The sequence below is a fragment of the Lactuca serriola genome, chromosome 1 (assembly GCF_051521515.1).
Source record: "Lactuca serriola cultivar US96UC23 chromosome 1, Lser_US96UC23_V15, whole genome shotgun sequence".
Taxonomy (NCBI): Eukaryota; Viridiplantae; Streptophyta; class Magnoliopsida; order Asterales; family Asteraceae; genus Lactuca; species Lactuca serriola.
Window position 1 is genome coordinate 61923755 of NC_136408.1, and position 72089 is coordinate 61995843.

Consider the following 72089-nt stretch of genomic DNA (forward strand, 5'->3'; position numbering starts at 1 on the left):
CAGAAGAGACATCCATGTCCTACAAACTTGGACTGGACAAAATAGAAACCTTCATTGATTCCAAGGAACACAAATGTATGCTAAAAGATATTTTAGATAAAAATGATAGGTTGAAAATTAAGTCAGACACTATTCAATCATTTGACCAATCCAATGCCAAATTAGCTTCTGATAATAAAATGGACTTTGAAAATATGTCTAAATTTGATGAGGAAAGTGAGATGAGTGAGATATCAGTAGAGGACGTGGTTGATTGCTCTGAGTTTATGAAGAGCGAAACCGATAATGAGAAACCCCTAATTTCAGAAAATCCAGTTGAATTCGCTCGACTGTTAAAACATAAGAAAAAGAAACTCAAAGAAAAGCCTATGGTTTATCAAAAAGTTCAAACTGTGCCAAATCAGGTTTATGCAGTTACTGGGGTCACTCCAAAGTAGACGTCAGAATTAAGAATCATGGTCGACAAAGATAATGCTGAAGGATGTGACGACTACTTCTGGTCAGCTCCTATTGATAATGCAGACGAAACTGTAGGCTTGTCTGAGCAGACTTCTTGGAGGGTTAAAGGAAGATATGTTGTTGAACCCATAAACAAACCCTCAAGTTTTGACTAAGCCAGCACAAGTGGAACCAAAGAAATCCCTGAAGAACCAAAGGAAGAACCGAAAGTTCCAGTCAAAACAACCGAAACTCAAAAGGAGAAGCCAAAGGTTAGCTTAAACATCCACAAATCAAAAAAGGAGCTAGCTGAACAGAAACGCTTAAGAAATCAAAGATATGCAAAGAATCTGGATGAGTGAAAAAGTTACTGGCAATCTCAAAATCCAAATCATGTCCCTCCTAAGAGAGCATCATCGGATAAAGGAAAGGAAAAACTAAAGGAAAATTTCAGTCCAAGTTACTATTATTCCAAGTTTCAGAACCGAAAGTCTAGTTTCAGTCCGAAAGTCACTCAGAACCGAAAGTCAACTTTCGGTCCTGAACCCAGTTTCGGTCCTAAACCCACTTTCGGTCCTAAAACCAGTTTCGATGGATCCAAGTCCCAATGCAAAGAAAATTCTTTGAAGGACATCAAAGGAAAGGGAAAGCTAACTTCAAATTCTAAGTTCCATAATAAGAAATCATCAGCTAACCCTAGGAGTCAAGAGAAAAATCTAATGCCATCTAACAAACCAACCAATGCACTATAAGTTAAACAAGATAAAACTAAAATCAAAGTGTATACAATTAAAAGAAAAGATCAAACTACTTTAGTAAAAAGAACATATTTGGTTGATATTTCCACTGCAATTCCGTTTTCTGTGAAAGACTCACAAGGACCCAAGCGACTTTGGGTTCCTAAATCTGCTTGAATTTGCAGGTAATCAGTGATGAGCAGTTCGATGATGAATGGTATATAGACAGTGGCTGCTCGCGTCAGATGATAGGAAGGAAGGAAGAGCTAAGGGAGTTTCGGTCCCTGAAAGATGGTGGGTGTGTAAAATATAGAAATAACTCCTATGGATCAATCAAGGGATACAGTATGATAACAAATGGAGATTTCTCGATTCGAAAAGTGGAATATGTGGAAGGATTGCAGCATAACCTCATTAGTGTGTCATAATTAGTTGTGGGCACAGGTCTAAAAGTATCATTTGATGATGAGGGCTCTGAGATAATTGAGAAACAATCCAAGAAGGGCCTGTTGAAATCTGAACGTAAGGGAGAGATGTACCCTTTAAATCTCAAACCTATACGAGGAAAACCAACAATATGTTTGTTGTCAAAGGCAAATACAGATGAAAGCTGGTTGTGGCATCGACGATTATCGCACCTGAACTTCAAAGACATTAATAAGTTGGTGCTTGGTGATCACGTTCGAGGATTTCCTCTTCTCAAGTTTGACAAGGAACATCTGTGTGCAGCATGTGAAATGGGCAAACAAAGCAGAAAGAGCCACCCTACACGAATCAATACAAAGATAATTGAAGCTCTTGATCTCTTGCACATCGACTTATGCGGACTTTTAGCTATAGAAAGCTTCGGTGGTAGTAAGTACATTCTTGTAATTGTATATGACTTTTCACGCTTCACCTGGGTTTTCTTTCTTAAGTAGAAATCAGATGCAGCTCCCAAGTTGAAGACGTCCATCAAGCAAGTGGAAGTGTAGTTGAGGAAGACGGTAACGAATATCAGAAGTGACAATGGTCTAGAATTCAAGAATAACGATTTTGAGAGCTTTCTGGCTGACAAGGGGATAACTCACAATTTTTCGGCCCCTTATACACCAAAACAGAATGGGATTGTTGAAAGACGAAACCATTCTTTATGTGAGGTAGCCAGAACTATGCTCAGTTTCGCTTCACTTCCGTTATATTTTTGGGCTGATGCTGCTGCAACCGCATGCTACACTCAGAATCGGTCCTTGCTAAACAAGAGATTCTCAATTACTCCATATGAAATCTTAAACAACCGAATACCAAATGTCAAATTTTTCCACATATTCGGTTCAAGGTGCTTTATTTTCAATTCTAAAGAGAACCGAAATAAGTTTGATGTCAAAGCCGATGAAGAAATTTTTTTGGGTTATTCACTAAAATCAAAAGCATACAGAGTGTTGAATAAACGATCAAAATGAATTGAAGATACCTATTATGTCACCTTCAACGATAATTACATGAAGAAAGTTCAAAGAAGTGAAAGTGACTTAGGAGAAATATTTCCAGAATCTGGACAAGTCTCGGTTCCAATAGCCAACATTATTGAAGAATACATGCGGCAGTTTGATGAACCAGAGAAAGCAGCACACTCAGAAGCGAAAGAAGCAGACAAAACAATTGATAATCTTAAGAAAATTATAGATGAAGCTGCTAAAGAGATGGAAAGTGAACCTTCTACAGCTAAGGGTGATCCACCATCAACAGACTCAAAGTTTCATGGGGAAAGTTCAACCGCATCGAAAACAAACAAAGTATCTTTCGAGGGGGAGGATCCAATTTCGTCCCCATCTCATAAATGTTCAGGTGAAGGGGAAAATTCTACTCCAAATCCACCCAAATGTAGTCCTATCAAGGGGGAGAATCCTAATCCCACAGAGAATGAAACCTTTGATGTTGCCACAAATTACACTTCGCCAGTCGAGGGGGAGAAAGGAAATACAACAGACGAAGGTGATGATGATCAATCAGAATTTGAAGTTGAAGTGAACGCTGAATTAGACCCGACATATGATCAAAATTATCCTCCGTTAGTAAAATGGACCAAGGACCATCCCAAAGCACAGATTATTGGTGAAACTTCAGAAAAAGTTCTTGCTCGTTCTTAATTGAAAGCGAAACAAACTGCATTATTTTCTAAAGTTGAATTTTGTATTTTAGTTTGTTTCTTTCCAAGATTGAATCGAAAACGGTAAATGTTGCACTTGATCATTCAGATTGGGTCCAAACAATGCAAGATGAGCATCATGAGTTCGAACGTAACCGAGTTTGGAGGCTGATTACCACACCAAATGATGCTTCTATGGTTAGCTTGAAGTGGGTCTTTAGAAATAAGCTGGACAAGGAAGGGAATGTCATTCGCAACAAGGCTCGGTTGGTGGTGAAAAGTTATTACCAAGGGGAAGGAATAGACTATGAGGAAACCTTCGCTCTTGTAGCTAGGTTGGAATCAGTTAGAATCTTCTTGGCGTATGCTGCTCATAAAACCATCGAAGTTTTCCAAATGGATGTCAAATGTGCCTTTTTGAATGGAGAATTGGAAGAAACTGTTTATGTTGAGCAACAACCAGGGTTTGTGAACGAGAAATTCCCTGATCATTGCTATGTGTTGGATAAAGCTGTCTATGGATTAAAACAAGCACCAAGAGCCTGGTATGAAACTTTAACTCGCTTCTTCAAAAATGTTAAAATTTAAACAAGGTTCGGTTGACCCAACCTTCTTCCGAAAGAAAGAAGGCGGACATCTTATGATAGTTCAGATTTATGTTGATGATATCATGTTCGGCTCTATGAATCCTAGCTTAACAACTGAATTCAGGAAGTTGATGGAGACTAAATTTGAAATGAGCGCCATGGGTCCAATTAACTTTTTCCTTGGTTTAAATATTAGACAGGGAACAAAAGGTATATTTTTCAACCAGGAGGCTTATACAAAGAACTTACTGACGAAATTCAGTATGACGGGTGACTCAAAAATGAAGGTTCCTATAGCATTTGGCACCATGTTAACACCATCTCTGGAAAAACCTGTTGTCGACATAACACTATATCGTCAAATGATAGGGTCCCTTATGTATCTAACAGCGAGTAGACCGGATATTATGTTTTTTGTTTGTTATTGTGCTATGTTTTCTGAAGCGAACCTCCTCTCTCGGTCTCTAGTATCCTGCAAGATCTGGATTCTTCATTCAATCTTTTTTCTGATGTTGATCTTGGAGGATGTGGTCTAGATAGAAAAAGCACTACAGGTGGATGCCAATTTCTTGATGGAAAACTTGTTAGCTGGAAGTCCAAAAAGTAGACATGTGTGTCATTTTCAACAGCTGAAGCTGAGTATATAGCTGCAGCGTCTTGCACTTCTCAACTAATATAGACTCAAAGTCAACTGAGAGATTACGAGCTGAGTATGAAGAAGATTCCTCTCTATTGTGATTCAGAAAGTGCAATAAGGATTTGTCACAATCCAGTGCAACACTAAAAAACTAAGCACATTGCACTCAGATATCATTTCATCAAGGATCATGTAGAAGATGGGAACGTGGAAGTACACTTTGTTCGATCCTCTGATCAACTTGCAGACATATTCACGAAGGCCTTACCTGAAATAAGTTTCTAGAAAATTTTACAAGGTTTGGGAATGATGGAAGCAGAGTCGATACTGAATTCTCAAATCTTGCGCTAAAATTTTAAACAGGCGAAATGGAGCGATCGCTCGGTCTATTTCGACTCCAAAATTTTAAGGAACCGAAATGAAACGACCGCTCGGTCTATTTCGGCTCATTAATTTAAGGAACCGAAATGAACCGACCGCTCGGTCTATTTCGGCTCATTAATTTTCGCGAACCGAAATGAACCGACCGCTTAGTCCATTTCGGCTCTAGAATTATAAGGAACCGAAATGAACCGAACGCTCGGTCTATTTCGCTTCACTCCTTAAAGATAAGGTTTCAATTGTATATTCTGTATTTTCTATATTCTATATTCTTTTACCTACTTTCTGTTTTTATTATTTTTCAGAAAACTTCAATAATTCCAAAAAATATTTTCACTTTCTATTTTTATTATTTTTCAGAAAACTTCAAATATTCCAAAAAAATATTTTCTCTTTCTGTTTTTATTATTTTTCAGAAAACTTCAAATATTCTAATAACATTTTCTTTCGTTTGTATGCTAGTTTGGTTTGTGTGGTGTGTTTGTTTGCTCTTTCTTTTAATTAGGTCACCAGTGTACCAAGATAACAGACTTTGGATCTAAGGAATGTAAAATCTTTTTCGTGAGAACTAGTTAAGAGTCCCTAGAAGCATGCTGCTGCATGTTGACCAATGCCTCTACGACTTAGAGCAAGGCCTTAATGATTGAATCTATACCTATCGTGTCTTCCCAATCAGGCTATTAACATCAACTCGGTCTAGAGCTACCATACTCTTCTCATATGAGTTAGGAGTTTATCTGCTTTGTCATGTCTTAATAGCAGAAGGTACTTTCGGTTCTTTATCCATCCTCCTTAAATTCTCCATCAACTTTCGGTTCACCACTGTGACCCTTGAGACTCTCGATCCTTACCACTGAGGTTTATGGTTGCATCAATTTTGTGTTTGTGATCTTAGATACGTACACCACGTGTTGAGTGAAACCCAAAATACAACACCTATAATGAATTGATGGTGAATCATTGCATTCAAGTTCTTACTGGTTACCCGTTGAAATCTTCTTTTTATTTTTGTGTGATCTTTTATGAATTTGTCTAACACCAAGGCTTTTCTTCCCATAATGATCCACTTTATTTTTTTTGAGATTTATATAACTTCTTTAGTCATTAAAAAATATATCCCACCTACTTGTTCAACAGACCACATCGGTCTCACAAATACTTTTTCCAATGTTCGGTCTTACATTAAGAATCAACGATCGGTTGAAGTTAAGCCACCTTTAGCCTATGTCTTAAAAGGAAGACTTTCATTGTTTCTCAACAAACACTTGATCGTATTTTTCAGGAAACCACACAAGCACTTCAAGTCTATCTTGACTTTGAAGGAAGCGATTCTTTCCCGGGATCACCTGCTTTCTGTCTTATAATGAGACATCACTCACATCCCATACACACTTGCTTTATTTCTTTATCGTTTGTCACTCTATTGCACGAAAATTTTATTTTACAAAACTCTAGTTGCGGTTGGTTCAAGTTTTGTTTAAACAGGGGCAATCATGTTTCCTGAAGTAACACTGAATTTCAAACGACGATTGAGGATATGAGTTTGGGCGCATGAATTTGAACGGTCTCTATACCCACACGTGCTGATGTTTACCTGAGAGTACCCAACCTGTCACATCACGCTTTTCCAGGCGACGTTTTAGTGATCACTTCATTATCTTCATCTACATTCTCTCTCCGGGCAATGGTATATAAAGAGATTTTCCTTTATTTGTCTTTTACCAGCAACAAATTCTCTCAAGATTACAACGCAAGTTCCAACTATTTATCTTCCTTCTTCGATTCAACAATGGCGACTTCTTCATCCGTTCATGATCAGACTGCTTCGTCTACATTGCTTTCAATCAAGCCAAATCAAAATATGGTCATCGAACTTAACCCGTTTTTGTATGATTCGTATATGCTTCATGTTGTTGAGTGTTTGAAGGTTTCTCCACTGGTTGTAGCCCTAACCCAATTTGAAGCCGTTTCGATGTCACTATTATCGCAGGTCTACTCCACAACCTCATATGACAAGAACCAAGAACGTATTTTCTTTCAAATACATAACAAGAAGGCTTCTATTTCAAAGGGGAGATTTTGTTCGTTGATGAATCTTGTTGTTGATTCCTAAGTAATCTCACCAGACGTTATCACGACTACATAGTTGTTCTCAATGCTTTACGAGATGGGATATACAGATTTGCTCACCATAGTTACAAAAGTTAAGAAGTCTTGTTTACCTTCTCAATGGAATGGTTTGTTAACTCTTCTCATCAAGAGTTTGGCAGAAAGGAGTAGTGGATCAGATGGCACTAGCAAGGGGTTTCTTACCCTTTTATATGGTCTCTACAGTGGCATCAACCTTGATTATGGGACGATTATCTGGTCTCAAGTGGTGCAGAGTCTCAATATATCTACGAGGCATTCAGAGATATCATGTGGCCGCTTCTGGATGCTTATTACAAGAAGGGAAATTAACACTTTGGACATTCCTATGATGAAGGATGCCCTAGTCGCATCCATTGCTACGTTTCACACGAAGAAGATCATCATCTCTGATCCTACAAAGTTCCATCACAATGGCTCCATTCCTGAATCCATGAATCGTTGTGTCTCAGCTGAAAGTCATGTTATGGCGGAATACATAAAACTTACTCCTAAGGGACCGAGAGTCCTTACTCCAGAACAACAGGCTGCCCTGGAATCTGTAGACAAGCCTGGCAACCAAGGGAAATGCACTACCACAAAGAAGGAGTCCACAAAAGAGGATAAGACTAAATCTTCTAAGTCACGAAAATAAAAGGTCTGATAAAGGAGATTCTTCCAAGCCCAAGAAGCTTAAGAAAATGGAAAGAAGATCCAAGAGTCCCACTCCTCCTAGCTCAGAAAACGACAAGGATGATGAAAAAGAGGAGGGTCATCATGAATCTCCAAGAGGCAATATACCTCCCAGATCCCCAACTCCAACCGGACCCATTCATGACAAAATTCCTACCCCACCTCCATCACCAAAACAAACAATTCCAATTTCGGTTCCTATCGATCCTCCACCCACTACTTCACAACCAACGACTTCTTTACCACCAACTCCACCAGTTACTTCTACTCCTATTCCTACAACTCAATTACCACCTCTTATAATTTGTCAAACCACTACCACTAGGATTCCTGAACCGACAGTGGAAGTCAACGTATCTGATACGGGGGCCACTACTGTAATTGAAACTCCCATCATCCATAAAACTCTTTCACCCACCCACTCAACCGATTCCGGTGCAAGTCTCGGTGGTGAGAATGACGAGTATGATTGTACATACTTTAGTCCATATTGGCTACCAACTGATGAGGATGACGATGCTCCTTTCACTAGCCAACACGTGTAGAGTATTAATGAGAAACTCGATCGATTGCTTGAAGACATCAAAGCCTATAGTGGTGTGGTTTTCAAAGCCTTTCTAGAAACTGCTCTGGAACAATATACAACGTCTATTGAAAAATCAACCCAAGTTGTTGATGCTTCTACTTCCTCCTGCAAAAAGGCCTCAACTGATGTTACTAAGATTGTTCAAACAACTCAGATTTTTCATGAGTCTCTGAAAAGGCATGCCAACACAAATGCAGCCAAGATACATGATTCTGTAGATTCTTTTTCTAAGTCTCTTCAAGAAGAGCAGTTTAAGTTTGAGGCTGTGCGTTCCTCTATCCAAGCTGAGAATTCTTCGCTTATCAGCTCAATCACTTCTAAGCTTGACTCTCTTCACGATAATCTGGAAACCAAAAGTGCTCTGAAAGAAGAACTCGCACGACGATCCTCTACGATGGAAGTACAAAAAGTGCAGCTCGCCCAAGCAGAAAAAGAAATTTCTTTGTTAAAGACCGAAAGGGTTGTTTTCTGCATATGTGCAGGGGATGTTAAGGATATGCTCACCAACATTCTTGGTGCTCATGATCCTATTCTAACTTTGACCATTAGGAATCATCTCACCACAAAATTGGCTCCAGCCATTGCCATATTACATGAGATGACGGGTGTTTTGGAGGGGTTCCGACCTCCAAAACAAGGGGGAGTAAGTGCTCAACCGAGAGTGACTGTGAAAACAGAATCAGAAACTACACACCCAGAAGTCAAAGTCACAACCGAACAGAAGGATAATGTAGCTTCAGGTTCTGGTACACATGAAAAGAAAAAAGAGACTGCTGATGATAGTCATAGTGATGTTGGTGAAACTATTGCTGAGGCTCTCAAGAGAAAGAAGAGGGAACGAGAGTTGGATGAAACTCTCAAAGTTGCAAAGGAAGCAGAGGAGAAGGAAAGGAGAAACAAGGAAGAAGAAGAAGTCTTGAACTGTAAGAAGGCCTTGTTTCCCTTATGGACCAGAGATGTACTTATCAATCAAGCTATAGAGTTTCCAATTACTTATTGGTTGGAACCTGTTGCTTCGTTTGACTGTGATAACTCGAAGGACTCGCAGTTAGATATGCCGATAACAAGAAAAGCATTCACGTTTCATTGTTTTGACTCAACTGCTGAGGTTCGTTTTCCTCATCCGAAGGTTGACCAAGAGTTGATTGACTTCTATCTGAAGTATGGCCAACCTCAGTACCTGACATGGAGTGCTCAAAAATTGTGATTGTTAAGGTGCTCAAACCCTCACATGCTGGGAGATTTGTCAATGTCAATTTTAAAATCACTCGAGGTTTTGCAAACTCGGTGTTAACTATCTCTCTAGCAGACCTTCCTAGTTTGAATCCCCATGACTGGATTCTGCTATACAACATTTTGCTCACTAATCCGACGGAATATGAGCCAATTCTAGAACACTTAAAGAGAATGTTGGTGTTGAAACATAAAAGTGACCCTGTTGAACTAAGATATCGCAACCATCTATCTACCGCAACGGTTCACCATCAGTGATCATCTCAGCACCCGAAGTCAGTTCTTCTTCAGCATCTGCAGTCCATTGTTATGTTTTTCGTATCTTTATGTAATGTACTCTATTATCCAGCATGCCTTGCACGGCTGCTTATAAAGTAGTTGCTTATTTCTGAGACTCTATAAATAAAGGCTCTTTCTGATGTATTCATATAACTTCTTACTACACAAGATTTCTTCTTCAACCATCTCTCTTATTACTTGATGACTTGTGAATTATTCTGAATATATTTCTCCATGTTATCTTCTTCATTTCTCTATCTTAATACTCTTCACACTCTAAATTACTAGTGAAACATATCAAACTATAACCTCTCTTCGGAGCAAGTCTTTTAGACTTAATCACTAAACTTGATCTTCCTTATTAACTCAGAGTGAATGCATTCCTTGTTATGAATCAGTTTAAGTGTATTCTTGATATAACAATTGTTGTCATTTATATTTCTTAACTTTCCACAACTAACTATCTAACTATCTAACTATATTATTGTTGAGCTTTTAGATCCTTTGAGATTAAATATTCCGCAATATACTTGTTCTAACGTTTGTTCAAGTGTGTCTCTAAGTTTTTCTCTCAACAATTGGTATCAGAGCTAAAGTGGTTGCTTTTTGAATATCGGAACTCTGATTTCCTCATTAAGCCTTCTATAACACTAAAGCTCATTTCTCAAAAAAAAATAATAATAAATAAATAAACCTAAATGGCACAAACGTTATCTCTGAATGTCTCTAATAGTGTTGGTGGTTCTAACCGAGCTCCAATACTGGTAGCAAATGAATATCATCATTGGTCACAAAGAATGGACACTTCCTGAATGGATACCACGATTGGAAACTTCATTCCCATCAGCAGCATTGACTATGCTGATAGCGCCATGGTGCGCAAGGACCGCGGTTACGCCAGCCACCACGGCAGCTGTAACTGCTGTTTGAAAGGTAGCGGCGTCCATAGGAAAGGCGGAGGTTTCGTCGTTCGACTGATTGCTTCCGGATGAAGACATGATTCTGTAACACGAAAGATAAGAATTTTGTGAGCGATTCTGGTTGACCCTAGATGTACTTAGATTGTTCATGTAAAGAGTACGACTATGTTCTCGAAAGTTTGACCTACATCCCTATGATGCAGTCCTAGTACGGAATGGAAGTATGTTCGCGAAGGTTTTGACCTACATCCCTATGATGCAATCCTAGTACGGAATGGAAGTATGTTCGCGAAGGTTTGACCTACATCCCTATGATGCAGTCCTAGTAATGAGTAGAAGTAAGTTCATAGAATGGTCTCAAAACGTTTGTTGTGCAAGCCGAGGTATCGTGGGTTGGTGAATAACAAGATCCAACCACTGAAAGAGACTTGGAAATGTCTCCGGAGATAAATCACTATAGTCCAATGACTTGAATAAAGCATGTTTCAGATTGAACCCAATGAAAGTATGATAAGAGTACTTGAATGAAGAATGACACAAAAGTTAGCCGGCTGTCAATATCTTTGATATTCACGATGTAAAGATTCGGGAAAATGACCTTGTGAAGGTCTTACATCATAACCACAGAGAACATAGTTCTTGACAGCATAACGACCTAACTAAAGTACTTACGGTACAAGATAATTTCATAGAAAATGCCACATCGGGCATAGACAGAAAAACACGATTCCTTTTTATAAGGAAAATAAAGTAAAGCGTCTACTACCGGCAACGGTCATTCTTCTGGTGAACTCTCAGTTCATCCAGTTGATATTCCACGTCAAGTAGGTGTCTTTCTCACACCCTCTGGCGTACTTGGAGCTCTATGACTTCGGCTTGTGATTCAGCCAGCGCTTGCAGCAGGGTTTCATGGTTGCTCTCTGATCTCTCGCGAGCATCTTCTAGACGAATGGTGCGGAGGGTATGCATTCTTGCATCGGCGACATCTTCGGTAATCTGATGTAGGGCTGTCCTGCCTTGAATCTCATTTCGGGCCACTCTGCGGACCAAGATTGGCAAGATTATGTATGCTGAGCCCCCATTGTTCAGGTCGTAAAAGCTTCGGTTGCCATTAAATGGCATGGGCTGATCTTGTCCTTGGCTCCATGTTTCCAAGCATTCCACCCACTCAGGCGTCGACCATGAAAAGCTGGACGAGGGTTAGGAATTGGAAAGGGAGCTGCTCGGGGTAGTTTCTCAACCTCTGGTTCGGAGTTAGCATCATACAAAAGGTCATCATCATGGTGATCATTCACAGGGACAGGATGATCATTCTCTGGTTCTTCTCCCAACCAACCAGCTATGACCTCATTCGGAAGGTACTAGTTGCCGTGGGGATGGAGTCCAGCCATGTTATCTATGCGAGAATTTGGGGGTAAGAAAATAATTATTAGACGAACTATCTAGATAATTATTTAGAAAATCTTCATCAGTTACATCGCTATTTGTGAAGTGCATACCAGTTATATGTAATCTAAACAGGATAGACCTTCGAATAAGTGACCTTAACTCCGTATTCACACAGAATAGGGGTGAAGTAAAATTCCACAGATTCTAAGTCTATAACATCCTAATTACATATAGCCTTAGTGTATCCACTTAGAAACTATCAACTTAGTGATAAAGATCCCGTTTTAGTTCTCAAGTATAAAGTACTTATAGTAACACCAAATACTCCTATAGTATTTTAATTTTAATGTTATGTTCTATTATTCTCATTGTGGTAGGGTTGGTAAGATTTTAGCATTGTTCCAACCACACAATTAAACTTAGGCACATGCTAGTCAACCCTCGGATAATATAGGTGATCAGGCTATATCTTCCCAGTTTTGACCATATGTCTCTAAGCCCACTTGTGTTGCCCAACAATCGTAATTCTTTTGTACTGTCTTAGTGACACTGATTTTAGTATGAATGCAACACGTATACTTACTTAAATATTTTATTATTTAAAGTATAAACTCTTGGTCAGAGTATTTTGAATACCTTATGTATTTATAGTTAGTATATCTTTTATGGGTTGATATACTTAATTCATTATAAACAAAGCTCTGATACCAATCTGTCACACCCCAAAACCAAGAACGGCGGAAACGTTATGGGGCGGAGGACGTCATGTACAGTATCACAACAATGTAAAGTAGTAAACAAGCAACAACATCATCCATTGCATTCATAATATAATTATTCTACAAGTGTGTTCTGTCAAATTTTGATAAACACTAAAGCATAAATCAAAATGAAAGATAAGTCTTGAACAAGCTCCATCTTCCTTTCTCCGTGCATCGGTACCTATCTATGATGACCTGAGGATACAAGTAATTTTGAAAGTTAGTATCAGCTTTGAAGCTGGTGAGATCATAAGTATTTTAGTGTCTTAATTTGTATGTAAGAAATTGTATGTAAGAAATTGTATGTATTGAAAATGTATATGAATTATAAGTATTGAAAATGTATGTGAACTGTAAATGTAAAAATGTTTGTAAAACAACTGTAAACGTTTGAAAAACCCTAGAAATCCCTATGATTCCTACTATTATATAAAGCATGTCTTCTACCAAGACCTAACTGCTCTAAGTGTTTGTTTCTTGTAAAAGTGTGTAATTTTCCCAAGTGTAACTATCATTATCAAAATATAGTATTTACATTAAATGTTTAAGTGAAAAGATCACTAAATATATGTAAAGGGAAAATAAATGTAGTACTGTAGTGTTGTATTATAGGAACTACTGCTGTACTAACTACCTTAAACCAAATTTATATTAAGGCATCATGTGATTAATTGCACCATACTATCGACTGGTAACAACGACATACGAATGGTCATAATAACGGAATGACGTTTGGCACCCGCAGACCTGCAGGTCCGGCTGTAGCTAGCAGCAAGGTGTAGGATAGTCAATCCAGTATAGATCTATATGCAAACTCACGCTCTCCCTCCAAGAGAATTCTGGCTACAACTCGGTCCATGACATTTAAGGCATGCTCTGATGCAGTGGATCACAATTATTAACGTATTCATGTATATGTAATGTAATGAACTGTTCTAGCTGTAATGTACGTGCTCTCTACCTAGCAAGTATAGTGATGTAATCATTCTAGTATAGTTGTATATGTTCTCTTTCTAGTGTAGTAGTATATGTTCTTCTCTAGTATAGTTGTATATGTTCTTCTCTAGTATAGTTGTATATGTTCTTCTAGTAGTAAGTATTGACTCATGAATGAACTGACTCATAGTATGATATCGCGTTCTAGTAATAGTTCTAGTATCTTGCTAAACTACCCATATGGTAGTTTACTAGTAATCTACCTGGTACGTATGAACATGTATGTATACCCTTGCTACCCAAGGGCATGGGATGAAATGGAAGGACCCTTTTATGACTATATATGTACACATGGTGTATAACTAATATTTAAACGACTTTCAGACGAATACCCGATATCCCACCAGACCACATCTCAAGCGCGAAAAGCAAAAAGGGTGGATAGCCTTCCTAAGTCTTTTAAACATTTCTTATATAATTATACATATAGAGGCATGCAATTTATAATATAAAAGAATAAATAAGTTTTGTAAAACATTTGAACATAATTATTATCTTCAGAAAAGATCGACTTGATGTCAATTTATAAAACAGTTTGAAGGCATAGGTTTGATAAAACAGTTTAAGTATAAGGAAACATTTGTTTGAAACACAGTTGTAAATAAGTTTGAAATGTGATATACAGAGTAAAAATGTACAGTGTAATAATAAAACATATAAAATGTTTACAAAAATCATTTGAAGGAAACTGTTTGGTAAAACGGCTAATGTGTAGTAAATCATTTGAATGCTGCAAATTAATCACATTTGATTGATAGAATAACTAGCATAATTCTACTTATTAATCACATGTGATTGATATAATAACTAGCATGATTCTACTTGTATCCCCCCCCTGTAAAACATTTAAAAATAGTTTAAAACATTATTTAAGGGGTATGAACTCACCTGCAGTAAGTGACTGGAATTGAACGGACTGTTATCGTAAGGAAGGATCGGACAAGTGCTTGGTGTCAAGTGAAGACTTTAGACACACACAATGATCCTAATTACATATGAAGACATATTTATATAAATAATTAGTGATTAAAACACTAATTATACAAGTAATAACATTTTAACGCGAGGAAAACACTTTTGGTCAAGTGTTAGGAGGCTAATAGGTTGCAACAAAGGAGTGCAAGGCCTCTAATGGGAGTTTAATGTCTAATGACCATATGTTTTGGAGTTTACGGCCCAGGGGAGTAAACTCCTGAGTGTAAACTCTCCTTAGGGTCACTAAATGAAGCTTAGAATTACTACAACTCTAGTGGTGAATTGTTTCAAGGCAAAATCAAGTGTTTGGGCTTCCTATTAACTCCTTTAAGGAGTTTACGGCCCTGGGACCATATTCCCTTGGAGTTTACAGCCATAAACTCGCTTGGGAGGGTGTTTATGGTGTTTTCAAGCCTTATGCACAAGTGGTATAAGTTCTAGGCATTTGTTTAAGGCTAATGAGGACCCTAGACACAATTAGAGATAGCTTTGAACAAGAGAGATTTAGCTCAAAGAGAAATTGTACGCTTAATTCTCTTAATTGAAAAATTATTTAATGAAAGTGAGGCTATTGAAAATTTGGTAAACAATGGAACCGTGGACAATACATATAATTGGGGTTGGTCAAATGGGTATCCTACCGCAATAGATTCCTCACCCCGGTTCAACAAAGATAGAGTGTATGTCCCTCCTGATAGATAATTTCATTTCCCTATCAATGACAAGACTTTTCCCAAAGATATCAAAACTCACTTCGGTAGATTACACAATTTGACCAATAATTGTGTCATTGAGGAAATTGTGCCCGAGGATTCTGGTCACACATGTGATCAAACTCCCATCTGTGGCACCACCCTTTCAAATTCTCAAACTTCATCCGTAGTTGATGAAGAAATTGTTGTTGAAGGCCCCGAAGTCTCAAAGGACTTTCCATTTTTGTCCTCAGACCACAGTGTTCCACACTGTAGTCAAATGTCCCAGAAGTGTCCAACCGCAGTTTCATCTAAAACCTACTCTACGGTAGTCAAATAATCTTTATCAAAACCATCAGTTCAAGGAACCACAACTCTTCAGCCGATTTTTCATGAGTTACCTATAGAAAATTTTGAAGTAGGCCAATGCTCTCAAATTCCAGAATCCTCCAGGTCTGATGATTCTAGCCCACATTTTCAAAATCTTTCAAAAGGTTCCAGGAGACCGCAGTTAAATAACAATGATTGTGGTTCACCAAAATCCTTGGCAAAAAGGGCTTTCAAAGAAGAAATTAGATCTCCAAACACAAGCAGACAAAGTTTTTCAAAAAATAAGAAACATGTGAAAATTCCAAAATCCAAGAGTCCAGAAAAATTTGTTTTCACAAACTACATTTCAAAAAAATCTTCTTTCATGAAAACAAAGAAAAAAGGAAGTCCAGTTTCAAAAGTCGTTCCTGCCACTTCTGACATAACCCAAAAAGGTGTCAAACTTGTAAGAGACTACGTTTTTCAAGTCTATTCCTCAAAGGACCCTAATTGGAAAGGAATTTTACCCACTCCAACACTTTTAAAATCACATCAAAACAAGTGGAAGGGAATCTTACCAAATCCACCTAAAGGGACTCAAAGATTTACACGTGCTAAACCTCATTCAAAACAAACTTTTCAAAAACCAAACAACATGCATGTCAAGTCTCACAATCCAAAACTTAGTTCAAAACAAACTTTTCAGAAACCAAATGACAAATCTTTCAGAAGTTACCCACCCCGGACCAATACCAAGTCCAATTCACTCTATAAACCGCTGACCAAGCATAATGTCAGATTCAATGACAAACTCCCTTTTTGTAAATGTCAGTTCAGATGTCAAAAAGTTTTATCTCATGTCAAGTCAAATCAAAGTTAGAAACCTTGTACTTGTCAAAAAAAACTCACAACAATCCAAATCTGAACAAACACCAAGGACTTGGTCTAAAAGTTAACAAAAGACCTGTCCATGCAACCTCGGACTATGCATCTTTTAAAAATTCATCAATTGTCCCTGGCTCCAAACTTGTTTGGATGCCTAAACTAACCGTGTAATTCTTAGGCTTTGTGCAAGGAGGAACAAGAAGAAGAATGATTAATTGACAGTTCCTGCTCCTTGCACATAACCGGAAGGTTAGAGTACCATTGGGATTTCAGGCCTATATGCAATGGTGGAAATGTCACGTTTGGCAACAATGCAAATGGTGTCATCCGAGGTTACGGTGTTCTCACTACGAGGAACTTTTTCATTCAGAAGGTTGCTTATGTAGAAAGCCTTAAACACAATCTTATCAGTGTTGGCCAACTATGTAAAGCAGGACATCGTGTAGAATTTGACGATCAATTCAGTTACATAATGACGAGTGATCGAAGCACTTGCTTAATCAAATCTCGCTCCGAAGGCACGATGTATCCTTTGGATGTCTCTCTCTTCATTGGTAAACCGCAACTGTGCTTTCTGTCCAAAGTTGTATCCGAAGTCTGCTGGCTATGGCATCGCAAGCTAGCTCATCTCAACTTTCGGTACATCAACAACCTCATCACTGGAGATCTAGTCCTCGGTCTCCCCATTCTCAAATTTAGCAACGATACCCTTTGTCCAGCTTGTGAATACGGTAAACAATCAAAAGCAAGCCATCCTCTAATAATGGATTCTTCCATCTCTGAACAACTGGAGCTATTACACATTGATCTCAGCAGTCCCTCAACCGTAGCCAGTCTTCACCACAAAAAATATATACTGCTTATTGTTGTTGACTATACACGCTTCACATGGGTCTTCTTTCTTAGACTCAAATTAGAGACACCGCAAATCTTCATTAACTTCATCAAAGAAATCGAACTTCAAATCAAGCTTCCAGTCAGATGCATCCGGAGTGATAATGGAACTGAGTTCACTAATCATCTTCTCAATAGTTTCCTGGTTTCCAAAGGCATCTCTCACAACTTTTCAGCACCCTATACACCGCAATAAAATGGTGTAGTAGAAAAAAGAACCGCACACTCGTTGAAGCAGCCAGATCCTTGCTTAACTTCGCCCAACTTCCAGTCTACTTCTGGGCTGAAGCAGTAACAACCGCATGCTTTGTTCAAAACCGAAGTATCGTTTGCAAGCGTCTTAATAAAACACCATATGAAGGTCTCAACAATCGCAAACCCAATGTTAGGTTCTTTCATATCTTTGTATGTAGATGCTTCGTGATCAACAATAGAGACCAACTCAACAAGTTTGCACCAAAGTCTGATGAAGGTATCTTCCTTGGTTATTCCACTAAGAAGGTTGCATATCGTGTGCTTATCAGACGAACAAGGTTGATCATTGAAAGCTTTGATGTGAAATTTGATGATTCTCACATCCGCATCGCACCTCCGTCCACCGAAACTACTATAATCATGGAAAGTGACAATCCAGTCGATTCCGGACCTCTGAATCTAGTTGAAGTCAACTATGATGATCTTTTTGATCCCACTGAAACGGCGAAACTATCTGAAGTTCTGGTGTCACCCGCAACTCAACAACAACATGCCGACGTATCTGGATCATCTCTATCTGAAGTAGTATCGCTCAATACTTCCACCTCTCCGGTTGAGGGGGAAAGCTCTACTCCAGATCTTGTAGCAACCGTTGAGGTTCCAGTACTTGATGCTGTTTACATTCCTGCCCGAAATGAAGCTTCACCATCAAACGAACCTTCGGACTCAGATGATGAATTCATAGAGAATATTGACACTAGAACCGATCCTAGAAGTGTCACTCTCCCATCTGCATTCCAGGGGGAACCTTCTCAGGTTCCAGAGGAACTCCCTTCCGCAATCCAGGGAAAACCACAACCTTTGACGATTACTTAAGAAAATTCTGCTCCAATAGATCAAGATGATTCTGCAGGATGTTCTCATATCCAAGGGGAACTGCCATCTCCAACCGTAGATTCCTCTGACATCCAAGATATCCCTTCTACTGAAGGTTCTGATCATCTGATGCCACGTCTTCATGTATGGACGAAAGACCACCCACCAGGTCAAATTATTGGCAACCCATCCGCAGGTATCCAGACTCGGTCTTCCAAGGACTTATCTGATCACTGCCACTATGCAACATTTATGTCTTTGGTAGAACCTAGAATGATCAAAGAAGCATTGCCGGAACCGGACTGGATAGCCACAATGCAAGAAGAATTAGAAGAATTTGAAAGAAACAAAGTATGACAACTTGTTCCTCTTCCACAAGGTCATACTATTGTTGGTACAAGATGGGTTTCAAGAATAAGCTAGATGAATTTGGCTCAGTCATCAGAAACAATGCAAGACTTGTTGCCAAGGGCTATAGTCAACTAGAAGGCATTGACTACGATGAAATGTATGCTCTGGTAGCACGCACGGAAATCATCCGGATCTTTCTAGCATACGCTGCCCACAAAAATATCAAGGTACACCAGATGGTCGTTAAGAGTGCTTTTCTCAATGGGGAACTAAAAGAAGAGGTTTACCTTCAGCAACCTCCAGGATTTGAAAATATTGAATTTCTAGACCACTGCTACAAACTTGAAAAAGCAGTCTATGGCCTGAAACAAGCCCCAAGAGCTTGCTATGAGACACTCTCTGAATTCCTTGCCTCATCCGGGTACAAAAGAGGAGTGACTGATCCCACATTATTCAGAAAAGCAAAGGGTGACCACCTTATGATGGTACAAATATATGTGGATGATATCATTTTCGGGTCGACTGATCAAGGCATGGTAGATGAATATGCTAAGCTCATGACCAAAAAATTCAAAATGAGCATGAATAGAGAGATTAATTTCTTTCTAGGTCTTCAAGTCAAACAAATTCAGCAAGGAATTTTCATTCATCAAGAAAAATACACCTCTGAACTTCTGAAGAAATATTCAATCGACAACTGCTCTTCTGCTAAGGTCCCTATGGCCTTCGGTTATAAGATCTCTGTTGATCCCTCTGGTGAATCTGTAGATCACAAGACTTATAGAGGTATCATTGGTTCACTGATGTACCTCACCGCAAGCAGACCTGACATTGTCTTTGCAACTGGTGTATGTGCAAGATACCAAGCTGATCCAAAAGTGTCTCACATGACTGCAAGAAAACAAATTCTTCGGTATCTTAATGGAAGCAAATCAATGGGTTTATGGTATCCCGCAGGTAACGACTTCAGTCTTCAATCCTTCATCGATGTGGATCATGCAGGATGCAAGCTCGATAGAAAAAGTACATCAGGTGGATGCCAATTCCTAAGAGGAAGACTTGTAAGCTGGTCTTTAAGGAAACAAACGTGTGTATCTCTATCTACTGCTGAAGTCAAGTTTGAAATTTCTAGAAGAATCACTTGGCTTGAAAATGTCAAGAAATTCTGGTGGATTTTGATCAAGTTTCTCAAACTTGATACCTGAACCAGAGTTAAAGAGGTCACTTAGGGGGAAATTATTGAAACATAAAAGTGACCCTCTTGAACTAAGATACCACAACCATCTATCTACCACAACGGTTCACCATCAGCGATCATCTCAGCACCCGGAGTCAGTTCTTCTTTAGCATCCGCAGTCCATTGTTATGTTTTTCTTATCTTTATGTAATGTACTCTATTATCCAGCATGCCTTGTACGGCTGCTTATAGAGTAGTTGCTTATTTCTGAGACTCTATAAATAGAGACTCATTCTGATGTATTCATATAACTTCTTACTACACAAGATTTCTTCTTCAACCATCTCTCTTATTACTTGATGACTTGTGAATTATTCTGAATATATTTCTCCAAGTTATCTTCTTCATTTCTCTATCTTATTACTCTTTACACTCTAAATTACTACTGAAAGATATCAAACTATAACCTCTCCTCAGAGCAAGTCTTTTAGAGTTAATCACTAAACTTGATCTTCCTTATTAACTCGGAGTGAATGCATTCCTTGTTATGAATCAGTTTAAGTGTATTTTTGATATAACAATTGATGTCATTTATATTTCTTTACTTTCCACAACTAACTATCTAACTATCTAACTAATCCGACGGAATATGAGTCGATTCTGGAACACTTAAAGAGAATGTTGGTGTTGAAACATAAAAGTGACACTCGTGAACTAAGATACCGCAACCATCTATCTACCGCAACGGTTCACCATCAGCGATCATCTCAGCACCCGGAGTCAGTTCTTCTTCAGCATTCGCAGTCTAGTGATATGTTTTTCGTATCTTTATGTAATGTACTCTATTATCCAGCATGCCTTGCACGGCTGCTTATAGAGTAGTTGCTTATTTCTGAGACTCTATAAATAGAGACTCTTTCTGATGTATTCATATATCTTCTTACTACACAAGATTTCTTCTTCAACCATCTCTCTTATTATTTGATGACTTGTGAATTATTCTGAATATATTTCTCCAAGTTATCTTCTTCATTTCTCTATCTTATTACTCTTCACACTCTAAATTACTACTGAAAGATATCAAACTATAACCTCTCTTCAGAGCAAGTCTTTTAGAATTAATCACTAAACTTGATCTTCCTTATTAACTCGAAGTGAATGCATTCCTTGTTATGAATCAATTTAAGTGAATTCTAGATATAACAATTGATGTCATTTATATTTCTTTACTTTCCACAACTAACTATCTAACTATCTAACTAATCCGACGGAATATGAGTCGATTCTGGAACACTTAAAGAGAATGTTGGTGTTGAAACTTAAAAGTGACACTCTTGAACTAAGATACCGCAACCATCTATCTACTGCAACGGCTCACCATCAGCGATCATCTCAGCACCCGAAGTCGGTTCTTCTTCAGCATCCGCAGTCCAGTGTTATGTTTTTGGTATCTTTATGTAATGTACTCTATTATCCAGCATGCCTTGCACGGTTGTTTATAGAGTAGTTGCTTATTTCTGAGACTCTATAAATAGAGACTCTTTCTGATGTATTCATATAACTTCTTACTACACAAGATTTCTTCTTCAACCATCTCTCTTACTACTTGATGACTTGTGAATTATTCTGAATATAATTCTCCAAGTTATCTTCTTCATTTCTCTATCTTATTACTCTTTACACTCTAAATTGCTACTGAAACATATCAAGCTATAACCTCTCTTCGGAGCAAGTCTTTTAAACTTAATCACTAAACTTGATCTTCCTTATTAACTCGGAGTGAATGCATTCCTTGTTATGAATCAATTTAAGTGTATTCTAGATATAACAATTGATGTCATTTATATTTCTTTACTTTCCACAACTAACTATCTAACTATCTAACTATATTATTATTGAGCTTTTAGATCCTTTGAGATTAACTATTCCATAATATACTTGTTCTAACGTTTGTTCAAGTGCGTCTCCAAGTTTTTTTCTCAATAGTTGGCATCCTACATCTATGAAGTTGCAACTATGCATCAGGATATTGCGAAGGTTATGAATAAGAAGCCTACTGTGAAGCTTACACCAAAACCTGGAGATGTACACAACATGAAGATGGGTCAAATCGATTCAACACATTTGACTGTGATGTTTACCAAAGGCGAATCTCGTAGGTTTTTATTCGCTCTTGTGGATAAACACTTGTTTTATACTGACTGGTTGAAGTACATAATCAACATAATTCATCGGTGCAAGCAGAACCTTAAAGCTGACAAGAAGAACTTTACGGATATGCTTCGGTGGTACCTTACGTTTCGCTATCATCTTTTGGCCATCATACCGAAGGTGTTCAAGACAGTGAAGAAGTCTTCTGTTGCTAAACATAACTGAGGTTTCGGCTCCAAAAGACGCAAAGGGGGAGATTGTTCTGTTAGTGTTGCGTCATGGGCCTGTCCATATGTGATTATCTTGTAGGGTTATAGTATAAATATGCATGCATGTATGCATAATTCAAGAGAGTCTTTACGTTCATTATTTTGTAACCCTAAACACCTCTACAGTTGAAGCTCTTAATCGAGCTCTTATGAGGTGTTGAAGTATTAATCATTCGACACATTCAAATCCATACTCGTGTACTTACTTACTTTCATAATTGTTGACTTGCATAGAATCTAACGATCCTTATAGAACTATTGTTCTGACATATCCAATGTTTCTCCATCCTTCACCAGATTGGGAAATTGCTTGTTGATGAAGAGTTAAATAAAGTGAGGGTACCTTAAGAAAGTATCCCGAGTAGTGGCATTAATGTTGACGACAAACTTGTCTAGAATAAATCTAGAAAAGTTGAAGCCGATCCCTGCAGTGAGAGAAACAATAGCACCAGTGTTTCTCAGGGAAATCTCATCAGCACCAGTGTTTCTGCCGAAGATGCAGCTCACAAACATGTGGGCTAGAAATCTCCAATAGGGCGGTAGAAGTTTATTCATGGTTGGCGGAGTATCACCCTCGTATCCCATCTTCCTTAGAATCCTTTGAGCAACACTAATACCAATTTCCGTGGAAAAAGTCGGAAGGTCATTAGTCAGCAGAGTCACTCTCACAAAGGTCTCATCAATGACATTCTTGCATCCCTGAACGATCGCATCTACAGTGAGAGCTCCATTATCGTCCCTTGTCATCTTTGCAGTCTGCTAGAACTCACAGATCATTTTCTGGTATACCGCAGTGTTCATCGTAATGGCAGAGGCCAAGTAGAATTCTCGAAGTCAGTAAATCATCGACTTGAAATCTTGATGTGCCACCGGAGGGTCAGCAAGAATCATCTCCAGGTTGTGCATATCCGCAAATCTCAAGGCTGCAGTTTTATCTACACTAAAACATACCAAGTGAGACAAAAGAGAAAAATGAGCAACTTAAAATTTTAAATGATTTAATTTTTGACCCCAAAATGAAATAATAATTTTTTAAATTTAGGTCAAAGTCAAAGTTTGTGGTCAACATCAGGGTTTGCGGTCAACCAGGGTTTACGGCCGTAAACCCTTGACCGTATGCTAATGACCATTTAGGGAGTTTACGGCTGCAAACATCTTACCTTCGTAAGCTTCGACCGTAAACTCCGAAAACCCTTTTTGTCGATTTCAGCCTCAAAAACAAGATGAATCACTCAACGAGATGCATATTCCTGGTCGATAATGCAGTACCTTCAAGACTATCGGATTAATTTCGCAAAAATCGATGAAAATTTTTTCTTAGGAGAGAGAGGATGAGAGTGTTTGTGGCTGAAATCAAGAAAATGATAGAGATTTCGGCTGTAAACCTCCTTATGTACCCACCTTTCACTTACCTGATAACCATACAGTATAAGGCAGTCTCCAACACAGTCCAATATTTTTCAAAAATTTTAAAAACAAATCTTTTGAGGATTAATATTAAAACTAAAATTAAAAATAAAATAAAATAAAATTAACTTTGCAAAATTAAAAATAATAATATATTTTTTGATTTTAGCAGTTAACAAAATAAAAATTAAATTAAATTAAATTAACTTCAACTAAAATATACAATTTAAAATTTTAATTATTGAGAATGAATTTGTGACACTAGGATCAAAGTTGTTGGACAGCCTTATTCCACTTGTCGGTACCCTTATTTTCACGTCTTCGTCTGATCGATCGCCAGTATTGTGGTCCACTTAAACACGAAACATTTCTGACATAATTTTGGATAATTTACCAATAGAATGACATTTTTAGCCCTTATTCTTAAGTAGATTTCTTAGGGACCATTTATCTAACAAAAACCAGGGATATTGTTGTCCACCTAAATTGAACAGCGAGATCTACAGACAATCTGTATGTGTTCAATTTTAATTGTACTAGAACATGTTTCCCACTTCCTGATATGTCCCAGCCATCAAGGACTTCCAGAATACTCCTTACACCGGGTGAGCAGACAAATATTAAGAGAGAAGATAGATTTAGAATGCATATGATGTACATCCAGGTCGGATCTCTTCCAATCACGCAAAGGATGAACCATATGACTAACTGAAGTTTTTTGAGGGATTGAGAAGAGAATGGTGCATATACTGTGTACCAGGTCGGATTTTGAGTCAAGCAAAGGAGACAGTATATGGCTAATAGATAGAAAGCATTGCATAGACAGAAGATGCAGAGAGATAGAATTGCATATGTTACAGTCCAGGTCAGATCTCTCGATAACGCAGAGGAGGCAACATATGACTAACAAGTAGAAAGAAAGAAAATAACCTTCTACAGACCTAATTTATCGGAATTCCCCAATCACCCCATCCAACCGGAATTAAGGACAGAATCCGCACATCGAGGAAAAGTAAATCCACAGTTCTAGATACGGGTTCATTAGTGTGACCGGTATATTCTCATGTATATCTCCCTGCTCAACCTATCTGAGCGTCGTATTGTCAGGCTATACGGATCTAACTAGGTCAATGTTTGTCAAGTCCTTGAATTTATTAAGTTCAACTCTCCCTAGTCAAGTCCATTTAAAATCTTTCGTGCCTACCAGCGCATCGAGCACAGAGCATAGACGATTCAACTAAGGTACGTTACATAGATTTAGATTGCCCGTTATCACTTTCTAATTTCATTTCCCGTCACAACACCTGCAAACATGACTATCAGCAATATTATTAATTTTCCGGATTTTTTATTGTTTTTGGATTTTTGGATTTTTATTGAATTTGGATTTTTCTCCCCCTAAATTTGTGCATGAGTGAGAATAAAAATAAAATGAAATGCGCAAATTTAAATTAACCTACCTAAAGAAACCAAAACAAATTTAAAAAAAATAGAAGAATTAAGAAAAGAAAAAATAGAAAAAAAAACTTAATCCTCAAAACGAATCATTTTCAGAAATCTCACTAGCACATCGAAGCGAGCTTTGTTAAAGGGCTTAGTGAACAGATCCGCCACATTAAAGTGGGAACCTGTTCGAGCAGGATTAGCGAACGTTCATAACAGTCTCTGATAAAATGAATTTTAATATCGATGTGCTTGGTTTTAGAGTGTTGGACTGGATTTTTGGCAATTTGAATTGCGGCTTCATTATCACAGTAAATGGGGGGTTCTAAATAGTTTAAACCGTAGTCCAATAGTTGATGTTGGATCCAGATAACTTGAGAGCAGCAAGCATATGTAGCAATGTATTCCGCCTCCGATGTTGAGATTGAAACAGTGTGTTGTTTCTTGCATTGCCACGACACTAATCTATCACCAAGATATTGACACCCTCTCGAGGTAGATTTCTTGTTAAGCTTACAGCCTCCATAATTACTGTCAACAAGAGCATATAAATCAAATTCAGAATTCTTCGGATACCAAAGACCCAATTTTGGGCTACCTTTGATATACCGAAAAATTCTTTTTACAGCAATAAGATGTGAAAGTTTAGGATTAGCCTGATAACGTGCGCATTGACAAACTGCAAACATGATGACAGGTCGGCTTGCAGTAAGATACATCCGCGATCCGATCATCGATCTATAGAGCGGCTGATCTACGGATTCGCCATCAAGATCTGGAGTCAGGAGAGGTCTTTCAGCCATTGGCGTCGATGCAGATTTGGCGTTGTGAAACCCGAACTTCTCAAGAATATCTTCCACATACTTGGCTATATGTAACAGGATCCTGGTTGAATTTTGTTTGACCTGAAGCCCCAAAAACATGGTCATTTCCCCCAACGAACTCATTTCGATCCTCTTTTTCATAACACCTTCGAATTCTTTGCAGAGCTACGGACTGGTCGACCGAAAGATAATGTCGTCAACATAGATTTGCACAAGTATCTGATCATTACCAACATGCTTGATAAACAGAGTCTGATCGATAGTTCCACGAGAGTAACCATGCTCGAGAAAATGCTTTGTCAGAGTTGCATATCATGCTCGATGAGCTTGATGTAACCCATACAATGCTTTGTCCAGCTTGTAGACATGATTAGAAATCTTTGATTCAACGAACCCAGGAGGTTGATCAACGTAGATTTCTTCCTTCACCTTGCCATACACGATGGCGGTCTTGACATCCATTTGGTAAACAGTAAAGTTCATGTAGGAAGCATATGCTAGGAAGATACGAATAGCCTCCAAGCGAGCTACTGGAGCATAAACTTCAGTGTAATCAAGACCCTCTACCTGTCGAAACCTGCGAACCACCAATCTTGCTTTGTTCCGCACTATAACCCCTGAATCATCTTGCTTGTTTCGATAGACCCATCGTGTGTCAAGAGACTTTTTGCCTTTTGGCAACTCAACTAACTTCCAAACCCCAAGTTTTTCAAATTGATGTAACTCTTCATGCATTACGTCTACCCAGATGGGCTTATTCAGATCCATTTCAACATTCTTGGGCTCTATTTGAGAAATAAAGCAAGAGTAAAGATAGGTATTGACATCTCCACTCTGACTTCTGGTTTTAACACCGTCACCCAGCTGACCAATGATGTAGTCGATCGGATGATCGCGTTGAATCCTTGAGGGTATTTCCTGGCTGATGTCATTAAGCGAGACAGGACGATTGTGAATATTGACAGCCCCCTCATTTGTTGATTGAGCCACACTAGACGACTCTGCCACAAACTCATTTGAAAAGTCTTCAGGAAAGAGCAGCTCCATAAATATTGAAGTAGCAGTGGAAGAGTATTTGGACATGAGCTCTCTTTCTATAGGAGTGAGTGGTGTTGTTTCAGCATCAGGAGTAGTATTTTGAACTGGAGATTTCGGACTATCAGGATGTACAGATGACTCCTACTCAGGTGAAGCGAAGGACTCCCCCTCAGGCGAAGCAGGAGTCTCCCCCTCAGTTTGTGAAGTGGATACCATTGGAGGTCTGTATACAACTTCTTCATCTTCGTCTTCAGAAACATTCTTCGAACCGGAGATAGATCCAGATGAGCTACCTGAAGACACATTTATAGATTTGAACAGAGATGTGTAATCAAACAACCAATCCGGACCTACTCGAGCATTCGTCTCATTTTCTTCCAACCAACGCACGTCATACGATTCTACAACTTGCTTTGGCTTCTTGTTATAGACCCGATAGGCGGTACGAGCAGCATAGCCTATGAAGTAACAGTCATCGGCTTTGGCGTTGAACTTTGGGTTGGACTCTAAGTGAAGAAGGGTGCAAGGGCAGCCAAATACATGGAAATGAATGACTGAAGGCTTGTGACCATATAGAATCTCGTACGGAGTCTTCATTTGAGCTTTGTTGATCAACACGCGATTCTGAACGTAGGAAGAATTGTTTATCACCTCAGCCCAAAAGAAGACTGGCAGTTTTGAGTCACACAACATCGTCATTGCGACGTCTTTCAAAGTTCTGTTTCTCCTCTCAGCAACACCATTTTGTTGGGGTGTGTAAGTGGAGTTGTATTGACACATAATAACCTTTTCTGTACAGAAGTGATTGAGTATAGAATTCTTAAACTCTGTTCCGTTTTCAGTACGAAGCGCCTTCACACTGTTGTTGTTTCGTTCTCAATTAACACAATGACTTTCTTAATCAAATTAGCAACTCCAACTTTATTGGATAGAAAGAAAACCCATGTAAAACGTGAAAAATCATCAATCACGACTAGACAATAGGAATTTATGTTAATGCTGAGCACATTTACTGGTCCGAAGAAATCCATATGTAGTAATTGAAGCAACTGACTAATTGAGTTGACCTATTTTGGCAGGTGTGGTTTTCTATGATGCTTACGTTGGGCACATGACATACACTTCTCAAACGTGATAAACTCCTTGAAAGGAAAACCACGGACCATCTCATTCTTTGCAAGACGATTCAAGTTCTTGGCGTTAGCATGACCAAGTCTTCTCTGCCACAGCATTGCATTTTGTTCGGAAATCTTTGAGAAGAGGCATGTAACTTGTTCTGGAAGATTGCTATTCATATCAATGATGTAGGCATTCCCATCCCTTTTAGATTTTACAAGAATCCACTCTTTTGGAATGACAAAGCCTGGCTTGAGAATCATACATTCCTTCTCAATGAAATGTGTAGAATAGCCTTTGTCGCATATCTGAGACACACTCAACAAACTCTGCTTCAATTCCGGAGCAAAGTTGACATTTTCGAAACTCAAAACCCCATTTGTGACAGTTCCTCTTTGAGTGATTTTGCCACCTTCTCCACCCACAAAGGAGATGTATCCCCCAATAAAGGATTGGATGTTGTTGTGACAACCCGATATTTCAATTCTTTGTAATGACCTAAAAAGTTAAGTATTGTAACCACTTTTGAGTTAATAAAATTAACTTTGGTAATAAAATGTCCAAAAAGTTCTATTTAAATTCCTTCTATGTTTAAATGTCTTTAAACCATGATCGTACATAAAAAGAACGCCCAAATCCGACTTCGTATATTGAAGTTATGATTTTTCCAAGTTCGGCTTAGCAACAGACAACTAAAAACTCGAATTGGAGATCGAGCGACTTTTGGCCGGAATGACCTAAACGAGAATCGAAGGTCTCGACAATGGTATTTCAGCGGTAAAAAGTCTGGCAAAAACCGACCTCAGATAAAGAAGTTATGAATTTTTAAAGAAATTCCTTAATCACGTCATTTTAATATATAAATAATAAAAATAATTTTGGAATTTGCCAACGGAATCTAAACGAAAGTTGTAGAGCGTAGTCTCACCTACGCGTGGATATAAAGACCATCAAAAACGGAGTTCGTATGAAGAAGATATGATTTTTTGAAGTTTATTAAATAAATTATATATTTATTTAATTCAAAATTCCAGAATATCCGAAGAGGAGTCAGCGTCCTCATCCGAGGTATGCGCCGCGTAACCCTGTACGCCCTGCGTACCCGAGAACCTTGGTCTCGGTTCGTCCACGTCGCCCCTATGCGAGGCTACCGACCCGCCCATCCGACCCGCCGTCCCATCCGACCCGCCCCATCCGATCCGTCCCATCCGAAGCCGAGGCAGTCGAGGACTCGGTCATGCATGACGTACGAGTACGCGCTGCGTACTAGCGTACGCCCCGCATACCGAGGCTTCTCAGATCCCCTATAAATAGCATGCGAAGGCTTCCGAAAAACTTGCTCATTTCTCTCTTTTCTCTCACGATCTTGCTTCGTTTTCCGTGCCCGTTCAAACCCGAAGCTCTGGTCTTTTTGCTCATGTCCCGAGGGTCGATTTTACTCCCGAGATTCCCGAGAATCCCGAGAAAAATCCATTTCCCGAGACGAAACTCTGCCCGGTTTTCCATCTCGCTATCTTCAAACTTTCAAGTGAGTTCATACCCCTTAATCAACCTTTTTGAATATTCTAAATGCTTTTATATGCTCTCAAGGGGGAATACAAGTAAACACACGAGTATTATCGTGTGTTACATAAATAATTATTTTATATGCTTTTATATATCCAAATCACATGTGATTTATAAACTTTATAGAGAACTTTCATATATATATAACATATGTTACAATAGCTTTCTATCTTTTGAAATATAAATTGTTGTAATGCATGTATAAACTAAACTTTTCTTAGATTATATGTATACTTGTCTATCTTAGGCTCTACAAAAATCTACGCTTTCATGACAAATGATTCCTTTTCTAGGTATTTCTAAACAAACAGACACACTTTTAGAAAACTATAATAGGTATAGTTTTACGAACAAATTCCTAACTCTTATGTACTAGAAACATGAATTTCAAGAAGTCACTTTCATATACAAAAACAAACGAAACATTTTAACAAGTAGATCTGTTTTTATACACCGGTTTTTGTGAGACACTAACTTCATGTACGTTCGAGTACACATTTCAAGTCCTGTATTATATACTAGAATCCCTTGGAGGGGGAGCATGGTGTTTGTGTATAGATCTATACGGGCTTGACAACCTGCACCCTGACTGTTAGCTACAGTCCACCGTTTGGGGTGACAAACGTCATAACATTCCAACGCCTGAAGAACGTTGTGTATAGGCATTCCGAGTCAATAGTATGGTTATAAAACTCACATGGGGTATTAAAAATGCATTGATTTACAAGGTTTTCAAACACATTGGTTATTTTACACTTACATACATTTTAGAAACAAACATTGGTCTTTAGTGAAGGCTAATTTTATACTAGCAGAAAATATAGGATTTTCTAAACACAAACAAACAAAGACAAAACATTTCATTTCATACAAACATTGTCACTTAAATACTTATGAAACTCACCAGCTTAAATGCTGATCTACTCTTTCAAAATTACTTGTATGTCCCAGGGAATCAGTAATTTCAGGTATCATTATGCTTTTGATGAAGGGATGCTGCGGTGCCAGTTTAATCTCGTATTTTGACATCATATTGTAATTGGTTTTGAACATGTAACTTTTGACAAATGTAAAATTTCAATTATATATATGATGGTTGTATTGCTTTCTTTACTATGTATTCATTTGTTACGCTACCACATGAAGTCATCCGCCCCCGAACGTTTCCGCCGTTCAGGTTTGGGGGTGTGACAGTTGTGCAATTGGGCGATATCTTCTGTCATATGCCGGGAGTAGTCGTTGTCGACGAACCAGGGTCTGACGACATTCCCCTACAACTGTCCCTACAAGATGTGCGGGTTTAATTAGATTTGGGAACCCAGGTCATTATTTTCCTAGGTGGTCCAATGCCTTCTCAGATTTATTATCATTTACGGATTTTCCAGAGGACACAGATGATAAATCGGAAGCTAATTTGGGCAACCATTGATAATTAGGTTTTATAACAGTCCCGGGTGGTTTCGAAATCGAATGTTTATCAGTTTTCTTGAAGCATTTGGGTTTTTTCAAGAATTAGTTGAAGACCCACTGCTGCTTCTTGACGAAACTGACCTTGGCTTGGCAAACTGCTTGGGACTTTGTTACTAAAGACCTTTTCATGTTTTTGAAAAATAGCCCATTTTCTACTCCGATCATTTTTCCAATCATCATATTGAGAACGATTTCTAGAGGACTTTCTAGTTAAAGACCTTCCTCTGAATTCGTTCTCTCCTCTTGGAGATTCAAAATGTACAAACATACGATTTTGACAATTTCTAGCTATATGACAACCAATAGCACAAATGTAACAAATCTGTTTGTTATTGTTATAACTTGTACTACATTGATCAGATTTGTTTTCCATACTAACACCCTTGCTTCTCTCAAAAGAACAGGAACAAGAATTAGGTTGCGAGACAAGTGAGGGTACATTAGATGGAGAAGCTTGTGAAACTAGTGGTTTTTCAAAATTATCATCACAAACATCAGAATTTTCAACCAAATTATTCAAACTAGTATCAGACACTTTAAAACCATTCAAAACAGCATTAGAAGAAATAGAAACATCAGAAAAATTATTGTCGTTATTTAAAACTAAAACTTTAGGTTCAGACACAGTTTTATTTTCAAAAACAAATCCTTCAACTTCGTGCTTTGACTGATTCAAGGATTGATCTGCAGGGAGAAGTAGAAATGTTAATACTTTCAACATTAATAAATCCTCCCGAAACAAAACTAGATGGCTTGCCATAAACCAAGAATGGTTCATTGGCAATCTCTTCTTTGGACAGGGGTTGAAGCTGATATGTATGATTGAAAGGAGGAGGCACTTGATTATACCCTAGACCCTTTGACTGATTTCTTTTAAATTGCATGCAGTGGTCTATCATATTTGCAACTACCTCACTCGATACATCAAATTTTCTAAAGTCAAAATCAGCAGTTTCAAATTTGCCCTTTAATGATTCGATTTCAGCCACTAGTTCGGTGTTCTGTTTCATTATATAGTCAGAATTTTCGCATTTATTACTATAGTCTTCCTAAAGTCTCCTAAATTCCTTTATTTTAGATTCTAATTGGGCTTTAAGAGGTTTTTGACCTTTTCTAACTTGGTAACCTTCATATCTAAGGTCTTCTACTTCCCTTTTTAGTGAGTCATTAAGTTTACGGAGAATTTTAAGTTTCTCTACTTCGCTACCTAATGTCTCAATTTTCTCATGCAGAATTTTAACATAATCAATAAAAGCTTGAGAGCATGAGGGTAGACTTACCTCGTTTTGATTAGTTTCATGAGAAGTAGATACCATCAACGCAAACTGCAGCTCCATCATTTGATCTTCAGCTGCAACAATCTCTGTCGGAGCATCATCATTAACCTATGCCAGGTGGGCATTTTTAGGTCCAGATAAGTTCAGGGTCTGAATCTGATCCTCCCAGTCAAACGATTGTGCAACCATAGCCTTTTCGTTGTTGACCTGAGCACCACTTCGATTGTTCCTAACTGCAACTATTGTTCTGTCATTATTTAATCTTCTGTCTGGCTGTGGACAATCACGAACAAAATGCCATGGCTCATGGCAGTTGAAACACCGCAACATTCCCTTGCTGAACCCAACCTTCTTGTCAGCACTCATCCCCCAATTGTTCTTTCAGGTCTTCTTGACAAACTGTTTCACCCTGAAAACTGCCATGGCAATTTGCCATGTAATATCCATCTCTTCAACGTCTTTAGGTGAATCTGATCAAGATCAGCAAATGATAGTTGGGTATGGAAGATCTCCAACTATGAGTGCATTGTAGCAATTGACGAGCCCTGTAGCAAGAGCGAGATTTTCATCACCCTCCTTTCCTTTTGAAGAAGAAGCCACGTTGGAGGAGGAAGCAACTTGAGTAGCCACGAACGATTGTTTCTGAGAGAGAGGCATGGTTGATGCAGAGGAAGATGATGGAGTGGGGAAGGACTGAACCTGAGCTTGCTGAGTAGAAAATGATTAACCTGCAGAAGGAAAAGTAAGACATAAAAGAGCATTGTTAGAAGAAATTCCAAGGTTCGCAGCTAAGTATGAGTTCACATGGTTGATCTCTCACTGCTTGTCATCAATATCACAGACCTTGATGACAGCCATCACTTCAACAAGAGAGAGTCATCTAAGATCCTTAGTCTTCTTTATGACAGCTACATTCATGTCCCAATAATTTAGGAGAGCATTCAGTAGCTTCTTGTTTATCTCAGACTTTGTGTAGAAAATCCCGGCTACAGTCATTTCAGTGTTAAGAGATGTGAATCGCTGCAGCTGTGCTTCAAGAGTTTTTCTAGGAACGTAGTAGAACATATTGAAACATTGTCGCAGCATATCTTGGCGACTCTCCTTCATATCTTCGTTCCCTTCATAGACCTCAATTAGGGCTTCCCAAAAAGCCTTAGCAGAAGTGTACTCCCTGAAACCTTGAGCAATGTCTGGAGATATTGCCATGGTCAAGGTAGCCAAAGCTTTTTCTTGCTCTTCAACCTTCTCGATGTCTTCATCAGTGTAGTTTTCCATCTTCTTGTCAACACTTGCCCTGCAAAAGTAGTGGTTATTCTGACAGGATCTTTTATTAAGCTTCTCCAGATTTTGAAGTCCTTCATTTTTATGTACTACTCAATTGTATACTTCCATTCGGGGAAACCTTCAGCGGATAAGAGTCTAGGAATTCGGGTGGTTGTGCCCATAACTGAATCCAACTCGTCGTGGTTTGTTTGAATTTGAGAATCCATTATTATTATTTAATTAATATGAAACAGAAATTAAATTATTTATGATTAAATTAAGCTTCTGGTCAAACACAGTCAAAACACTATTTGCGGCCGTATACAAAGTTCACGGTCAGATGAGGGTTTGCGGCCGTAAACTCCGGGTTTACAGTCGTAAGGTGTTTACGGTATAAAGTTCACGGTCCAAGAACAGTTAGTTTCCGGTTTATGAATACTCTTTATTCACGGCTCAAGAACACAATTTACGGTACAAGAACTTCGAAGAATTTGCGGCCGTAAACTGAGATTACGGTCGTAAGCTAAGGCCGTAAGCTCTTAAACCTGAGAGCATTTGCAGATTTTTTGACGAAACTGAGAACCCTATTGCAGAAATCACCAACTTTAGTCGCAAACAGATGAGAACTCGATCCAAAATCGATTGTAGAGTGCTTTTGATGCTGGTTCTGCTCTGATACCAATTGTAAGGTCCTGAAAGGATCTTACCAGCGATCAAACAGCAATAACAATCAAACAATAAAATAAGAACGAGTAGAATAGAGAATCAAACAAGCTTGCACACGCTTTTATAATAGAATTACGTCTGGTACAACTTGCAGTTTACAATAGCTAAGAATACCGAGGCATCAACAACCACAAAAGACCTAACATACCTTTATATATACTATCATGGACCGGCCTTGGGTTTACGGCCGTAAACTCATTACAGTGACCGTAAACTCCAGACAAAATACTATAAGCTATCAAATGACCAAAATAACCTATTACATGGAAATCTTAGACCAAACCACTAATTGGACCCTTCAGGATCCCAGGAAAAGATGTCTTCCTTCAAAGTCAAGAGAGACTAAGAAGCGTCTGTGTGGTTTCCCGTTGAAATACGATCAAATTTTTTGTAAGAAACATTGAAAGGCATATTTTATTAGGCTTATAAGGTGGCTACATCTTTATTCAAAATCAGAAACTTGACATAAGACTGAGAGTTGAACAAGTACTCATGTGACCAGTGTGATCAGTTCAACAAGTAGGTTTGGAATTATTTTGGTGACGATATTAAATTCTAAAATAAAAAAAATTAAAACTGGATCTCATCGGTAGAATTATCTTGGGATAAGAATACTTCATAAAGATCTTACAAAAGAAAAAGAGATTTATTGGTACAAACCACAAAGGTGCTTTCGGTAATTCCATGGTAAAAAGCTTGAACATTTAATTGTTCACCGTCAATTGAATTAAGTGTTTTGGATTTTGGGTTTCACTTAGTTTGTGATAGACGAAGCTAAGATCATTAAAACATATATTGTGTAACCATAAACCTCAATAGTATTGCTGAGAACCTCAAGGCTTATATTTATGAAAGCGAAGGCAATGGAGAAGTGTGAAGGTCGTTCTAGGGAAGTAAATGTACCTCTGCAATGTGAAAGTGACCATGCAGATAACTCTTAACTCAAAGCGATAAGAGTAAGGTAGCTCATGACTAATGTGAATTTAACAACCTGGTTAGGAAGAAACGAATGGTAGATTCGATCCATTAAGGCTTCACATCGAGTGGATTGAGGCTTTGGACAACATACGTCAGCATGCTTCTAGGGACACTTAGATAATTCATAGATAAAGAAATTTATACCTGCTCCATCACACGAATTGAGAGATATAACAAACATGATCCTTCATGATCTTTGTATGTGTCTAATATATTTTTGGTGTTTTATGATTAATAAGAGAAAGAAAAAGAAGCACAAATAAAATTTAAAGACATAATACACAAAGGAAAACAAAATAATTTCAAACAAAAAAATTCATGTGAATTAAGGCGAACGTTCGTGTCAATTTGTGTCCCAAAAAAATCGGAAACGAATTAGAGCGAGCGCTCGTGTCGATTCGTGTAGTAAAAAAAAAATACTTTAGTATTTTTGAATTATTCAAACAAATGATTTTTGAATGTTTGAAGTTTTCTTGACAAACGAACAAAACAAAGGAAAATCATTATACATAAAATACAAAAGGATATTGGTAAAACCAAACAACACATAAACAGTGGACTGTGAACATTCGCATCAATTCACTTCGACAACTTTATTAACACGAAGGTGGTTTTGGTACAGATTCAACTTCCATCATTCCCAGGCCTTGAAGAATTTTATTGAAGGTTGTCTCAGGAAAGGCTTTCGTGAACATGTCAGCTAACTGATCAGAGGATCTTACGAAATGAATTTCAATGTTGCCATCTTCGACATGATCCTTAATAAAATGGTACCTCAGTGATATGTGTTTTGTCTTTGAGTGTTGCACTGGGTTGTGACAAATGAGAATAGTACTTTCTGAGTCACAATATAGTGGGATTCGTTTCATTCTTAAGCCATAGTCACAAACCTGACTTTGAATCCAAATGACTTGAGATGTATATGAGGCAACAGTTATATATGAAGCTTCAGCTGTTGACAAGGACATACATGTTTGCTACTTGGATTGTCAACTGACAAGCTTGCCATCGAGAAATTGGCATCCTCCAGTTGTGCTTTTTCTATCTAATCTACATCCCCCAAGGTCAGCGTCCGAAAATGCTTGTACGAAGAAGGTTGATTTCACAAGGTACCAAATGCCGAGTGATGAAGTTCGTTTCAAGTATCTGAAGATATTCTTGAGGACCACCGTATGAGGTTCACGAGAATTTTCTTGGAACCTAGCACAATAACAAAAGGAAAACATAATATCTAGTCTACTAGCTATTAGATACATCAATGATCCTATCATTTGTTCATGAAGGGTCATATAAACGGCTGGTTTTTCCAGAGATGGAGTCAGTTTTGTTCCCAACGCCATTGGAACATTCACTTTAGGGTCTCCCACCATGCCAAACTTATTTAGTAAGGTCTTCGTATGTGCTTCCTGATTTATAAAAATACCTTCTGGTCCCTGTCTTATATTTAATCCAAGGAAAAAGTTAATTGGAACTACGAAGCTCATCTCAAATTTAGTTTCCATTAACTTTTGGAAATCAACTGTTAAGCTTGGATTCGTAGAACCGAAAATGATGTTATTAACATATATTTGGGTGATCATCAAGTGGTCACCCTCTTTCTTGCGAAAGAAGGTTGGGTCAACCGAACCTTGTTTAAATTTGGACAATTTAGGGAAGCGATTGAGTGTTTCTTACCAGGCTCTTGGATTTTGCTTAAGACCATAAACCGCATTATCTAAGATGTAGCAGTGATTGGGATACTTCTCGTTTACAAACCTAGGTGGTTGTTCCATGTATACAGTCTCTTCTAATTCTTCGTACAAGAAAGTGCATTTAACATCCGTTTGAAACACCTCGAAGTTCTTGTGCATTGCGTATACTAAGAAGATGTGAATAAATTCCAACCTTGCAACAATTGCGAAGGTTTTTTCATAGTCGATGCCTTCTTCATGACAATACCCCTTAACCACGAGTCTCACCTTGTTTCTTATAACATTCCCTTCTTTATCCATTTTGTTGTGAAACAACCATTTTAAACCTACAACCGATGCATCTGTTGGAGTTCGAATTAGCCTCTAAACTTTGTTTCATTCAAACTCACTGTGTTCGTCTTGCATCGCGTGCACCTAATCAGAATGATCAAGAGCAACATTAATTGTTTTGGGTTCAACTTTGGATACGAATGAGTTACACATACAAAATTCCCCTTTAGAGAATGATGTAGTTTGTTTCGCTTTTGTCTAAGATCTCATAAGCACACCTGCAGAAGATTCACCAATAACTTGGGTTTTCGGGTGATCTCTGGTCCGTTTGGTTAGTGGAGGATAGTTTGGATCATAGGAGGGATCCAATTCAGCATTTACTTGTTCTAATTTTGATTGCACATCCAAATCTTCATTCGCATCTTTATTCCCCCCCTTAAATGACGAGAGCTCCTCTTCTTCGGGAATTGAAGAATCCCCTATTAATGGAGATTTGTGAGTCATTGTGAGAGGTGAGTCATTTTTATCAGAGGATGGGTCAGAAGAAAGATATGAAGTGTAACCCTCTCCCTGCGATGGAATGTTCATACCCTGTGGTGTAGATTGCTCCCCCTGAGAACTTGTACTAGAGTCAGAATTCTCCCACTGTAATGTAGTGCTCGTGCCTTGAAGTACTTTCGTAGTTGATGGCTGATTGTGCATGTCTTTCGTAGTGTCATCAATTATCTTCTTCAATTCATATACGTTGTTATCAGTTGTTTTCCCTTCAGACGTGATAGTATTCTCTGTCTCATCAAAGAGAAGCATGAATTCGTCATATAGATTGGAGATTGGACCAGTGGCTTGACTTGGCTTAGGAAAGATTTCCTCCGATTGACTCTCTTTCGACTGAATCCTCTTTAAGTAGTTGTCATAGAACGTGACATAGTACGTTTCTTCCATCTTCTTTGAACGTTTGTTGAGAACCCTATATGCCTTGAAGGTCATCGAATATCCTAAAAATATACCCTTGTCATCTTTCGCTTCAAATTGGTTTCGTTGTTCCTTAGAATTAAATATGAAACACCTGGAACCAAATACATGGAAAAACTTAACATTAGGTTTACGATTATTTATAATTTCATAAGGAGTAATGGAAATCGCTTATTCAGAATAGATCTATTTTGGGTGAAACATGCAATCGAGATAGCATTCACCCAAAATTAAAGAGGTAGACATGCGAAAGTAAGCATAGTTCGTGCAACTTCACACAAAGAGCGGTTTCGACATTCAACTACATCGTTCTGTTGTGGAGTGTAGGGAGCAGAAAAGTTGTGTGAGACTCCCTTTTCAGCAAGAAATTCTTCAAACGCATGGGTTTTGAATGCTAGGCCATTGTCGTTGCGAACATTGCGAACTAGCTTTCGTAGTTGAAGCTCAATTTGCTTTATAAAATCCTTGAGTTTAGGAGGAGCTTCATATTTATGTTTAAGAAAATACACCTAAGTGAAACGTGAAAAATCATCAACTATTACAAGAGTGTACTTACTACCACCAACACTTTCAATTACAGAAGGTCCACAAAGGTTGATATGTAGAAGTTCCAATGGTTCAATGACTTTCGTGTTTACAATGGTTGGATGAATTTTCCTTCTTTGCTTCCCCATCTCACATGCTACACACAAATGATCTTTATCATATTTCAAGAGAGGAATCCGTCGCACATGATCACCAAGAACAAGCTTGTTGACGTCTTTGAAGTTGAGATGCGAAAGTCTTCTATGCGATCACCAGCTATCATCAGAGTGAGATTTCGTAAGAAAGCATATGGCAGGATTCTCTTGTATCGGGTTTAGATTCAAAGGATACATTACTCCTTTTCACTATGACTTCAAGAGAACTACTTTCGTTTTCTTTTCTACTATCTCAGATCCTTCATCATCAAAGGATACTTTCAAGCCTCTCCTTACAAGCAATTGTGAAACACTAATTAGGTTGTGTTGTAAGCCTTCCACATATGCCACCTTATGAATCGAAAAATCTCCATTCGTTATCATCCAATAGCCTTTGATCTTTCCAAATTACTTGCTTTCATACTTCACATTTCCACCATCATTGAGGGCACGAAATTCTTGCAGTTCCTCCTTCCTCCCTGTTATGTGACGTGAGCAGCCACTGTCGATATACATTTCAAAGTCGAATTTCCCATCACAAATTACCTGAAAAAATCAAGCAGATTTAGGAACCCAATGTTTCTTGGTTCCTTGTGAGCCTTGTACATAAAGAGGAAAAGCGATTGTAAGAACAACCCTTTACTAATGTGGTTTCATCTTTCTTAGTTATAGCGAAAACTTTTATATTATTATTCATTTTCGTTTATTTTGAATCAGATGGATTTTGTTTATTTTGATTTGATTCTTGACAAAATCTTTCTCAACTTTCTTTGATTTAGTAGTCGATTTCTTGGTTTGAGCTTCAGAACCCGAGACTAACTTTCCCTTACCTTTGACATCTTTGAACGAAGCCTTCGTGGGTTAAGAATCATGAGATTTTGGTTTCTCAATGGGCTTCTTTGAAAGAGAAGGTTTTCGAACAAAGTTCCTTTTTGGTTTCTGTGGATTGCAAGAATGAAAGTGCAAACATTTAATGATATTTGCATGCGAACGGGATTTCGCATTCTGATTGGAAGATCTTTCTTTGCGAACATAATTCGAATTTTGGGATTGCAAAAATTGCTTCCTTTCATTGATATTTATGTGATATCTCCTATTTCTTTGACGTTTTTGCTCTGTGATATCTACTATTTCTCTGACATTTTTGAATGAGATTCGCCCTTTTGAGGTTCGCTTGAACCTTCCTTTGTTCCATTTGGACTTCCTTTCTCATAGCTGGAACGATTGTTCAGTGGTTCTGCCACATATCTTCCTTTTACTCTCCACGAGGTTCTTTCAGACAGACCCTTCGTTTCTTTTGCATTATTTATAAGAGCGGACCAGAAGAACTCATCGCAACCATCTTTGTTATATTCGTTGACGATGGACGTTAGTTCAACAATTTGATTTTTATCCGGTTCTTTAGTAGCAAACACTTGATTAGGGACATTGTGCACTTTGGGTAAAACTGTTGCTTTAGCTTTTAAAATTTCAAGTTTATTTTGAGAAATTCATGCGAATTCAACAAAATTTTTAGAAATCAAATCTTTCGCAGGTTCAGGTTCGTTTTAGTAAACTCTGAGCAATCCACCTCATCCTCTACATATATTTGGCTCATATCACTGTCCTCATCGAATTCAGATGTGCTTTCAACAGTTATCTTATTTTCTAAACTCAATTTGGCACTCAATGAGAAGAATTTCTGTATATTATCATATTTAATTTGCTTCTTATCGTTTTCATCCAAAAGTTATTTTCACATGTTTTTAAGGTCTTTGGACTTAATGTATGATTCAATTTGTTCAAGTCCTACCCTGTAAGCATTAGAAGTCTCGTCCGACGAGACGATGGATTCGCACTTATAACAGTCGGCATCAATTTCATCTTCTTTTAATTTGAGAAATGGTGAAATCATCTTGTGAATTTCTCACCAATCTCATAATCAAGGTGGAACTGAGTAATGTTAAAATAAAGCATTTTAGCAATCAAGCAAAAAAAGTTACGTTGTTTTAAAAGCATCAAATTGTCTCGTTGCAAGTAAATTAACTGATCCATAGACTTAGACAAATCCGACTCAATCGCCTCAATCCATATTCGCATCTCATCGCTTTTCGATGAAACACTACTAATTTGATCAGTTAGGTTAGATTTTGCCAAACGAGTTCTTTTTAAACTATCAGTAATGTTTGAAAAGGTAAACTTTAGGTCAGTTAACACAGTTTTGTATCTAGACACGGGTATATTGAGAGATTCAAGAATTAGATTTACCTTGTTAATCAGGTGTTCATATTCGTTGATTTGTTCAGGAATTAGTCTTGCAGCGAAACAACTAACTTCTCTTCTTCCACTCCCAGCGCCATTCTCATGCATCTCTGACCTACCAATTGACACCATCATACACCTTCCTGTAAACCGTGAACTCTCCTCTTTCGTAACGAGCGCCCTGCCGTATGTGGGCCTGCGAACCTCTTCATCTTCCGAGTCAGTTGACTAGATTTCAACTCCTCTAAACTCGTTTACTGCCACATTTCCATGCACAATCGATGCAGACATAGAGTTATCATTATTATTCTTCTTCTTGATATCCTCTAACTTTCGCATGTGGTAAGGCTCATCGTCTTCTCCTTCTTTCCTCTCATTTAGCCTTCTTAGCATGCACTCATTAGCCAAATGATTTTTGCCATGACAATAATTGCAATCATAGCTAGAGTCACCAATGAGCTTCTTCTCCTTTTCTCTTCCTCCTTTTAAGAAGCATTTTTATTCTCCTCCTTCACCTTTTCTGAGCTGTAACTGACTTGCCAGTTTCTATTTTTGTTTAATGGAAATTTCTTCCTTGCGAACCGCTTGGGATTTAAAAACTATCAAATCATACTCCTCATTTGTAAGATCACATTCAGAGTGATCAGACTCAGACTCATCCTCTACAACTATCTTACCCTTAGCAACAAGAGCAAGAGACCTCATACCAGAAACAATTTTTTCTTCTTTCGACACCTCACTTTAATGTGCCTTAAGAATCCCAACAAGCTTGGCTAAAGTGTAACATTTGAACTGTTCGTCCGCTTTGACAGTAAAGACCACTACCATCCACTCAGATCTAAGCCCATTGATGAGAGTAACATTTTACTTGATCACCTCACCTCCAATACCATGTTTCATCATCTTGCTAAGAAGATAATTATACCGCTCGAATGTTTGGCTCATATTTTCTTTTGGCTTTTGTACGAAGGCACCAAACTTCAAAAGCAGGAGTGTTTGTGTAGAATGCTCAAGATCTGCATAAGTGGAGTAAAGTGCCTTGGGCCAATCCCAGATTGTAAGGTCCAAATAAGGATCTTTATCAGTAATCAAGCAACAATCAATCACAGAACAAGAACAAGATGAAAAGAAACCAAGCTTGCAGACGATTTTATTCAATAAATCGTCAGGTACAATTCGATGGACTGCTTCGTAATATGTTGAGAGAAAAACTTTGAGACACACTTGAACAAATAGTTAGTACAAGTATATAGCGGAATAGTTAATCTCGAAGGATTTGTTAGCTCAACAATAACACTAAGAGTTAGAAGTTAGTGAGTTAGATGTGGAAAAGTAAAGGAATGTAAATGAAAACAATTGTTATATCAAGTATACACATAAGCAGATTCATAACAAGGAATGCATTCAAACCAAGTTAGTAAATGAGATCTAGCTTAGTGATAAGCCACAAGTGACTTGCTCTTGAAAAGAGATGGTAATTGATTATGAGAGTAACAAGGTTTGACAAGATAGAATAAGAACTTACGTGTATTCGAATTTGATGAGAGATTCACACTGGTACAGATTACATGAGAAATGAACTCTATTTAAAGTTTACAACTCTAAAAGTAGCCATGCAAGGCATACTGGACATTAGAGTGTTTTACAGAAAAGACAAAATAAACTAAGTAAAGATAACGATTGCGGTGCTGATGACTTCGGATGGCTATTGTTGATGAGATTGCCTGACTGTGGTTGCTTGGAAGCTGCGGTAGCTGAAGTTCAAGAGGGTCACTTTTTGATTCAAAAATTTCCCCCTAAGTAACCTCTTTAACTTTGATCGGTTATCAAGTTTAAGGAACTTGATCAGGATCCACCAAAACTTTCTGACGTTCTCTAACCAGTTGATTCTTCTCAGTATTTCAAACTTGACTTCTACGGTGGTATGCTTGTATTTTTCAACGGCATTGCGGCAGATCTCAAGTTGTTTTCTGGTGTCACAACTAGAAAATTTTGAGGCCTTGTAACTACAACACTTATAACAATTATTAATCAATAACATCAAAGCATGCATGATGCTTAATTTATAACAACAAAACTTCATCAAATACTTCATTCTAGCCCTACAAATGGTCAACAAAGAATTGGAAACCTTTGAAATCCCAATTTGAGTCCATTTTGGACTAGGATTTCCTTATTGGGCCTAATGGACTAATAAACTTCCAAATTATCCATCTTGAATCTAGAACTCTCTAATGGGCCCTAAATGCACCCATATACATGAAACATAATATGTTGGGCCTTAATGGGTCACAACCAAATTAGTTTAGCTCTATTAGGTCATAAAAATTACACTTTGATTTATTTGGGCCCAAACATCATCTAAAGTGAGTCATAATATGGGCTAAGCACTCAAGACCCAATTCTTTCTCTTTTCCCTCTCCATTCTCGGCCCAAGCCCAAAAAGAGGAAGAGTTGACTTTGTGTGTGTGCCACCTCATTTTTACATAATGGGTTTCCATGCAACTCTCATATTTCCATGCAACCATCCTTTCACTCATCTCTCTTCTTCTCTCTTTCTTCTTCTCGGCTGAAAGTCTCCCAAACACACACACACACTTCACTTAAAACTCTCTCAAAGAAACTCTCTCCATTCCTCTCCAAATTTTCGATATCTAGGAAGCTTTCAAAGAGATCATTCCACAAAACTCATCATCTAAGGTAAGTTCATGCTTGGATATATGACCTAGACTCTTTGTTTTATCAAAAACCTCTTTCTAATCCATACAAAATCATGATCACCCTCTTAGAAATCATCTAAGTTCGAGATCTTCCAAGGAAGGTTGCTAAAGCCGAGAAATAGCATCAAACTTCTTCTATTCTTCTTCAAAACCGAAACTACAACTCAAGGTGAGCTTCATAACCCTCTTTTTATCGGTTTTCATGTGTTTTATTGGGGAGAATACAAGAAAATGTGTAGATCTATGTGTATGTGTACGCTATGTGTGATTTTATGCATGTATGTGTGTGATTTTATGTATTTTTGTGATAAATATGTAACCAAAAGGAATGTTAACTCGAGATCTATGACATGAGAAAGGAAACAAACATAAACGAAGTTATTTTACACTAAATAAGTCAAGAAAAATAGCTTATAAGGTTATGAGGAACATATTCTAACATAAAACCCATTTTAGAGCTTAAATTTTCAAAAATATAAAACTTGGGTTAAAAACTGTCAATTCACGGTTTCTTGAGGGTCAAAAGAGTCAAAACAGTTTCTACAATCAATTTTCTGAATATTGGAATTTTCAAAGGACTTGAAATGCAAAAATTTAGCTTAATGGGTTAAATTTGGGCTTTTCGGCCCAATAAGCCCATAATTGCAAAATTTTGAAGTTTTAAGGGGCTGAATTGTAACATTCTGCAAAACAGGGGATAAGAAGTAAAATAAAACTATTTCAAAGGTCAAAAGTGATTTTCAATTTGAAAAAGGATCAAAGATATAAACTTTTTATATTTTGGGCCAAAACTGTAAAAGTTGCGAAATAAGGGGTCCTAACCGAGAAACTCCATTTTGGAAGGGCTAAAGCTGTTACAAATTAAATTTTGGGTTAAAAATGCTTTTCAACAAGTTTATGATACAAAAGTGTAAAGAAAATGTTTTAAGGACTAAAAATGAAATTCTTTTAGATAAAGAACTAAAAGTGTTATCTTTATAAAAGAAAGGTAGTGAAAAGGTCAAAATCACACTTTTAAACAAATTAATTCATTAAGACAAAATACAAGATACCCAACTAGCGACAAAACGGAAAACGAATACACCTTCAATACCAAAAATCGTTATAAACGAATTGATTCGGTCTCGAATCAATACAAAACAAAAATCGTTAAATCAAGATACTTCAATAGATACGTGATGACTACAATGAGTAAATCTACAAACTTTAGGCTTATGAGTTTCAAATCATGCTTCTTGGGCCTTGCAAGCCCGTCAACATGATCTTTAGGCCCAAAGGGATAACGCTTATTTGTTATTGGGCCTTCAATGACCCAATATTTTATAAAAGGACTTTCAATAGCTTTTATGTGCTAGCGGTCCAAAGTGTCTCGTTAGAAAAGCTAGTAAGGTCACAGTAATCAAGTGCGAGTTGGACCATCGTGTCTTTCGCATCCGCGACAGTCTAAGGTACTTACGATAGTGGTGGGACAAAATGCCCCTTTGTCTTCGTTCGCTAAGGCTTACGAGAAATCAAAGTAGACAAATTAGGATGATATACAATGTGGATTAATAAATATTCATTCGTTAAGACAATACGAAAATCAGTAATCACGGATACATTTCAATATCGGAAAACATCGGGTTTTTCGAGGAATTCAATACTACTCGCTCAAAATCTTATAACTATAATACAAAATACCCCTCATATATATATATATATATATATATATATATATATATATATATATATATATATATATATGTTTTTGAAATCATTCATGCATCAACTTATGGATCTCACGCTTTGATAAACAAAAGTCTTTTCAGAAAATATCGGATTATCTGGGTTTTTACAAACTACACAAATCATTTTATCACAACATTGCTTATGAACTCACAAACATTTCATATGTTGACGTTTTTCCAAAAAAACTTGTATTCTCAGGTAACAGGTAAGCAGAAGAATATTATGAAGTAATGTTAGATATTATATTGTTAAAAACACTCAAACTATTTATGTTATGAATGTGTAATGTTAAAACAATGTACTTGATGTGAACAATTCCAGTTGTAATATATTGATGCATTGTGACGTTTATGTTATGATTCATGTATATTCATTGTGATGGTATTCAATTAAAGTAACACGAGCCCTCGGACGTTTCCGCCGTCTGGTTCGGGGGTGTGACATCTGGTGAGACGGTGCATAGCAGTCATTGGAATGAAATATTTGACGTTATCAATCTTCCTCTTGAAAATGACTCCAAGCTCAGTATAATTGGTTGCTCGTAATGATCTTTCCTCATAGCCTTTGGTAGGCATGGGTGCGGGGTCAACTGGTGGCAAGTTTGCAATCTTGGAAATGATGGGATGAATGTCTGCATCTATTTTGGCGAAGTCACAGACTGTTTCCTTAAGAAAGGTACTGGCCCTTTCAAGAGCGATCTTCATCTTCGGATGTTTTTCTGACTTGTGCTGAAAAACCTTGGCAATGAGAAACACTTCTTCAGGGTTCAGACACGGAAAATCAGCCTGGGTGCGGATGTAGTCGTGCTCCCTCCTGGTTAGGGTGTACTGGATGAACTCAGCCTTCATGAACTTCCGGACCTTGTAATTTTTTTATTGCAGATGGTCTATCATTAGACCATATGTGTTCAACAGGAGAGGCATGCTTAGCATAGAATTGGCTAAGTCTCTCGAAATCCATTGGAAGTCTTTTCTCGTCGGGAAGGTTGCGGTCGAACTGCTCAAATACAGTGAAGTATCTGGCATTTGGTGAGATTGGGACATCCTAGTAACTGTCTGAGGGGGGTTACACATAGGTAAGATGAGGGACATAGTCATCATCAAGAAGTCTTCTATGGGATTGACCCAAGAGTTTATTAAGGACTCATCCATAACCGTGTCGAATCTGCAAAGTCGCCATACTTCTTCAGCAAGCTTGGCTGCTCTCCAATCACTTTGTCTTTGAGCACTGGCAGGAGAGTCGTTTGTGCTAGGAGAAGACATATACTTCTCCAGATTCTTGAAGTGCAGGGGAGTCTCTGGATTTCCAGGAGTGATCTCATTTTGAGGAGGGGAGGTGTGAGGTGGAGTGTGATGAGATCGATGGTTGTGGAGAGGGTTGTTTTTCATGTTGCGAAGATGGTTGCGGTGTAGGAATTTTTTCAGTAGAGGCTGGGGGAGTTTGATGGTGTGAGAGGGATTGGTTGGAGTGATGGACTTCTTCACTTCCCCCTCTTGAGGAGTTCAGACTCGGAGACTCCTCAAGCCATTAACGAAGGCCATCAACTTTGTCAAACACTATTTGAAATTGCGCTTTGAGGTCTTCTGCTAATTGATGATTATTGAGAATTGAGGGATTGAAGAGTAGTTTATGAATCTCCTTGGTGAGTTCGAGAATTTCCGGACCATGGGAGTTGGCTGATAGGGATCGTTGCATTCTGTTGATACTTGTTTGGAGAACGGAGATTGCGAACTCGCAAGCAGTATGAGTCTTAACAATCAACTTCTCAGAATGTGAGGCCTAATCCGCAATGGCTGCTTGAAGGTCAGTTTTGATTTCGGTAACCTTAGAGATGAGGTGTTCCGCAACAACCATAAACTACTTGTGATCAGCTTGACGATTGTTGTTAAGTGATTTGATTCCCATCTCAAATTTCAGGGAGATGCGCTCCGCAACCATTCTTTCTCTGGTTTCCAATCTTTCTATTCTTTCCATCAGGGACTGCCGTCCCGGGTTGTCTTCTGGTTGCGGTTGATTTGGCTTGACCACGGCTAAGATTTGATCAACCTTAGCCTAAAGACTAAGAAATTCCTTTCTTGTGACTGCTTGCTTCTTCTTCTTCTTCTTCTTCTTTTCTTTTGGCTTAGAAGTGGAGTGATGAGAACCACTGGATTCCTCATCTTCAGCAAACATCATCATATCGTCATAAGAAGGAGAGGGTTTGTTTACCTCTTGTGGTTCATCATCATCGAAGCCAAAAATGGGAGCAGAGCAAACTTCAATTTCAGGTTCTTCATCTTGTGAACCTACAGTAGTGGGAAAGGGGGGAGGTTGAGAAACATGCTGATCAGCAGTAGTTTGTTGATCTTGTTGAACTTTGTCTGCCATTGTGGACATCCATTCTTGAACCTTCAGGATGGTGGCTATGGTATTGGCATTGTTTATGGCATCTGCCCAATTCTTGGCAACGGCTTGAATTTCTTGTTCCTTGAGTGGTTGTTGCTTGATTTGCTGATCCTTGTGAGCTTGAAATGCCCTACGAAAAGCGGCATATTTCTTGGCTTCAGCCTCGTTAGAGGGTTGATATCTGCTCCAAGAATCAATAGAATTTTCTCCGTCAATTCCTGTAAATCACACCAAGGTGTCCCTTGGGTTCACGGATCCTTGCACATTTGTGCTCATAGTGCCTAAACCACCTGATTATAAGGTAAGCAGAGTAGGGTTTCTAAGCTTCCTTGGTCTCCTTGACCCGTGGTCAGGTTTGGCCTCGGCTCAGTTCTGGCATGGGCGGAAGAAGTGCCCTGCGGATGGGAGTGTGTTTATAGTGTTTGGGTAACGTTCAAAAGGATGGAGTTCAACTCCTCAGGTGAAAAAATATGCAGTTAGGAAGCCTTGGAGACTTTGGGGCGAGAACTCGTATCATCCCTTTCGGAGTCTACTAGGTGGGAGTCTCCTCTTTGATGTGACCCAGACTCACTTTCTAAGTCTAAAACGAAGAAGATAGTGGTGTTGAATGGATGTGCAGGCATCCCAAGGACTACCGGAGCCTGTAGAGAGGCTGATGTATCGGTCCGGTCATGCATTTGGCTAGTGGGATCAGGTTTCCTTTTCTTGAGGATAGAAATGGGTTGGTTATCTTCTTCAGAATCACTACCAGATTCATGGCGACTCGGTTCAGCAGTTGTGATTACGGGTGGTGTTTTTCTCTTCTTTGATGGTTTGGATGGTTTGGGGGCATCCTTTTTAGGAGTGCTAGATTTCTTTGAGGTGCTGGGACCATGGAGAGAAGAAACCTTATGTTTGCGTCTTTGAGAGGCGTTAGAAAGAGTAGTGGAAGAAGGGACTGTGGTACCCTCAGGGTTTAAGGCTGCAGATGGGAGAGGCGGGGTAGGAAGGTATGGGTTAATACCTTCCGTAGCCTCTTTGTGATCTGAGACATCAACAGTCTCGAGACCAAGAGAAGAAAGAATGTGTGTAGGGAGTCTGCGGATGGGACCAAAAATAGTTTGATCAGATGAAGGGTTGTACCTTTTTAAGTCTTTGATGACGAAGAAATTGATGTCATCACCCATGTCTATCTTTGCATCCGCATGCAAATCAGATATGCAGAGGGACCAAAATCTGACAAAAGTGAGCTCGGATGGGTTTTGCCTTGGGCTCTCCTTGGGAATGTATTGTAGAAAGTCATCCCAAAGAATCTAACCGTAGTTAACATCGTGGCCCGTGAAGATGCTCCAAACCAGTTCTAACAACTTTAAGCCCATATTGTCTGTGCCTCCGGTTCTGTCGGACAGACTACAGATGACGAAGTGACAAACAAGATACCAGACTGTAGGCAATTGGTTCTTCTTGAACTCACCAATGCCTTTGATCAACTTCTGATAGCCCATTTGATATAGTGCAGAGGTGTCCGCCATTGATGGTGTGAAGAACTTGACGGAGGGATGAATCAGAACATTAATGGCTGAGAGGTACTTCTCTTTGGTCAGAATGACCAAGGAATCATTGGCAAGGTTTAGATGGACTTCTTGAGGCTTATCGACTGGGAGATATGCAGAGAAAGCGCACTTGAAGAGAGTGGAAAGAGGAACAATGTCTATGAATGCATCAAAAGGTCCAGACATGGGATGATTCCTCAAGAACTTGATCATCAATTTTGTTGGTGCATTGTATGTGGGTTGATCATCGAACACAGCTCTGAAATTGCTCGAGCTAATTGTGGGAGAATCTGAACCCGTTGGGTTCACTGATCCAGAGGCTTTTGTTTGTTTCTTGGAAGCACCAGATGTCAACATTTTTGAGTTGATAAGAGCTTGAAGAATGTAGAGAGGGATCAAGGGTTTTGAGAGCGTAAAGTGTTCTTTATGGAGAAGAAACGGGTTTTATAGTGGATTATTGAAGCAAGAAACGTTTATGTTTTTGACCTAGATGAAATCGGGTAAAAACGTTTGGGTTTAACCTTGGATAAGCATCTCTTAATCTTAACCACAAATTGACCAAAAAGGGATAAAGATTGAAATTGGTATTAACCATAAAAGGACTCTGCATTTAATAAAATGTCAGATGTTAACTCACCTCGTGAGAACGTGTGGAGGGGGTGAGAAAAATCTGTTGGATAAAGTAGACGTTGTAACGGATGTGATGGTTTGGGGGTAAGTGGAAAAGACATATTAGAGGATTTGATTTGGAAAATCTTTTATTTTGTCATCATACCTAAAATAGGTCTGACACGAGGTTTTGGAAAAAAAGAATGTGACAGTTTCTCAAAGGAATGTTTTTAATTAATGTTTTATTTAATGAAGGATCATTAAATAGCACACTATTTTTGTTTTTCAAAAAGAATTGAACCGTCTGTAAAACAATTAACGTGACTGCGGACAAACACATCATTGCGGATGGTTTCCTTGGCATTGTGGATGACTGCCATGGGAGAAACTAAGAAGAGCACTTGTACAAAAATTAGTAACAACAAACAAGAAAGACCCATGAAAGATAGATATAATATACTGTTGCGGTACACAGATTGTATCAAAACCATCTGTTATATGCGTCTTTCAACTAGAACCGCGATGGAGACCAAGAAGGTCTGCGGTACTTATCAATTCAAGAAGAATTGGGGGTCCGGATTCATCATCCCGAACATTTGTAAGAACGCATTGAGTTTGGTAGAGTCAAGTTCTTTTGTAAAGACATCAGCAATCTCTTCCTGAGTAGGGACAAAGATGAGTTCGATGTTACCTTTCAGAATGTGGTCTTTGATGAAATAATACCGTAGGCAATATGTTTTGTCTTGGAGTGCTGAATAGGATTATGAGAAATCGCCATGGCACTTTCATAATCATAGTAGATTGGGATCCGCAGCATTCTGTAACCGTAGTCTAATAGTTGAGTCTTCATCCATAGAACTTGAGAACAACAACTGGCTGCGGCCACATATTCTGCTTCTGCAGCAGACAAAGAAGCACAACTTTATTTTCTTGAGGACCAGCTGACAAGTCTACCTCCCAAAAATTGACATCCACCAGATGTACTTTTTCGATCAAGTTTGCATCCAGCATGATCCGCATCGGTAAACGCTTGATGACTGAAGTCATTGTCTGCGGGGTACCATAGAACAAGGGATTTGCTTCCTTTCAGGTATCGGTGAATTTGTTTGGCTATGGTCATGTGTGACACTTTTGGGTCATCCTGATACCTTACACATACACCAATAGCAAAGACAATTTTCGGTCAGCTTGAAGTGAGGTACATATGAGAGCCAATGATACCCCTATAAGTCTTGTGATCCACAGATTTGCTAGAGGGATCAGCAGAAATCTTATATCCGAAGGCCATAGGAACCTTATCCGAGGAGCAGTTGTCCATAGAGTATTTCTTCAAGAGTTCAGTGGTGTATTTTTCTCGATAAATGAATATCCCTTGTTGAGTTTGTTTGACTTGAAGACCTCGAAAGAAATTAATCTCTCTATTCATGCTCATTTGGAATTTGTTTGTCATGAGCTTAGCAAATTCATCCACCGTTCCTTAATCAGATGATCCAAAGATGATATCATCCACGTATATTTGTACAAGCATAAGGTGAGGACCATTTGCTTTACTAAATAGCATGGGATCAATCACTCCTCTTTTGTAGCTTGAAGAGACTAAGAATTCAGAAAGAGTCTCATACCAAGCTCTTGGAGCTTGCTTCAGACCATAGACTGCCTTCTGAAGTTTGTAGTAGTGGTCAGGAAATTCAATTTTTTCAAAACCGGGAGGTTGTTGCAAATAAACCTCTTCTTTCAATTCCCCATTGAGAAAAGAACTTTTAACATCCATTTGGTGTACCTTTGTGACAACCCGGAATTTTCATTCGGTCAAACCCTAAAAGTCAATCACTTCTTATTATAAGTTAATGTCATTATTGCTTATTTTAACAAATTTGGAGTTCGTTTGATTATTTTAATATTATTCTTTAAACAAACGGGTGTAAGAAAGTGTCGTCTCGGGTTTTGAATTTTAAAAACCGCAAACAACTCGCGTCTTAGAAGTTCACAGCCAAACTATTTCGTTTAGGTCGAAAAATCATCCCAAAATCTGTAAACGCATGCTTATCCATGAGTTTACTCCCTAAGTCTAGTCAATATGAGTTTACTCCCCATTTATCCAAAAGAGTAAACTCCCAAAAGAGTAAACTCAAGAAAACCTCTCAAGTAGCAAACTAGAAACAATTCAAGATCTTCCAAGTTGTAAGTGTTCTATCCATTTCAAGTTGATTAAACACTTAATCTAGTGTGTGTGCATCTATTCATCCATTCATTTTTGTGTTTTTGATTAGATTTCCAAAAATACCAAGAACACACACTAAGTGTTCTTGGACTTTTAGCATATTTCAAGCTTCCTTATAGTAAGTACTTCACTCCTTGAGTCTTATTGAGTTAGTATTACAAGTTAGCATCAAGAAAATATGCCAAGAACACATAGAACAAGGTGTTCATGGTCGAAGAAGGTTCTTGGGCCGTAAACACCATATAAGGCACCAAAGTGTGCCTATGTCATTAATCTAAGCCCTGGTTGGGATGTTTAAGCCTTCCTTAACATGTTTGAACCTTCCCTTGATGGGTTTAAGCCATGAAAAACACCAAAGAATGCCATGATCATGTGTTTACGGTTTGGGGATCTCCCAAAACCGTAAACACCCTTTAGTGTGTTTATTTGGGCCATATTCCTTCCTTAGGCCTAAAATCTAACATAGACAATTACCTTGATGAGTTAGGGACTTGAAAACATAACAATACCAATTTCCATATGGGTTTAAGGTAGTAAACCCAAAGAGAAATGACCATAAGGCCATAAACACCTAACAAGGGGTGTTTTGTTGCCGTAGTCCCTTCCAAAGTCCAAACCACCAAGTAGAAATGCTTCATAGGACTTGCAAATCCTCAAAACAACTTATGGTAAAAAGAAGAGGAGTTTACGACCATAAACTCATTAGGTCAAGGTTATGAAAACTGTAAACTCCAAGGGAGTTTACCCTTGAACCCCAAACACAATAGCAAGGTCCTTTAGCACTTGGATGAAATCCTTATGGCTTATAGCACTTATATAAGGTGTTTTACATGCCTTAGGATGTCTTAACTTTGTCAATTAGTGGTTTATAGTGTTGGGTTAGTGTCTAAGTCCATAACTATTTTGGTATGTACTTGACCCGATGGTGCATGGTCCTTTTCGGTTGCCTTCACCAAAGCAACTTGATAGGATGAATTATGGAGAGAAAGGATTAAATATGATTTATTAATATATTATGAGAATAATATATTAAAGGAGAAATCATATTGTTTAATTAATATTAGTCGAGAATTAATAAGAATTAAGTTTGTGACTAAAAGAGATTAATTAAACTTAAGGGACTGGAATTGTAATTATAACATAATTGAAATTGGGCCATGGATTGCCTTATATTATAAGGTTGGACGAATTCTATGGGGAAACCCATTAGAAATCGTCCAAGGCCTCTAAGGAAAGGAGTCCATGGGTTGCTTAGGGCATAAGCATCCAAATTACGGTTTACTTGTTAGATAACCCTAATAACCTCACTATATATAGAACCCTTAAGGCTCAAAAACGTGGTGATCTTGTTTTCTAGGGTTTCCACACGTTTTGGTAGCCTCCTTCTCTCCTCCTCTTCATCCTCTTGCTCTTGGTGTTTGTGAACCATTAGAGGAGTGACATTTGTGACTCTAAGCTTTCTAAAGTCAATACAAGAAGGATTTGAGATTGTTATTGCTACATAACAATCAAGGTATGATCTAAACTCTTAATTATGTGTTATATTGATTATCATATACTAGATCTAGGGTTTATAGTCTTGGATGAATTGCATGTACTATAGAGAAACCTAGATCCAAGCATTAGGGTTTGTATGAGCACATAGGATGTTCTTATAGCTAAAACCCATCAGTGGCATCAGAGCCTTGATTGGTTTCTATTGTATTGATGCCTTGTATGTTTTGTTCAAGTGGAAAAATTCATTTTTTGTGAGCCTTCCTGATGGACTCGGCGAGTCCCATTGTGGACTCGGCAAGTAGGCCTGTTGAGTTGAAGACTCTTTTGAAGATTGCGTCATTGGGCTCGGCTGATAGTCCATTCATTTTGTACTCCGGTATTGGGCCTGTCCAACCGTGAGTTTTCTAGGTTTACTATATAAAGATATGCTTGCATGCATATTATAAAAAATGCTTTAGAAAATAACGATAATATTTACAGATTTCTTTATCGTTCTTGTAAACCTCCAACCCTCTACAGTTGATGTTCTTGATCGAGCTCTTCTGAGGGTTTTGTTTATAATCATTCGACTCGTTTGATTCATCATTGAGTTGTTCATACTTTTGCTTTCGTTCTTATTGTTTAAATATTTCTTCACCTGTTTAAGATCTAATCGATCTTCAAGATTAAGTTTTAATCTCATCAATTGGTATCAGAGCAGGAGGCTGTGTAATCGATACACTTCTGTTCTGTGAAAAGGTTTTTCGATCATAATGGACGAGTCGCAATCGAATCCCATCAATATTTCCAACAGCATCGGTTCAACCACGAAGATTCTCATCCTATATACCCATGATTATGAAGTCTGGGCGCATCACTTCGAAGACTACGTTATAGGTTCTGAGGATAATGGATACCTCATATGGGAAGCAATCATTAATGGACCTTTCTCTCACTCTGCAACGTCGAGGATTATTAAAACTCAAAAGGAGTATAATGATCTGCTGAAGGATGTTAAAGATATTGCGCAAGATGAAAAGGACAAATTCCAGTGCAATATCAAGGCGTTACGATTGATCAGATTCGCCCTTCAGTCCGACACCTTCAGATTGGTAAGCTCATGCACGACGGGAAAGGAAGTTTGGGATAGACTTCGTGAACTGTACTCTACAGACGAGGATCTTGAACATTCTATCCAAACCTTGCTCTTATCTGAGTTTGGAGAATTCAGGCAAGGAGCCGACGAAACTGTGACCCAGACGTTCGATCGCTTCAATCATCTTCTCAGCAAGATGATCAAACATGACATCGAAAGGAAGCTTATCGAGCAGAAGGTTACGTTTCTAAATGGTCTAAGGTCAGAGTGGAGAGCAGTGGTGTCCACGGTTAAAGCCCATGAACAGTTTAAATCTTATTCTTTGGCAAAACTGGTGGGTATTCTCAAGTCCCAGGAGAAGATTGTGCTGCAGGAAAAGAACGTTGTTCAAGCCTAGGTTCGCTGGCCCTCCTTTCAAATAGTGAAGCTATGATGGAGGATGAAGATTTCAACCTGGAGGAGTATGACCTCACGTCTGAGGATTATGCTATGATGGTGTCTAATCCCAAGAGGTTCTTTAAGAAAAGATTCCCCAGCAACAAAAATCGAAACTGGCAGGGGAGTTATAGTTCAGAAAAGGTTAACAATGAACCGAAGGTTGAAGAGCCCAAGAAGGAACCGAAGGCAGATGGTGATTCTGGAGTGAGATGTTACTACTGTGGTGGGAAAAACCACTATGCTAAGGATTGTGTTCTCAAAAAGATGGCTGAAAAAGATGAGGAAAAGGATGAGGAAGCTTTGCTGCAGAAAAAGCTTGATGAGATGAGGAAGAAGAAATCTACCGCTAACCCTTCCATGAATGCTCTAATTGTGCAGGGTTCGGTTGCTGATGACGAGTTCGGTGGAGTGGAAGTTTGGTCAACCGACTCTGAAGACGATGAAGTGAGGAGGCCTTCGCATGGAAAGGCTTGTGTGGCTAAAGAGGAGAGCAGTGGAGGCAGGTGTTTGATGGTGTTTGAAGTATCTCTGATGAGGGGATACATCACCGATGGTGGAAGCAATGAACCGAAGGAGCAGCAGGATATGTGCTTTACGGCCAAACCACTCAGCGTGCAGTTCAACGAACTCGATGAACTGATCAAGAAGGTACAATCGGTTTTTGTTTCATTTAAAGTACCACAAAGCTCCTATGAAAAAGAACTAAAAAGTGTTAATTCATGAATCTCACATCTAGATAGTAGTTTAACTCAAACTCGAGTCACCAATTCTAACCTAACTGATCAATTAAGCAGGGTGTCTTCGAAGAGTGAGGAGCGGCGCATGTGGATCGAGTTGAAGGAGTCTGAATTAGTTAAAATAAAAGACGAAAACATTTATTTACAGAGAGACAATTTAAAGTTGTTAAAACGGCGTAATGTTTTTTGTTTGATTGCAAAACGTCTTTATACTAATATTACTCAGCTTCACTTGGACTGTGAAATAGGCCAAAAGATCCATCGCATGATTTTGCCCTTCCTTGAGTTTAAGGAGGATGAAATCGATGCTGAAGCTTATAATTGTGAGAGTGTGATATCATCTGATGACGTCAATCCGACCTATATGTATGGACTGGACAAAATTGAATCTTTCATTAAATCCAAGGACCACAAGGACATGCTCAAAAACCTTTTGGATGAAAATGATAGACTTAAACTGAGAACTGAAACCATACAAAAATTTGACTCTTTAAATGCCAACTTGAGCTCAGAAAATAAAATTGATGTTGAAAATGCATCTGAGCTTAATGAGGATGACAATATGAGTGAAATTTCTGTAGAGGACACGGTTGACTGCTCAGAATTTGTAAAAAGCGAATCTGAAAACCACAAGAATCTAATTTCTGAAAATTCAGTGGAGTTCGCTCGATTGTCCCAACAAAAGTCCCCGATCTTAGCAGAGAAAGCGGTTGTATATCAAAAGGTCAGGACCACTCCAAATCAAGTGTACAAGGTTACTGGAGTAACCGAACATCAGACTGCTGAACTCACAGCTATTGTAAACGAAGATAATGCTGATGGCTGCGATGAGTTCTTTTGGTCAGCTCCAATCGATAATGCAGATGAAACGAAAGGCTTGTCAGAAAGGACTTCTTGGATTAGTAAAGGTAGATACATACCAGAACCCCTGAACAAGCCAGATAATTTCGATGTGCCAAGTACCAGTGGTACGAAAGACATTCCTCAAGAGAATGGAAGCTCAGCCAAAGAAGAAGTTCCCTCTAATTCGTCAGTTCAAAGTGAAACTCCCACAGTCCAAAGTGAACCAGCCAAGGAGAAACCAAAAATGAAAGTCAATATCCATCATCAACCGAAGCAGATGATGAATAAGAAACGTGAAAGGAACCAGAGATACAGGAAGAATCTCTCTGAAAGGAAAAAATTCTGGCAATCCCAGAATACATATTTCTCACATCAAGACAAAAATCTGAAGTTTGAGAACAATCCTGTCAAAAAGCATGAGAGCCACAACAACCGAAAGCCAAGGTTCGGTTCGGAAAAGAATACCAACCGAAAGCAAAGGTTCGGTTCTGAGGATGACTTCAACCGAAAGCAAAGGTTCGGTTCTGTTATCAAAGAAAATCAAAACTCTAAGGTCAGTCCCACCAATGATCAAAAGCAAAAGGGTCACCTAGAGTCTCCAGCCAAGAAGTCATCTCAATCTAAGCCCACTCCTTCACACTCATCTAATTCTTCTAATTCTTCTAATTCATCTCCATCTTGCTCTAAAACTCATTCTGTTCGTTCTCAAAAACCTCATTTGTCAGCTGAACAAAAGGTCAAACAGAAGGTTTCTACATCCACACCAGAGTCTAAACCGAACGCACCCAATCCTAATAAAATAAAAGTCTTTACCATTTAAAAGAAAAATGAAACAACACTTATAAAACGAACATATCTTGTTGACATCTCTCTTACTATTCCTGTTCCTGTGAAAGGCTCACGTGGACCCAAGAAACTTTGGGTTCCTAAATCGACTTAATTTTCGCAGGTTATAAGTGACGAGCAGTTTGACAAAGAATGGTACATCGATAGTGGCTGCTCGCGTCACATGACAAGGAGGAAAGAGGAGCTCAGGGAATACAGGTCTCTTGCAAATGGTGGCAACGTCAAGTTTGGAAACAACTCTTTCGGCACCATAAAGGGATACGGAATGATAACTAATGGTGATTTTACCATAAGAAAGGTGGCATATATGGAAGGACTGCAACACAACCTCATCAGTGTATCTCAGCTTGTTGGAGGTACAGGTCTCAAAGTCTCATTCGACGATGAAGGTTCTGAAATTATCGAGAAGAAGACGAAGAAAGTAATTCTCAAATCTGAACGTAAGGGTGAAATGTTTCCTCTAAACCTTAAACCCATCAAGGGAAACCCAGCTATTTGCTTGTTATCAAAAGCACAATCTGACGAAAGCTGGCTGTGGCACCGAAGACTCTCTCATCTCAACTTTAAAGATATCAACAAACTTGTCACTGGAGGTCATGTTCGAGGTCTTCCACTGCTCAAGTTCGACAGAGATCATTTGTGTGCTGCATGCGAAATGGGGAAGCAGATTCGTCAAAGTCATCCATCTATAATTAACACTAAAGTTGTTGAACCACTCGAATTACTTCATATTGATTTGTATGGTCCATCATTTATCGAAAGCATCGGTGGTAGCAAGTATATTCTTGTTATTGGTGATGACTTTTCACGATTTACATGGGTGTTCTTTCTAAAGCTCAAATCTGAAGCGACTCATAAGCTGAAAGTGTTTATCAAGCAAATTGAAGTACAGCTCAAGAAGGTCATTCGCAACATTAGGAGCGACAATGGTCTGGAATTCAAGAACAGGGAATTTGAAGAATTTCTAGCAGAAAAGGGAATAAGTCACAACTTCTCAGCTCCCTACACACCTCAACAGAACGGAATTGTTGAAAGACGAAACCGATCTTTGTGTGAAGCTGCCCGAACTATGCTAAGTTTCGCTTCCTTACCTCTTTATTTTTGGGCTGATGCTATTTATGCTGCTTGTTTTACGCAAAACAGGTCATATCTCAACAAGCGCTTCATGCTCACACCTTACGAGATTCTCAACAACAGAAAGCCCAATGTGAAATTTTTCCACGTGTTCGGCTCACGGTGTTTCATCTTTAACTCTAAAGAACACCGCAACAAGTTCGATGTCAAAGCCGACGAGGGAATATTTCTGGGTTACTCTCTCACTTCCAAAGCATACAGAGTCCTAAACAAGCGTTCGAGGAAAATCGAAGAGACCTATTACGTGACTTTTGATGATAGCTATGTCTGATGAGATCAAAATAACAATAACTTTTAATCTATAAAGATCGATTAGATCATGAACAAGTATATGAATATGAAACTGCAAGAACACAATATAAATAACCAGACAGAACGAAATAATTAGAACAAACAGCTTGAATCAAACGTGTTGAATGATTAAACAAAATCCTTAGAAGAGCTCGATTAAGAACATCAACTGTAAAGGATTGGAAGATTACAAGAACACAATTTCGTAAACTCTGGAACGCTAAACCAGAAATCTTGAATCTTAAATCTTAACCTAATATGCATGCAAGCGATAACTTATATACAATACATAAAAAGGCTCTCGGTTGGACAGGCCCAAACCGGAGAATACTAGGCTAATCTATGAGCCCAAAGGACGCAATACAAAACAGAACTTCAGCCCAACAATCTCCCCCTTTGCGTCAATTTGGAGCGAGACCATCACTTCGTACTTGGGCCGGCAGCTGAAACTGGTACCTTCTTCTTCACGGTACTAAACAGACACTTGGTTATGGAAAGGATGGTCTGTCTAAACCGGATGTACCAATTGATCATATCTTCAAAATATTTGATGTCATCAGCCGAATTGTCCTTACACCGCTTGACGATAGATAGAACGTGTTCCAAGCAGGGAGTGGTGTAGAGGTGCTTGTCAGCTAACGCGAATAGACATTTCTGTCCTTCGGCTCTGGTGAACATCACAGAGTTTCGCCTCGAATCAATCTTGCCCATTTTCATCGTGTTTAGATCACTGGCCGATCCCACAGGCTTGACTTTCGGTTTCTTCTTAAACACTGTGGCAACCTCCTGATCCATTAGGGCCACCTCCATGATATAGCATGCCAGCATCCTTTTGACATGGTCTAAGATGGGACCATATTCGGCTTCGTTTGTCAGCAAGATGTTGTACAAGACTATCCAATCATGAGGGTTCAGATTGGGCAGATCCGCCAGAGAGATCATGTGAGCAGTTCTTGCAGATCCTCGGATGAGCTTGAACTTGACGTTTGTGAATCTCCCCACGGCAAACGGCTTCATCACCCGAACATTGACAATCTTCTGGGCGCTCCATGTAAGGAATTGAGGGCGAGCGGCCTCCAGATAAAAGTCAATGAGCTCCCTGTCAAGCTCATCGTTCGGATGCGGGACTTCGAAAATGTTGGAGAAGGCGTGGAAGATGAACGCCTTTCGAGTCAGCGGCATATCAAATTGCGAATCGACCGAGTTGATGCAGTCGAATGATATCACCGGCTCGAGCCATAGTATGCTTGGAGTCTCTATGGCCTCTTTTATCAGTCGATCCCTGGTCCAGGCAGGGAAGAGCAGTTTTCGGCTCTCAAGGGGATCGTTGGCTTCTTTTTGTTTACGTTCGGCTTCTTCAGCTTCACGTGCCACACGACTGACATCGTCATCAGTATTGCGACTGTTCTTTCTCTTTAACATGTCCGCAATAGTCTCCTTGTCTTCATCTTCATCTTCATCTTCATCTCCTCCCTCTGCAATGTTTTTGCCCTTGTCCTTCACACCCGAACCCGAGGCATGACCAGTTGGGGGTGGTTCGGTTGTGTGAGTTGCTTTAGAGGAAGGAGGTGGTTTCGATCCTTTCTTCTCATCTCCCCCTTGTTTCAGAATGGACACGAAACTGGGTAGGCCTTCAATTTTACTCAAGAGAGCCATGGCCGGAGAGAGTTTCTCAGCGAGGGTACGCCTCACCGAGTGATTGAGAATGGGGTCGTGTGCTTCCAGGATGTTTGACAGAGCGGCGTGGACATCCGAAACACACGTCTTGATGATTTCCCTTTCGGATCGAAGAGCCTCCAATTGTTGTTCGGAGTTGGAAAGTTGGGTGCTCTTGACCTTGAGGGCAGTAGTCTTACTTGCCAGTACGTCCATCAGTTTATTTTCAGCCGCAAGATCCTCTTGTAGCTTTGCCAAGCGGGCTTCAATGGAGGCACGGAGTGCCGAGTTGTCATCGCTAAGGTTTTGTCTGAGGGTAGCGAACGAGGATAACTCCGTCTTTACAAACTGGGCCAATTGATTAACAAGTGGTTCCAGAGTTGTTTTGGTGGCTTCGGCGCTTTCCTGCATAGACTGCAGCAGGATTGTAGCGTCATGGAATAGTTTATCGACTTTTTCGGTCGCAGCCTCACAAGCTCGGGTGGAGGCGTCTATTGCAGCAGTAGCAGAGGCCACTGAGTCATGTTGAGCCCTAGAGAAGGCATCAACTATCCTCTGAAGGGCAGCTTCAGATAAGGATGACTGCTGATTGGAAGAGGAGGCGAGAAGTTGATCAACCTTCTCGTTCAGCTCGCGGAGATGCTTCTTGGTTACAGGAGCATCATCCTCCTCATCACTTTGAACTTGAAACGGACTATAGTAGACCGAATCAAAGTTCAGATGGTCACCACCGAGGTATTGATCATCGCCTTCGGAGGCGTCTTCTGGAGATGGAGATGGTGGTGAAGCTGGGGGTGTTATGGGTTTGGTTGGTGCAGGTTGAGTAGGTGGGGGGTTAGTTTCGGGTGGTGGTTGTGTATGGGTTTCGGTTTGTGGAGGTTCGGTTACGGGAGGGGTTTCGGTTACAGGTGGTGTTTCGGTTGAGGTGGTGAATATGGGTGGTGGTATAGGGAATGAGGTTGGTGGTATAGTAGGGGTTATGGTGGGAATGGAAATAGGAATTGTGGGTGGAGGGGAAGGAACTGGGGATTGGTGAAGTTCCGTCTCCGGGGTTGGGGACCGAGGTGGTGTGTGACCTCTTTGTGGAGATGCGTCTCCTTGTGACCCCACAGAGTCCGAACTCCTACTTTCGGATTCACTGGAGGTTGACGAAAGGACGAGCGTCCGTTTCGGTTGGGTCTTCCTCCTTTTCGGTTTTGGAGAGGAGGCAGCTTTCGGTTGTTTGCGTTTCTTGGGAGTGGGTTTTGGGGCTTTTGATGGTTTCTTCCCCTTGTCTGCCTTCTTACCCCTTGCCACCGGTTTGTCAGCATCATGAATTGATCGCAGCATGTCCGGTGTCAGTTCCCTTGGACCAGATGGCCCTAACTCCTTGATCGTTTTGATCAGACTGCTTTCTGATGGCACACTACCATACATCGACTCCGGGATAGAGCCAATGAAGGAGAATTTCGATGCAGCAGATACGATGATCTTCGTGGTGTGGAACGTACCAATCGAAGACATCGGTGCACCGTCAGCAGTTTGGACGTCAAACCGGTCCATGGCCCATCTTGTGATCAAGATCCAGAACCGGGCCAGCGACACTTCAGAGTGTCGAGAAGTTGAAGAAAGGCTCTGAATCAGCTGCTGCCAAAGGACAAACCCGTAGTCGAGGTTGATCCCGTTGTATACCCCATACATGATTGACAGGAAAAGACGACTAGCCCCGTCCGATCCTGAGCTTCGTTCTGACAGTCCCTTGAAGAGAACTGTGAATAACCCATTCCATTGGGGCGGTAGGCATGACTTCTTGAATCTGGCAACGGAGGTGAGAACTTCCGTGTAGCCCATGTTGTAGAACATGCTGTAGAGCATACCAACCGGAATTGTCTCCGGGTGAACACGCGATGGGTCAGCAGCAAACCCAAGCATAGAGCAGAAGCGGGAACGAGAAATCGACGTCTTATGTTCCGCCACTTCGAAAAAGATCCTGTCGACGCCCTTGTCGTAGTAGGCCGTCGCATAGACCTGAGATAGAGCCACCATTGGCACCGTTTCAATCTTGGACAATGCCGGAGCAAGTTGGGAGTACTTGAGGCATTCAATAATCGGCGACATGTAGGGATCATAGGCTAGTGGGTTCAGATCAATGACAAGGCATTGTTGAGGTCTGATGGGGAGAATCTGAGAAGTAGCATGGACGGAAGAGGATTCAGCCATTGTTGCAGGTTGGAGAAGAAGATAACCGGTAGAGAGTTTGGAAGTATTTTGCTTTGGAAATTATGGGGCAGTAAAGAGGTAAAAGGTGGTCTGGAAGGGTTTTTATAGTAGGTGAGAGGAGAGAGAAAGATCGATTCAAATCTTTTATGGAAATATGGAAGGGTATTTGAGTGACTGATTGGTGACAATTGGGACGTGCGATGATCACGTAGGAGAGAGAGTGTCAGAATCCTAGGATCACGCCGCCCAATAAGCGCCGGTTTAGAGAGATGAACCGTTTCTATTTCCACACGCGCCATTAATGCCTGATGGATGACGCTTCAATATTGTACACGCGTCCAATAGTGTCAGAAAAAGCGCGGCCTCTTCAAATTCATGCGCCCGCCTTTTTACCGTCGTTTGAATTTCTATCCTTTGAACTTCCGCCGCGTCAGCATCTTTTGTCTCTTCCCCTTTTTAACTTTCTGTCTTTTGAATAGAACGCCCACGTGGATTATTGGTAACCAAAACTTCATTATGAACAATCCATTAATTATCCAGCCTGTAAAATAATTAGTAACAGAATTTTTGAAAATCTAGGATTTTCGTGCTAAGAGTGTAAAAGATAAGGAAATAAGTAACTCTTTTTGGAATAATCTGTGATGTCAATTATGACACGAAACTGATGATCCCGGGCACGAATCTCTTCCTTCAAGATCAAGAGAGACCTTAAAGTGTTAGTGTGGAATCCCGTTGAATTACGATCAAACATTTATTAATAAATGTTGAAAGGCTTCTTTTAATAAGATAAAATAATGGTGGTTTCGCTTTGATTCAACAATTCAATTCTTGATATAAGAACGAATGTGAACAAAGTACTTGTGAGACCAGTGTAGTCTGTTGAACAAGTAGGTTGGAGTTGTTATAAGTGACTTGGATGAATATGAAATCTCAGATAAAAAATTAAAACTGGATCCCTTGGGAAGAAATGTTATGGTGTGTAACAATTTCATTGGAACCACGCAAAAAGAAATTGAGATTTCATGAAGGTACATTCGTCAATTCATTGGTAAAAACTTGATCAAATTAATTTGTCACCGTCAATTCTTTGGTGTTGAATTTTGGGTTTCACTCAGCTCGTAGTGGCACGAAACTAAGATCATGAACACAGATGTTGCGTAACCATAAACCTCAGTGGTAGTTTTTGAGAGTCTCTAGGGTTACAGTGATGAAACGAATTTTATGGAGAAGTGTAATGGGGATGGTGAAAGAAGACATAGTACCTCTGCTGTGAAAGAAAGGACCAAGCAGGAGACTCTTAACTCATGTGAGAAGAGTGTGAGGTAGCTCACGATTAGAATAAATAAGTTAGCCTTATTGGGAAGACAAGGTTTGTGTATACCAAGTCGTGAAGGCAATTATTCAAAATCTTATGAGGCTTGGGACACATACAGCAGCATGCTTCTAGGGACACTTAAGTAATTCAACAAATATATCCCCATAAGTAAACGAACATACAAAAAAAATATATATATTTTTGGAGTGTTTGAAATTTATATATAAAAAAATAAAAATAAAATTAAAAAAGAATAAAAAAAATAGAAAAGATTAAAAATAAGACAAGAAAAAAAAACTGTTGATTAAAAAAAATTGGAAAACCGAACCAGAACGTTCGGTTGATTTCGGTTGGAAAAAGTTGAAAAACCGAACCCGAACCTTCGGTTGGTTTCAGTTCAGGAAAATTTTGGAAAACTGAACCCGAACCTTCGGTTGGTTTCGGTTCTTGAAAATTTTGAAAAACCGAACCCGAACCTTCGGTTGGTTTCGGTTCTTGAAAATTTTGAAAAACCGAACCCGAACCTTCGGTTGGTTTCGGTTTTTGGAAAATTTTAAGAAACCAAGAAGTTTAGTTATGCAATAAAAAAAAACTTTTTACATAAAGAAAAACAAATTTTTCACAAGAAATATACAACTTAGAAAATCTACCTTTGAATTAATGAGCGAGTGAAATGGTTGAACCGAACCCGAACGTTCGGTTGGTTTCGCTTCTTACGTTTGAGATTGAGAGGTAGTGTGAGGTACTGACTCTGATTCCATCATACCTAGTCCTTGCAAAATTTTATTGAATGAGGCTTCTGGAAGAGCTTTGGTGAAGACGTCAGCCAGTTGATCAGTGGTTCTTACGAAGTGAACTTCGACATTTCCATCTTCCACATGATCTTTGATGAAGTGATACCTCAGTGCTATGTGTTTGGTTTTAGAGTGTTGCACCGGGTTATGACAGATCCTAATTGCACTTTCAGAGTCGCAATATAGAGGGATCTTCTTCATATTGAGTCCATAGTCTCGAAGTTGACTCTGGATCCAAATCACTTGTGATGTGCAGGATGCAGCGGCAATGTATTCCGCTTCAGCAGTAGACAGCGACACACATGTTTGTTTCTTGGATTGCCAGCTGACCAACTTCCCATCAAGAAATTGACAGCCACCAGTTGTGCTTTTGCGGTCGAGTCCACATCCTCCAAGGTCTGCATCAGAATAGGCTTGAACGAAGAAGCCAGAGTTGGATGGATACCATAGACCCAAGGAGGCGGTTCGCTTGAGATAGCGTAGGATGTTCTTCACTGCCAGCATGTGAGGTTCGCGTGGGTTAGCCTGAAATCGAGCACAATAACATACAGAAAACATGATATCAGGCCTGCTAGCAGTTAGATACATCAGTGAGCCTATCATTTGACGATAGAGCGTGATGTCAACAGCCGGTTTATCCAGTGAAGGGGTAAGTTTGGTGCCGAATGCCATAGGGACTTTGACTTTTGAGTCTCCCATCATGCCAAACTTTGCTAGGAGAGTCTTCGTGTAAGCTTCCTGATTGATAAAGATGCCTTCGGGTCCCTGTCTTATATTTAAACCAAGGAAAAAATTAATAGGACCCATTGAGCTCATTTCAAACTTAGTCTCCATCAACTTTCTGAATTCAGCTGTTAAGCTGGGATTCGTAGAGCCAAAGATGATGTCATCGACATAAATTTGAACTATCATAAGGTGGTTACCTTCCTTTTTGCGAAAGAAGGTTGGGTCAACCGAACCTTGTTTGAATTTGGACATCTTTAAAAATTTTGTAAGCGTTTCATACCAGGCCCTCGGAGCTTGTTTGAGGCCGTACACAGCTTTATCCAGAATGTAGCAATGATTTGGATATTTTTCATTCACGAACCCAGGAGGTTGCTCCACATACACGGTTTCTTCAAGTTCTCCATTGATAAATGCGCACTTGACGTCCATTTGGAAGACCTCAAAGTTTTTGTGAGCAGCATAGGCCAGAAATATTCTAACCGATTCTAGCCTAGCTACTGGAGCGAACGTCTCTTCGTAATCTATCCCTTCCTCCTGACAGTATCCTTTGACAACCAGGCGAGCCTTGTTTCGAATGACATTACCTTCCTTGTCCATTTTGTTTCTAAAGACCCATCTAAGACCAACAACCGAAGCATCTGGAGGAGTTGGAATGAGGCGCCAGACTTTGTTCCTTTCAAACTCATTCAGTTCGTCTTGCATCGCTTGAACCCAATCAGAGTGATCGAGGGCAGTGTTCACTGTCTTCGGTTCGACTTTTGATACAAATGAGTTAAACATACAAAACTCAACTTTTGAGAATAAGGATGTCTGTTTTGCCTTCAGTTGAGATCGGGTCAGAACCTTTTCAGATACATCACCAACTACTTGAGAGATAGGATGATCTCTGGTCCATTTTGTAAGAGGAGGGTAATTCGGATCAAAGGATGGATCTAGTTCAGCGTTGACCATCTCTTCAGGCTCGGATTGGCTATCAAAATCAAGCGTCATATCATCATGCTCCCCTTCAATTGATGAGTCTTGACAAGCATGAGGTTCAGGGGTTTCTCGTGGTGCTGGATTTTCAGCCATTGAAGCACCTTCGTATGGAGGGGCATCTTCGGTTGGAGAGTTACCTTCGCTTGATGAAGGACCTTCGGTTGAAGTAGTAGAGCTTGGCTCCCCCTGGACTTGTGAGCTAGGCTCCCCCTCGACAAGAGAACTTGGTTCTCCCTCGACTGAAGCATTGTTGGTTGGAGATTCATCAGTAGGCGATTCTCCATCATGCATTCTTCTTGCAGCATCTTCGACAATCTGCTTCATATGATCTATTTTGTTGTCGGCTGCCCTTGCTTCTGAGAGAGAAGCTTTTTCCGGATTATCAAAGAGATCCAGAAAATTCTCGTACATATTGGCGATTGAGATTGTGACTTGACCAGTTTGAGGGAAGATTTCCCTGGCAGTGTCATCTATGGCCTGTAGCTTCTTGACATAGCTATCGTCGAAGGTCACATAGTATGTTTCTTCAATCCTTCTTGATCGTTTGTTTAGGACTCTGTACGCCTTTGAAGTGAGTGAGTAACCCAGAAAGATTCCCTCGTCGGCTTTGACATCAAACTTGTTGCGGTGTTCTTTAGAGTTAAAGATGAAACACCTTGAGCCAAAAACGTGGAAAAATTTCACATTGGGCTTCCTGTTGTTTAGTATCTCATATGGTGTGAGCGTGAATCGCTTGTTGAGATAGGACCTGTTTTGTGTATAACAAGCAGCAGAAATAGCATCAGCCCAAAAATATAGAGGTAAGGAAGCGAAACTTAACATAGTTCGGGCAGCTTCACACAGAGATCGGTTTCGTCTTTCGACTATTCCATTCTGCTGTGGTGTGTAGGGAGCTGAGAAATTATGGCTAATTCCCTTTTCTGCAAGGAACGCTTCAAACTCCCTGTTCTTGAATTCGAGACCATTGTCGCTCCTGATGTTGCGAACGACCTTCTTGAGCTGGACTCCAATTTGCTTGATAAACACTTTCAGCTTTTGAGTCGCTTCAGATTTGAGCTTTAGAAAGAACACCCATGTAAATCTAGAGAAGTCATCAACGACAACAAGAATGTACTTGCTACCACCGATGCTTTCAATAGATGAAGGACCACATAAATCGATATGAAGCAATTCGAGTGGTTCAACAACTTTTGTGTTAACAATGGATGGGTGACTTTGACGACTCTGCTTTCCCATTTCACATGCAGCACATAAATGTTCTCTGTCAAATTTGAGCAAAGGAAGACCCCTAACATGACCTCCAGTGACAAGTCGGTTAATATCTTTGAAATTGAGATGAGAGAGTCTTCTGTGCCACAACCAGCTTTCGTCGGATTGAGCCTTAGATAGCAGACAAATAGCTGGGTTTCCTTTGATGGGTTTCATGTTCAGCGGAAACATTTCACCCTTTCGCTCTGACTTCAGAATCACTTTCTTTGTTGTTTTCTCTATGATTTCAGAACCTTCATCATCGAATGAAACTTTGAGACCTGTACCTCCAACAAGCTGAGATACACTGATGAGGTTGTGTTGAAGTCCTTCCACATGGGCCACCTTTCTTATGGTAAAATCACCATTCGTTATCATCCCATATCCCTTTATGGTGCCGAAAGAGTTATTTCCAAACTTAACGTTGCCACCATTTGCAAGAGATCTGTATTCCCTGAGTTCCTCCTTCCTTCCTGTCATGTGACGCGAGCAGCCACTGTCGATGTACCATTCTTCGTCAAACTGCTCGTCACTTATAACCTGCAAAAATTAAGCAGATTTAGGAACCCAAAGTTTCTTGGGTCCATGTGAGGTCTTCATGGGAACAGGAATAGTTAGAGAGATATCAACAAGATATGTTCTTTTAATTAAAGTTGTTTCATCTTTCTTTTTAATGGTGAAAACTTTTATTTTGTTAGGATTAGTTGTGTTCGCTTTAGACTCAGGTTTGAATTCACCGACTTTCTGCTTTTCCTTCTTTTCAGCAGATGGACGTGGTTTTTGAGAACCCATGGAATTAGTGTTAGAGCTAGATGGGGAAGAACAAGAAGAATTAGGAAGAGAGGATTTGGATTTGGATGGAGATGTCTTCCTTGCTGATGACTCTAGGTGACCCTTTTGCTTTTGATCATGGGTGGGTTTAACCTTTGAGTCTTGTTCTCTTCTGACTGCAGAACCGAACCCCTGAGTTCGGTTGGAGTTGTTCATGGAACCGAACCTTTGGTTTCGGTTGAAATCCTTTTCAGAACCGAACCTTTGCTTTCGGTTAGAATTCTCTTGCGAACCGAACCTTGGCTTTCGGTTGGTATCTTCTTGCGAACCGAACCTTGGCTTTCGGTTGGTATCTTCTTGCGAACCGAACCTTGGCTTTCGGTTGGTATCTTCTTGCGAACCGAACCTTGGCTTTCTTACGGGATTATTTTCATACTTCAGATTCTTGTCCTTGTGTGAATAGTATGCATTCTGGGAGTGCCAGAATTGTTTCCTTTCAGAGAGGTTTTTCCTGTATCTTAGGTTCCTTTCTATCTTTTTATCCCTCATCTGTTTAGGTTGATGATGAACGTTCGCTTTCGCTTTTGATGTATCATTTGCTGATTCCTTTTGAACTTTAGGAGTTTTGCTTTGAAACGAGGGAGCAGAGGGAATATCTGAAGAAGATTCAGTTTGTCCTGAGGAAGTGGAAGGAGTATCTGATGAAGTTTCACTTCGAGCTGTTGGCGTTGAAGGAATGTCTTCTTTTACTGAATGATCAACCTCTTGAGGAGTGTCTTTTGTACCACTTGTGCATGGTTCACTGAAATTATCAGGCTTGTTCAAGGGTTCAGGTATGTATCTCCCTTTCTTCATCCAAGAGGTTCTTTCAGATAGGCCAACGGTTTCGTTTCCATTATCAATAGGAGCTTCCCAGAAGAACTCATCACAGCCATCAGCATTGTCTTCGTTAACAATAGCCGTGAGTTCAGCTGTCTGATGTTCGGTTACTCCAGTCACTTTGTATACCTGATTTGGAGTGGTTCTGACCTTTTGATAGACAACAGCCTTTTCTACTAATTTCGGGGACTTTTGTTGGGACAATCTAGCGAATTCCACAGAATTTTCAGAAATAAGATTTTTGTGGTTTTCAGTTTCGCTTTTCACAAATTCTGAGCAGTCAACCGTATCCTCTACAGAAATTTCACTCATGTTTTCGTCCTCGTTAAGCTCAGATGCATTTTCAACATCAATTTTATTTTCTGAGCTTACCTTGGAATTTAGAGAGTCAAACTTTTGTATGGTTTCGGTTCTCAGTTTAAGTCTATCATTTTCGTCCAACAGATTTTTGAGCATGTCCTTATGGTCTTTGGATTTAATGAAGGACTCAATTTTGTCCAGTCCAATTTGATAAGTTGGGTTGACATCATCAGACGAAATCACACTCTCACAATTGTAAGCTTCAGCATCGATTTCATCCTCCTTAAATTCTAGGAATGGTAAAATCATACGGTGGATCTTTTTGCCAATCTCACAGTCCAAATGCAGCTGAGTAATATTGGAATATAAACGTTTAGCTATTAAACAAAAAACATTTCGTTGTTTTAACAATTTCAAATTGTCTCTCTGCAAATAAATGTTTTCGTCTTTGACTTTAATTAATTCCGACTCTTTTAACTCAATCCACATACGCCGCTCCTCACTCTTCGACGCCACCCTGCTTAATTGATCAGTCAGGTTAGAATTGGTGACTCTAGTTTGAGTTAAGCTACTATCTAAATGAGAAATTCTTGTGTTAACGTTTTTTAGTTCTCTCTCATATGAGGATGATGGTACTTTAGATGAAATAAAAACAGATTGTACCTTCTTTATCAGTTCATCAAGCTCATTGAACTGTTGGCTGAGTGGTTTGGCTGTGAAGCACATATCTTCTTGCGCTTTCGGTCCATTGCTTCCTCCATCGGTATTGTATCCCCTCATTTGAGATGCGCTTGACACCATGAAGCATTTTCCACCACTGCTTTCCTCCTTAGCCATATAAGCCTTTCCATGATTAGGCTTCCTCACTTCTTCGTCTTCTGAGTCAGTAGACCAAACTTCGGTGCTACCGAACTCATCGTTATTAACCGAACCCTGCACAATAAGAGCATTAATAGAAGGGTTAGCGGTAGACTTTTTCTTCCTCAACTCATCCAACCTCTTCTGCAGTACGGCTTCCTCATCCTTTCCATCGTCCTTTTCAGCCATCTTCTTAAGAACACAGTCCTTAGCATAGTGGTTCTTGCCACCACAGTAGAAGCAGCTTACTCCTGAATCGCCATCTGCCTTCGGTTCCTTCTTGAACTCCTCAGCCTTCGGTTCATTGTTTGCCTTTTCAGAGCTATAACTCCCCTGCCAGTTTCGGTTTTTGTTGCTGGGGAATCTCTTCTTTATGAACCTCTTAGGATTGGATACCATCATGGCATAATCCTCAGTTGTGAGGTCATATTCTTCCAAGTTGAGCTCTTCATCCTCCATCACGGCTTTACTTTTAGAAAGGAGGGCCAACGAACCAAGACTGGACACAACAATCTTCTCTTGAACAACAATCTTCTCTTGGGACTTTAGAATACCCACCAGTTTCGCCAAAGAGTATGATTTAAACTGTTCATGGGCCTTGACTGTAGACACTACTGCTCTCCATTCCGATCTCAATCCGTTCAAGAAAGTAACCTTTTGTTCGATGAGCTTCCTTTCAAT